This window comes from Neopelma chrysocephalum, unplaced genomic scaffold, assembly GCF_003984885.1.
Source record: "Neopelma chrysocephalum unplaced genomic scaffold, ASM398488v2 Primary Assembly neopelma1_76, whole genome shotgun sequence".
Classification (NCBI taxonomy): domain Eukaryota; kingdom Metazoa; phylum Chordata; class Aves; order Passeriformes; family Pipridae; genus Neopelma; species Neopelma chrysocephalum.
The window spans coordinates 5,125,885-5,189,506 of NW_020897737.1; the positions used below are offsets into that span (position 1 = coordinate 5,125,885).

General features: G+C 41.4%; 2 protein-coding genes across 5 annotated transcripts; one reads left to right on the plus strand and one right to left on the minus strand.

Annotated features, from left to right (window-relative positions):
• The first annotated feature begins 4,470 nt into the window (after positions 1 to 4,470).
• Positions 4,471 to 7,320, plus strand: SAT1 (spermidine/spermine N1-acetyltransferase 1). Of its 2 annotated transcripts, XR_003535101.1 has the most exons (7): positions 4,471 to 4,738; positions 4,880 to 4,931; positions 5,015 to 5,098; positions 5,406 to 5,513; positions 6,282 to 6,383; positions 6,473 to 6,513; positions 6,802 to 7,320. XR_003535101.1 is itself a non-coding variant. In XM_027689011.1 (6 exons), the coding sequence occupies exons 1-6, from the start codon at positions 4,673 to 4,675 to the stop codon at positions 6,970 to 6,972; spliced, it is 516 nt and encodes a 171-aa protein (XP_027544812.1). In that variant the 5' UTR covers positions 4,477 to 4,672; the 3' UTR covers positions 6,973 to 7,320. The 2 variants fall into 2 exon arrangements, 1 of the variants encoding a protein (XP_027544812.1); XM_027689011.1 differs by lacking the exon at positions 5,406 to 5,513 and having other exon boundaries at positions 4,477 to 4,738.
• Positions 7,321 to 25,346: 18,026 nt separating this feature from the next.
• Positions 25,347 to 55,070, minus strand: APOO (apolipoprotein O). 3 transcript variants are annotated; one of them, XM_027688968.1, is made up of 9 exons: positions 55,011 to 55,070; positions 50,571 to 50,678; positions 48,155 to 48,274; positions 45,468 to 45,522; positions 44,357 to 44,452; positions 41,854 to 41,945; positions 36,511 to 36,618; positions 28,685 to 28,780; positions 25,347 to 25,847 (listed from the first exon to the last, which is right to left on the minus strand). In XM_027688968.1, exons 1-8 carry the CDS (start codon positions 55,056 to 55,058, stop codon positions 28,712 to 28,714), a joined length of 696 nt encoding a protein of 231 aa, XP_027544769.1. In that variant the 5' UTR covers positions 55,059 to 55,070; the 3' UTR covers positions 25,347 to 25,847; positions 28,685 to 28,711. The 3 variants fall into 3 exon arrangements, with proteins under 3 accessions (XP_027544769.1, XP_027544771.1, XP_027544770.1); XM_027688970.1 differs by lacking the exon at positions 55,011 to 55,070 and adding an exon at positions 52,442 to 52,461; XM_027688969.1 differs by lacking the exon at positions 25,347 to 25,847 and adding an exon at positions 25,861 to 26,110.
• Between the last annotated feature and the right edge of the window lie 8,552 nt (positions 55,071 to 63,622).

The window sequence follows — 63,622 nt, forward strand, 5'->3', positions numbered from 1 at the left end:
ACAGCCCACACCCCAAACATCTTACAAGTCCAGTCCCCAGCTACAGCCCTTGTATTTCCCAGCCCAGCCAGCCACACACCTCTTGCAACATGACCATGCATAGACCAGCTCTGTGTGTCTGCAAAGTGTTCAATGCCAGGTTGGATGGGGCATGGAGAAACCTGGTCTAGTGAAAGGTGTCCCTGCCCATGGCAAGGGGTTGAAACTGGATGTTCTTTAAGGTCCCTTCCAACCCAAGCCATTCTGTGATTCTATGAAAAAGCTGATAGTGCTATTGCAAAACTTCTCATTCATCTGTCGTGGGAAAAAATGTGGAAACCTGTTATGCATGCATGCTGAAGGTCCAAAAATCAAGATGCCACTAAAAGAATCACCTCTGGGCAGTGCAGAAGACTGTGCCAAAGACAAAACCCTGGTTGTGACACATAAGAAAACCACCTGCTTATTGTGAGAACCCCCATTAGTATTAAGGAAAACTTTATATTCTGTAGGTTTCTTTTAGGAGCCTGAGAACCTTCCCCCTGATTTAAGTGTACTCAGGATCAGAGCCAAAGGGACTTCTACTGTCTACAAAACATAAAGTTATAAAACTGAGGCCTGCCTTGATTTTTTCCCAACATTTATTTCTATAACTTTTATACCCCAAATTATTTGCACATGAGATAGATGATTTGTGGATGAAGGCAGATAATTAGTTACGTCTAAATCCCAAAATCATTAAAGGGCATAATAACAAATGACAGATGAGATGTATTAGCTTATGGGAATAGGGTTCTAATGACCTAAAATATGTCTTCAAAGATAATAATGGAGAATTATGGTCCTTTGATTTCCAGCTTATGGAAATTCGTGTAGCATTATTATGTAAAACTGTTAATTTTGCATTTGCCCTGAATTCTGAGCAATGCTCCTGCAGTATTTATTTAGTATTCTCTACTATTCTGACAGAGATTAATATTTTTTCTATGTACAGCCTGGTGTTGACAAACTGTAATTTAAAGTTACTTTAAAAAATATCTGGAAGCAACTATGAACTCATAAATATCAATGCAAGGTCTAAGTATGAGGAAGAAAATATTCAGTTGAAAAGGCTAAGAGAATCCTGAATCTCATCCAAACACTAATCTGGAAAAACTACAGGTCAATACAGAGTATTAATTGCATTTTCTGTATTTTGCTCCAGAGATTTGACAGGAGATACAATTTGGATTGAAATACTTGAAAATATTTAATAGTGCAATCAAAAATTATTAACTCACTGCATTCTAATGTGGAATAAGGAGTTTTTCTCCTTCCCCTCTTATTTATTGCAAACAGAGAACCTTTGAGGCATGAGAGAGGCGTTCATACAGGAATTCAAGGAATCTTCCTAGCAAAGGAGGAAATCAGAAATTAAAATAGGAGAAGTAAAGGGAGTTTGATTAGTTGGACAGTAAAGAAAGAAAACTGGTGCCCACTTTGAGCCTTTCTGTCCAGCCTCTGAGAAAAGAGGACATTAGAAAATTAGATACAAATAAAAACATGCTTTTTGTATAAGTATGGATGAGGTCCCATAACTCTGCATAAATTGTTCATCTGTGGAAGGATCTGGAGGAACTGGCTTGGTTATTTCAGGTAGCTTCAGACTAGACATGACCTCCATCTCCGGAGAGGATGTGGGGAAAACATGTCTCAATCACCACATAACACTTCGTGTGCTTTTATTAGCAGCAGTTCCCGTTGCATGCTAAAAAATAAAGTGCTGCTTGATATTTTGCACAAAATGTTCTGTTTCTCCTCTTACAAGTAACGTTTAGAGAGAAGATGCAGTGAGAATAATGGGAATTATATGCATGCTCGTTTCATATAATTCTAACCATTCTACCTCTCAAAGACCAAAGTCCAACCCTCCTGGTGCAAATGCTGATGGATTCACAGTTGGCAGGTTCTGCATGGAAGAAGCTGCTGGCTGGTACAGAAAAGTGAGCTAATCCAGACTTCAGTGCATATTTCACTATAACAGGTTATTTCAACACTGGTTTACCTTAAACACATTTTCTAACCACCTGCCAGCATGCATACTTGCATAATATGACAAAACCTTGATCCTTTTCAGGAGACTTGCCACTACTCATTCCCTTGGAGAGAAGGGCAGATGAACAGGTTGTGACCACTCAAGGATAAAATCCGAGCCCTGTGCAGGTCATTAGAGATTTCATCACTGGCTGTAGCTATGTCAAGATGACACAGAACCTGCTCAAAGACAAACAGACCTGAGACAAAAGGAAGAAGCTGTAAAATACAAGCCCCATCAATCTGATTAATTCACAAAACTGAGTTCCTTTAGAACCTCTTTGTAAAATATTCTTACCATTCTTATTAATCTTACTTATTCTGGAAAAATACCTCTAGTAATATGTAACTAAATAATTGCACCATAGTCTCTGAGATCTAGATATCTTAATTAGATATCTTTCTTTCTTTTTCTTTCTTTCTTTTTCTTTCTTTGTTTCTTTCTTTTTCAATTCTCTGAATTTCCTATTGTTTAGGAAATTATTTTTTATATTTTAAGAATTTTTTTATTATTTTTCCGTTTGCCTTGTGACTTTGAAAGCTAAATCCAATGAACTGTATTAACTGGGGTAACACGGTATCAGCATATTTCTGAGCAAGTTAAAGCAGGACTTTGAAAAAGTCAAGGTAGAAAATGTTCGGGTTTTTTTTTTTGCTGAAACTTCAGCTTCGAAAATCAAGTGACTTTTCTGACTTCAGAAGAAAGAAGCCAGGCACTTTCTGTTCTTATACAACAGTAGGTTTCCTGATAGCGTGACTTCCTCATTGTGAAATGCAAAACAAAATGGGTTGAGACAACACAAACACTGCTGCCTTTCACAGAGACTGTATTGCCCATTTTTGATCCCAGTATATTCATTAAATGTATGTAGTTGGGTTCAGTCCATTCTTTGCTAGTTTATTCAGATTTAGTCCCCCTACCAAAAGCCCTGTCCTGAGGGATCCACAACCCATGAAATAAATCTTAGCTCTTCTACTACTAGCCATTTGCTGTTGCTTTGTGATTTGGAAATGCTTCTGTTCTTTGGGCATCTCCCTTTTTGCACCAATAGAGGATAAACAGAGCCAGTTAGGGTGTTTTCATAAATCATAAATTATTCTTCCAGGGCTCCAGGCACTTTCCACTGTGTGCCAAAGGGTTTTCTTGGCTAACACGAGCCACCAGAATACACACTTCTTTATGCAATTCTCTTGCAGTATCATGTTTCGTGCTGCCCCTCTGTCTAAATAAAGGAGAATCTTGTTGGATGTTGGATACATTGAAAAATAGGGTGAGTGTTGTGAGAGTCAGTAGCATGACAGTGCCTTCCCATATCCCAAACCACTCTGAAGTCAGATTAACCTAAATCTAAGATCAAGAGCTCATTTACAGTATCTAAGGATGGATGTGATAGTTGCACAGCAATAGAAGAGGGTGAAAAGAAAACCACATGTATGCCAAGGAATTGCACTTCTCCTCTGGGTGGCCCAGCTGGGTCCATAGACCACACAGTCACCTAAATCATGATCCAAGCTCATTCCTCGGCATAGGTCAACATCTGTAGGTCATGTCCAGAGGGAGAGCAGGGCTAGGAATAATTGCTCCATCCTTTCATACTCCAAAGTCATTTGGGGGAGTCTGTCCAGATGGAATTTTCTCATCTTACTCCCCGCTGTTCTCAGGGACATCCATACCTCCATCGGGATGGAGTCTCAGCCTCCCTTAGGGCAGACTATTGGCAGTTCCCCCTGTTTTGAAACCACTCCTGTCCTTTGTGCTTCTCCCAGCACTGCCCCTTCCCCTTCGGTCAGGGGAGTCACGGTGCCTGTGCCAGGCTGGAAAACGTCCCGATCCCAAGGGTAAACTTCGGTGCTTTGAACTATTTTCCATCAGGACGCTCCCGCCCGGGGGCGCACCTTGGCGCTAGACACCCTCCTCCGCGCAACAGGCTGGGATACGGATCATTACTCCTTATTCCAAGCAAATACCGAGGCCTTTTTCCCCCTCTCTCCCGTCAGCGGTGCACAAAGCGCGCCATCACCGCCCCGCGGCCAGGGCGGCGCCGCGGCCCTTTAACACGGTGCCCCTCCAGGGAGAGCCCCGAGACAGGGGCAGCGCCGGGCTCGCTTTTCGGGCTGTCCGTGGCAGCCGGGGCCGGGAGAGGCGGGGCCGAGGGTCCCGGCGGTCCCGGGGGTGCCCTAAGGGACGGTCCCGTCCCGGGGAGAACAGGGGGGTCTCGCCCCGCGGCTCCGCCAGGGGGCGCCCCCGCGCGGAAGGGGGGGGCAAGTCACGAGACTCCGCAGCTGCTGCCGGCGGGGCCGGGACAGCGTCCGGGCGGGACGCGCCCATTGGCTGTGGGCGAGAGCAACGGGCGCGCCCATTGGCCCGCGCACGGCGGGAGGCGGGACGCGGGCGTCTATAAATGCGGCGGCAGGGGGGTAGGGGCCTCACACTCCGAGCCGGGGAAGCAGGGAACGCGAAGAGGCCGCAGCAGCCGAACGCCGCCGGGACATGCTCGCAGCCTGACTGACCGCAGGTGGCCGCCGCGCCCGGGACACGAATGAAGAAACAGCTGCTCCTCCTGTTCACACACCGGGGACTCGTCAGCCGAGGGGGCCGCAGGGGGAAGCGCCGCCGAAAATGGCATCGTTCAGCATCCGCGCCGCGCGTCCCGAGGACTGCCCTGAGCTGCTGCGACTGATCAAGGTGCGGGCGGGGCGCGGACCGGGGGGGTCCCTCAGTCTCAGCGGTGCGGGGGGGTCAGCGCTGACGAGGCCCGAGCAAAACAAGGTGTTGCGCAAGGGCGGAGGGGCGGGGAGAGGCCGCTCACGGCTCCTTCTCTTCCAGGAACTAGCCAAGTACGAGGACATGGAGGACCAAGTGGTGCTAACTGAGAAAGGTACGAGGCGGCGTCAGCTCGCCGGGTGGGCGGCCGAGTGACGGTGTCTGTGGCTCAGGTGCCCGTGTGTTCTGATCTTCCAGAACTGCTTGAGGATGGTTTTGGCGAGCACCCTTTCTACCACTGTCTGGTTGCAGAAGTGCCGAAAGACCAGTGGTCGTCTGAAGGTGAGGCTTCCCAATGCTTATTTTTGGATACTAAAAATACAGAGGCATCATGTGCTTAATGTTATCGATTGTACATAAGGATTCACCAGCGAACTGGGATAGGAGGAGTAGGTTAACTGGTAAATGCAGTAATGTATAGTGATGCTCTGCTGAAGTGGTTGCTAATCCTGGAAGCATGGGAAGATCAGGTATAACATAATGTACTTGACTCCAGTTAATTAAATGGTTTTTCTTGTTTGACCCTGACTTACCTTTATGTAATTCTGTTGAATCACATTTTTTTCTTTAATTTGTCCCCAATCTTCAGGTTACAGTCTCTAGCTTCGCCATGTACATGGCCCTTCCGTGTACATGGATGGGCGGGGAGGTAACTAAAAGATCCGTTACACAATAAAGTAGATGATCATAATATGAGGTAAGGTCTACAGGGACAAGTGCTGTTCCCAAACCTTTACCAAAGACACAGTAGATCAGAAACCTGTTTGCACGCTTCTCTTATAGTATGTGCAGAAATAGTTAAAATACTCAAGGTTTATGTTTGAGTGGGCTGTTGTTGGAAGAGTTGTTTCTCTTCTTTGTTGAGCCACAGAATTAAAATTGAAGCTGCAGCTTTACTTACCTTGACTTTATGGTACTGAAGGTAAATAAAGCAGCGTGATGCTCTCATGGAAGCTTAAGTTGAGGTGCTTGAAATGCTTCTGTAAAGGTGGCCTGGGATTAGGCCTTCTCACACAGTGTAGTTACTGACAAATGTACACAGAAAGATCAGTGTTCTTCAGAGTTTGACAGACTGTTCTGGTTGCTAAGGAGGCAGAGCTGGGGCAGTCATCTAGATTGTGAGCTGCTGTGTAAAGTTCTTACTTGTATTCATGAGTGGAAATACTGATAAATCAGTAGGGTGTGCTTTACTTTGAAGAAAAAAGCCCTGTGTTAGCACTTACTGTGATAGTGCTTTTGAGGATTTCAAGGTATGGCTAGGGCAAACTTTGTTCTGTTAGGCTGATACAAGTTTGTCAGAAATCATATTTTCAGTTGTGTGCTTACTTGTAAACTTCATTTTTAATTCTAACCTGATATCAAATGTCTGCATGTCACAGAGAATACGTATATTTAAACATGCATGTAAGACTTAATATTTTTGCTTCTAAATTCAGACGAGCTGAAGTTACACCCTTTGTTTCAGAAACATGTGTTGTGGGCTTTGCCATGTATTACTTCACTTACGATCCATGGATTGGAAAACTGCTGTATCTTGAAGATTTTTATGTGATGGCTGAGTATAGAGGTATATATTACAGAATTAGATTAGTTGCTTCTTATAGGACTTTTTTTAAATTTAAAACTTAAGGTTCTTGTTTCTTTTTGTTTCTTTAGGACTTGGTATCGGGTCAGAAATTCTGAAGAACTTGAGTCAGGTACGTCTTAGTGATAAGTCTAAACAAGCAGAACTCAGCACAAAGCAGTGTTCTTGCTTTTCTGTTAACTGCGTGGAGCTTCTCCTTCAGCACTGTGCTGACTTAAAGGAGGTGACAGGACACTAGACAGCTTAAAGCATTGTCTGGAGTCTGGTAAACAGTGAGAAGTGACTGACAGAATGAACTCGATGACTGGTGATGCAGAGTTGCAGAGTAATCTCACCAGTTCTTGCTGTGCTCGTGACCCGGGGCTGCTGTGTGAGCTGTGTGGTGTGTCCTGCCTTGCAGGTGGCTGTGAAGTGCCGCTGCAGCAGCATGCACTTCCTCGTCGCCGAGTGGAACGAACCGTCCATCAGGTTCTACAAGAGGAGGGGCGCCTCCGATCTGTCCACTGAGGAGGGGTGGAGGCTCTTCAAGATTGACAAAGAGTATCTCTTGAAGATGGCAACAGAAGAGTGAGAGATTATTCCAGCAAATAAATTCTTTCTGCGAATATATATGCTCTCTGAATAAACTCCTTCTTGCTTTCTGTGTTATGTACATGTTGTAGTGGAATAAAGTAGTGTGGATCCTAATAATGAGAACGCTATGCAGATGTGGTCATAGAGTAATTGGTACTGTGATCTGGAGTTGGCATCTGTGAAGTTCAGCATGTGCTTGTGTGCATCCTTTACCAGTGTGGGCTTGTAATCCTTGTATATGGAAACTTCATTCTTGTAAGTGTCATTCAAATGTGTACAATGTACACACTGGTAGGGTTTGTTTTAATTATTGCCTTTTATAAAAATAAATAGTGTTTTCACTTCATGCAGTAGTTTTGACTTTAATTCTCACAAACAGTTTTCAGTTAAATAACATGCAAATTAATAAAAGACTTGCTGATTCATCCAAACATTTTCACGATGAGTGAAACAATTTACCGTGGTCTCAGTGGGGTAAAAGGTGCACTTGTGTGGCCGTGGGACCCAGTGGTGAGTTTTGAGCACCCGAGTATTTGGAGGGGTTTGAGATCAGCCTTTACTTCCTGTGTGGTGCAGAGCATCCTATCTTGTGAACTAAATTTTAAGGTACAGCTGGGGTCCCTAAATCAGGCTGCTTCTCTCCGGAAAGCAGCTCCAGAAAATCTGGAGCTTGAGCCTTCCAGTTACCTGCAGATCACAGCAGTTGGAATGGCATAACCTTTAAAGGGAAGATGCATCCACGTGTGGTTTCAAAGCCTAAGTAACAAAAAAAGGTTTTGACTGATCACATGTAGGAGAAAGTATTTTTACAAGTCACAAAAAAAGCTCCATTATGTGACTTTAAAACACCAAACTTGAATGTTTCTGGTGACCTGGGTTTTTGTACATGATTTCAGATAAGGTTCAGCCTTTCTGCCTGTGCCTCAGTGCTGTGTAGTCAGTGGTGCTGAGCTGCCTGAAATTAAATGCTGTGTTAAGCACTTAACAGAAAACAGATACTGTGTGTTTAAGCCTTTGTGCGGCAGTAGGTGAAAACAATGCTGCTCAGCAATTTTTTAGTTGCCTTTGAGACAAGTTAACTTTGCAGTAAGTACTGTGTAGGCCCTTCTCTTAAATTGATGGTGAAAGCAGGTGCATGCAAGATTTACACTGCTCCCCTCTTGCTCTGTGGTAACCCTGCAATAAAAAGTTTCTTTTGGCCAGCACTGCTTTTTCTTCAAAGGAAGGGAAGACACTTATCTGCCTTATAACATTAACTGGTTTAAATAAAACAAAGTTTTAAACCTTTTGGTCACTGCATAAATCACATATCACTTGGAAGATGTTTCCTCATCCTAGAGAGTAGAGGGCAGTGACTGCTTCAACTACGAGTAATGCTGAAATAATTTTAAGAATAAGGTATCGTTGCCTAGGGCCAACAGCAAGCTGTGCAGAGCATTTAGCATGAAACTCTCCTTATTTTCTGTTTTGTTTCTGTTTTTAGCTGAGGTGTAATCAGCAGTGTGCCAGTTCTGCCCAGGTGTGAGGTGTGGCTGTCAACTGTTGCCTCAAGAATGAGAAGGCTAATAAAAAATACATGAGGTCTTGAAAGAGAGCAGAAGGTAGCTCTTCCTTGGGGGTATCAGTGGATGAGAATATCAACATTGTCTTGGCAACATGTGCTCACCCCAGAAAACCAACCATATCCTGGGCTGCATCAAAAGCAGTGTGGCCAGCAGGTCGAGGGAGGGGATTCTGCCCTTCTACTCTGCTCTTGTGAGACCCCACCTGCAGTACCGTGTCCAGTTCTGGGGTCCCCACCATAAGAAGGGCACAGACCTGTTTGAGTGAGTCCAGTGGAGGCCACAAAGATGATCAGAGGGCTGGAACACTTTACCTATGAAGTCAAGCTGAGAGAGTTGGGACTGCTCAGCCTGAAGAAGGCCCTGGGAAACCTTCTAGCAGCCTTCCAGTACCTAAAGGGGCTACAGGAAAGCTGGAGAGGGACTTTTCACAAGAGCATCTACTGACAGGACAAGGAGAAATGGTTTTAAGCTGTAGGAGGGCACGTTTAGATTGGCTGTTAAAAAATACTTCACTGTGAGGTTGGTGAAGCACCGGAACAGGTTGCCCTGCGGATGTCTCATCCCTGTAAGTGTTCAAAGCCAGGCTGGATGGGGGTCTGAGCAACCTGGTCTAGTGGGTGGCATCCCTGACCAGGGCAGGGGGTTGGAACTAGATGGTCTGTAAGGTCCCTTCCAACCCAAACCCTTCTATGATTCTGTGATATATCCAAATGGTTGTCCGGACAAACTCCAGTTGTCAGCACAGAATCTGTCACAAAATTGCCCTGATTGAGCAGGTCAGTTTCTGCATAAGAAACAACCATTTCCAGACACTGCTCATGTCTGTGCAGCACCTCAGCTGCTGTGAGAGTACTCATACCACGCACGGGAGCCTGAGATTCAAATCCCTCTCCTACCCAAGGGGAACAGAAATCTGTTTTTTGCTTGTCCGAAGATTAAATGCCAGGCTACAAACCTCTCTACTTGCTCTTGCTCAGCCTGTACTCTTCTGCAATTCAGCAAGCCAAAGGAGGTGAGAGTAAGCCCACTCAGTGAACCAGCCCAGTAGCTGCTGATGGAGGTGGAATGGGAAGGATGAGATAGTCTCCAGCAGCTCTTGCTGAGCACCAGGGTGTTATCTCTTCTCCGTGGTGAAGCTGCAATAACTTTGCTGGTTACTCTGTCAGCTACATTAACCTACTTGTGCATCTCAGTCCTAGTGCAATCTGTTTTGGTTATTTTAAGCTGTGCTTCTGGCTCCGTGTATCAGACCAGAAGGTGATTGCTAGTAGAGCAGTTTAAGAATGTTTTTATTTTGAAATTAACAGTTCATTAGATATCTAGGCCAGACATGCTTCAATCTCAGGCCCCAGACTTCTAGAGCACAATAAAGCTATCAAAGCTGCATGACTGAAAGGAACGAGCCAACTAATTAGGCATTATAATTAGGAAAGTAAGCAGCTTAGTCAAATTTTCAATCAATTTAGAATTGTTTATCATATTTTGTTCATCTTCTATCATTGCATTTTCTAAACAGATTTTGATGAAATAGATTCTCTAGGAGTCACAGAAAACAAGTGAGGCAGTTCTAAATGAGAAGACCTTTTCTAGCCACTGGTGATAATTGTAAACATTCATATATGAAAGGAAAGACTGGGACTAACCTTTCAGATGTGATTTTTGTTGAGATTCTATTAAGCAGTAGGGTTTTTAAAACCAGCAGAAATATTCTCACAGTTTTGGTAACAGTCTCCAACAGTGATATGGTAATGCCATGGGTCAAGATCAATTTTAAATTCCCTCAATAACTTTCTCAAGCTACCGGGAGACCAAAGTGACTCTGGTACTACAACTGAGACACGCAGCAGAGTATTTTCTGTGGCTTTAGGCGTTGGAGAAACCTCACCTGGTGCGACTTTTTTCGGCTCCAGGACCACATTCACACCACCAAGCTGCAGTGCGAGCGTATGATGGGGTCTAAGCAACGGCTTTGAGCTATTCACTGGTATCACACCAGTGGGATCCCATCACAGTAGGGGCACAGGGCTTGCGGGTGGCCTGCAGGTGCGTCAGCTCACCCTGTTCCCTTGCCTGCCTCAGGGGAAGAGTTAGAGAGGCGGTGTTAATGACAGCGCCGATAACATCTCCAGGGTGGTGAGGTGCGAAGCTCCTCCTCGCTCTCGCTCTCAAACTCATGACCCGGTAAGTTCTCCTAGCGCTGAGCAAGCCAGCAGAAGATTTCGCAATTGCAGTGTTTCCACGTTCCCGTCGGGTGGGGTCAGAAAGGTGGCCTTGGACAAACTTGCGGCCGGAGGATGCGTCAGAGGACCATACCCGACTGCAAGCATAAGGAGCGCCGGGCTCGCCGCCCCCTCTCCACTTGGCCTTTTCCTGTTCACAGGCTTCTGCATAATGATCTGAGCCGTAGCCATAGCGACGGCATGGAAGGAGGCTTTTTTTTTGTCTACATAATTTAAGTTAAAACAGAATATATGCGAGAAAAACAACCCTTCCCCCTCCCCTCTTCTTGTAAAGAGCCTTTGCTGTCAACGTAATTCAAAAAGCCAACGCAAACTTTTCCTCCAAAGAGCATATGGGGGCTTTAATGCATTCCTGCACGCGGTGTTTTGTCTTGAGAGACTCGCCATCCTGGAGCCTGGCCCGCTGAATGCGAAAGTCTCAGCTGCAGGGAAAACACCAGCTATGTACGGAGAGGGATTGAGGAAAGCTCTGCATAATTCCCCGCCACACGGTGTTACCTCGGGCTGGAGGCCAGCCCAGAGGTGTGCGTCATGCCTCCCTCCCTTTGAGTTGACCAGAAGGTTTATTTCCTTCAGTTTGCACAAGTTTCCTCCTCACAGCGCTCGCTCCCTTGGGCTCTCCCCTTACATCCCTCGGGGGAGCAAAAGCTGAGCAGCTGGAATGCACACACACAGGCACTGGGAACAGGCTGGCTGATGGCAGCGCTGAGGAAACCTGCCTGGGTTTAAATAATTCACCTCACGTAACAGACTCGGCTTTGCCCAGTTGTTTTCCTTGCTTGGGCAGGATTGCTTAAACACCTTTTTCCTTTTTTTTTTTTTAGGAACTCATGTTTCAGAGAAGTGGCTGCTATTTAAATAAAGGCATCAGCTGCTGTCTGAAACAAAGCAGCGCAGCAGCAGGATGCCAGCTGCTAATGTTTAATCTCACTGCAAACTCAAAGCAGGCTCTAACTTCACCATCCAGGCACGCCTCCCTCTCAGGGCTCTTCCTTCCCCTGCCCCCCCCCCCAACCTGACTAACTGTTTTTGCTGTCCAGAAAGTTTTTGGTAAATGCAATCTTGATGGAGGGCTTCAGAACCCATCAGGAGCTCAGACTAGTCCCAATAGGGAGCACTTGGAGGAGAGGGTGTAAGGCTGAGGACGGTGATGTGGGCTCTGGGGCAGGAGCACAGCCCACCACCACTGCAGCCCTGCAGGATGTTCATCTCCCGACCCTCAGGCCTCTCCCTACCACGCTCTGACTTTTTCTGCAATCAGAAACACTCCCCATGGTTGATAACAGAATAAAGCAGAGGTACACACCTTAACTGAAAATAGGGAGGGATGGGGAGCAATTCCATCTTCAAACCTGTTTTGGTTTTATTTCAGAGATTTACTCCAGGCCAAAGCAGGAGATAAAAAGCCCCAGGAGATAATTAGCTCATGAGGGTTGAAAACAAACACCCTGTTCAGAAACTGCTCTCAGGTAAGTAGTTTTGTTTATTTGTGTTTTGAACTTTGCATATTTTGATTGTTCATATAGCATATGTCAGCTGGTCACATCCACTCAAAGGGAAAGGAACCTCCATTTTCTTGAACTCTGTTTCCCTTCTCCATCAAAACAGATTAAAAAGAAAGTGCTTTGGTAAGATGAAACCAGGTGCCCATACTCTCCTGAAAGTTTGCTTTACAGCATGATGAGGTGGCTTAACATCTTCACATCACCTCCCGGGAACCCACTGAGCAGGGATGGGACATGAACCCCTGAAATTCCTACTAGAAACCTTCCTCCATATGAGAAAAAAACATAAGAGAGATGGTAGCTTTCCACATGAAAGCCCATCAGTGTTTCCAAGTAACTGAATATTGCAGTGTTGTTTTCAAAATGCACTGATAAAAGTGCAGGGTGAGATTTTTCAAAGCTGGTTACTATAAATAGGCACCCAGATACCACAGCAAAGGAACCGTTGAACAGTCTTTCTTTATTGCTCTTATGAGGAGCAAACTCCAGTCTGGGCTCTCCATGATCCCCCTGAACTTTCTGAGTTGGCCTACTTGAGACACTGACACACAAACACCCCCCCACAGCTTGCACAGGAGCAAACAAAAGACTCATAGTCTCGTGCCTTTTGCAATCGGTTCACGTGACAGAATTTGGGTTTCTTCCCCAGCCAACTTCCTACCATGGAGTAGCAAAAATGTACAAGAGCATTTCCCACCACAGCCTGAATGTGTTTTAGCTACAGTGGCAGGCATAGGGGTCTTTTTTTTTTCAGAGTTAACATAGAGGGATGGATCAAAATCTGCATTCACTGCTCCTAGAGGTAATAACCCCTGTATAGAGCTGTAGCTTTGCCATTAGGGCAGAAAATGTAAATTAAAAAGGAGGCGGGAGGAGAGGTCTGCAGTGCTGAAGGCCAGGTGCAGGGGCTGACCACAGCCTGCCACAGGAAGCCACGCACCCGATGGAGGAGGAGGCATCAAGGGAAACAGTATAGGCTTTATTCATTCCAGATAACGTAGTCAAAAGAAACTAGAAGACTCTTATTTCACAAATTCAGAAGTCTCAGAGGTAAATTCCTGGGATACATTAATAATTTCTGCATTACTTTTACCGCCCATTGATCTCATTAGCCATAACTCAATGCATTAGCAAGCACTGGATTTCGTGGTGTAGGAGCAGGAATTATTGCTGAAGAGCAACTGGCAGAACTGGCAGAGAGAGGCAGCAGCAAGTGCTAGTATCAAAGAAATAACACCTTATGAATCCAGTTTTAAGCAAAACCAAAACCAGCTGAAAATTCAAGGGATAGTGGCCATCAGTGTATGTTGTTCCTTAGCCAGGCAAGGAAGCACACCCATTTTATGTAACCACATATCTCTGAAAGCTGTAAAGCTGTCAGACTGTAAAACAGGGTGATAAACCAAAGTCCACCGCATTACAAAGTACAGCTGGTACAAATGACGGTGAAGTGAGGACAAGGTTAAAGAATCCCAAAGGAAAACAAAAATAATTTACGTAAGCAAATACTTGGGATTTATAGGCATGAGTTGACTACCTTCTCTGCATAGACAAGTAATAAAATTATTTTGTATTTCCATGCTGGGTTTGCCATAGCGATGATTTGACTGAAATTTGATTACAGAAGTCCTGCAGGGACCCAGAACCCCAGACCTCCTTTTCTTGCCATTTGGGCTTGGTGTCAGCAAGCTGTTATTTTCTGCTGGTAAAAGCCAAAGCACTTTTCACTCCTACAGCTCAGCATAGTCAGACATCCCTGCTTCACTCCCAGGCAGGACCAGGTTTGCCTCTAGGTGCCCATAGCCATGTGCCTCTCCAGAACAGTTTGGGCAGCTGGGGCTTTGCTTGCACAGACATCTGGTTTCTCAGCTAGGGTATTTTCTGAAATAAACACAGCACTGCAAAAGTGAAAAGTCCTTTTAACACAGGTCTAAAATCAAGAAAAGGTGTAGAGGAGGATGTGACATTATCTCCCGTTTGTTCCTAGAGAAGCTGTTGAGCCTTTTGGATCCAAGAATTGATGGTCCTTTGACTTAAGATATAAAGCATCAGGTGCTCCTGTTTGCAGAAGTAAAGGATGTAAACCAGATGTAAATCCACCTAAAGCACGTGCAGCTTGCAATAAAAGGTTAGAAACACACGTATGCTGTGGGCTGTGCTGGGCCAGCCCTCACCGCTTGCCAGAGTGCAGCCCCAGTCTCACAGCTGGCCTGCTAAAGATGTTCCCCACAAACAACTCCAAGTGTCAAATTCTCATAGAGTCACCTCTAGTGACACTGCAGCCAGCAAAACCTGCCTGGCTGCAGCACGGGGAACATCTGCAGGATCAGCACCTGCCAACACACCACACGGATGCACACCATGCCAGTTGGAGCTGAAACAGCATCTTTTCCAGTGAGGCTGAGCCCCAGCAGTCTCATGACATGGCAAACAGTATTTGAGGAGAGCCTGGGTTTGTCTGAGACAACTTCTCTGCAGTGGGTGAGCTGTGGCAGTTGAGATTTAGTGCCTGCCAGGACACCAGAGCCAGAGTGATGTACATGGGCTCACTGTAGTCTCTGTAGGGGGAGCGTGATGGAGGAGAAACCCACTGAGGTAAACACGGGCAGATGTGGGGAGCAGGTGTGAGTTCATCCCTCCTCAGGCTTTTGGGCATGCTCAGGGCAGGGGAGGGCTGACAGTGTGTTTGCTCTGCTGCCAGGCCCCCTCAGCAGCTATTTTACATCACAGGGAGAGGAAGCTCACACTTCTTCAGATAGGGAAATGTCTTGTCTGAAGAGGCTTTCAGGCTTGAACGTGACAGGCAAAGGGCATGTTATGGCTCTGTGGGTGCACACTTGGCTGCCTGTCTCACAGGCTGCTTCCCGGCACACTGGGTGAAACATACACTGAGTTTTATAAGTGAAGAAATACAGTTCCCTGCAGTGAAACAAGTGTTCCCAAAAACAGCTTTCTGCAACACAGCTGGCACGAAACATCAATATTTTTTCCAGAGAGTCTCTTTTACCAAAACTCTGCAAACTCAGCCACCACCCCAGGCCGGGCAAATACAGCCAGGATGATGTCCAGGGCTGACCTCAAATCAGCCCTCAACCTGGGAACAACCTCCATGGACATCCGGCAGAGCTGCCACCATTAACTGAATCCCCCTTTTCTTCAGTGCAGTTTATTTAGTCCCATGGTCTCATGTGTGACTCGCGTCATGTGTGAGTGAGCACACACATATGAGTGCCTCTTCTTTTGCCCCATTAAAGCTATGGCTAAAAGACTTTTCCCACAGAGATATAGTGGAATTCTACTTCACTCACAGCAAATACACTCAGTACCTGAGTGATAATGTGCATAAATAGTACATAAGTTGCACCTGATTATGATACACTTTTTTGTGTAGTTTCCATTAAAGGAGTAACAGTGAACTGCTAATGCCCATATCAAGCTGTGGGATGAGTGGATTTACAGTGCACCGGGTGAAGAACTGGCTGAAGGGCAGGGCTCAAAGGGTTGCAGCAAATGGGGCTACATCTGTCTGGTGGCTGGTCAGCAGTGGTGCTCCTTGGGGCTCATTTCTAGAGCCAGTCCCGTTCAATGGACAGAACTGTTGGGGCTGTCTAGTTTGGAGAAAAGGAGGCTGACGGGCAACCCATTGCTCTCTACAGCTTCCTGAGGAGGGGAAGTGGAGAGGGAGGTGCTAATCTCTTCTCCTTGGGATTCAGTGATGGGATACCTGGGAACAGTTCAAACCTGCATCACCAGGGGAGATCTAGACTGGACATTAGGAAGCATTTCTTTACCAAGAGGGTGGTCAAACCCTGGAACAGGCTTTGGAGAGGTGGCTGATGTCTCAGGACTGTGAGCATTTAAGAGGCATTTGGACAATGCCCTTAACAATGTGCTTTGACTTTTGGTCCCCCTGAAGTGTTCAAGTGGACTAGATGTTCCTTGTAGGTCCTTCCCAACTGAGATACTTCTATTATGTTCTACCTCTATATTACAAGGAAGTCTACAGAAAGTGTTGAAGATATTAAACACTGAATTTATGTGTAAAGTAATTTGTCCTAAGTGCTTTATTCTTGAGACACACAACTGTATATTTAGAGAATTAAATAAGAGACTACTACAACCACCCAGCAGCCACAGCAAGTCCCCAGTGTGTGCCAGCAGGGTGAGGACCTGGTCCCCACAGCAAGGATCAGCAGCCCCAGAGTGCCTCAGCACTAGTTGACCCCTGCCAGCTGCCTCCCCAGAAGTGTTACGGGGTTTTCTGGCAGGGGAGGAAAGCCCACATCCCACTGAGCCCTGTGGCATGGCTGACTAATGGCCAAGCCACATCTCCAGTACAATCCTGTTTGCTTACAGTGAGCCAGTCTCCCTTCTTTTCCTGGAGGGCAGTGGCTGGGTGGCATTTGGGCTTCTTTTCATGCCTTTTGCTTTGTAAAAAAGGCAGGAAGTCCTGTGGTAAGCCTCTGGGCTGTGTTGCCTGATGTGTGGGGTCTCAGCATCATTTCAGGATCACCTTCCTTGGGCCATCACCTCAGAAGAGGCCTCGGTGCAGCCTGACACCATGAGCTCACACCAGCACTGCCAGCAATTCCAGCTTCCTGCAAGAGAACCCTAAAAATACCAGTCGGGCACCCAACACCTGCCAGTTTCTTTTTAGTCAGAGGCCCCGCGACACTCGGTTTCATCTGTTCTTTCCTGCCCTGTGACAATCCCTCATTCCACTGACTCATCTGAAGGTACATAATGCCCAGGTAACTTGGCACTCAGCAGGAAACCCTCCTCTCTGCTGTGGCTGATCAAAGGTAACCTTCAAGAATGCACCAGGAAAAACATCTGGTGCAGTTTTCCAACAAACTGTTGGTAACATTTATCAATCCAAAACCACCACTGGACTGGGATTATCATATTATATATTACTTCAGTGTGTCTAGTTATGTTTTCCATAAAATAACAGTGGTTTGTTAATCTATAAAGATTAACAGGCTTAATCTATATTAATCTATAAAGAGAATTAGGGCACTATAATGGCACAGGCATGCTTGGAGAGGCCCATTTAGTTTCTTTGTTATAAACACATTCTGCTTGTCTCTTCCCTTTCTTTTTTGTTAGGACAAATGAAATAGATCAGATTAATAAATCAGTGCCTAAATCTCCATCCCAGGAGAAGCAAAGAGCTCTTCTGATTACCTTGCTACAAGTAAATTGTTCTCTATGAAATTTTTTTAAAATCTCATAGTAATTTCCTTTTCCTAAAGTCTAAATGTTTAAACATCAAAATGTTTAAAGAGTATATCACCTACAGCAATCAAAAGAAAACTCATTATGAAATATAATAACAAGACTTTGGGGCTACTGTAGCACCTTGAGTGAAATCGGATTTGGAAAGGCTGTGTCCCTGGGTGTTTGCCCATCTCCAGCCTTGTGCATCCTGGAGAAACAAGTTTTCCTCTTACACAGCTGAAGTCACCCACAAAAATATCCCTTAAGCTTTAACCTGGAGAGGAGCATGTGGCCCCCTCCAACATTATTGCTGGTAGTTGAAAAGAGGAGAAAGGAGAAAGGGATTAGATAAGAAACCAATCCTTATTAGTGGTGGGAGAAAATCAACAGTGGAGAGCATGCATAAAAATATCTACTATAGTTTCTTTGCAGGATTTCACTGTGCCCTTTTCAAATCACAGTGCACATTTTTGCTCTCTCTTGCTTTGATGCTTTTTTTTTTCTTTTGTCCTCATCCCCACACTCACCACAGAGGGAAGGTCAGGTCTGAAGACCTTACCTGGCCAAGGGTACCAGCATGTACGTCCCACCAGTCAGAACAGCTGTCCCCTGAAACTGCCCTCACATGAGCAGGAAACCAAACCCTAGAAAAACAAACGCAACACCAACCTCTTCATAAATAAACACTCATAACCTTCCAATATGTCCCTGTTATGCAAGGCACGCTGTAACACCCTTTCAGGGCTGCTGGTTGCCAGAAGTGCTGCAAAGCTGCTGTTGCCAGGCTGTTAGGGACAGCCACCTGGATCTGCAGCCTCTCCCACGAGGCAGGAGAGGCCGCTGCTGGGGAGACAACCTATGCGTACCCATGTCGGCACTGCGCGATGTCCCACGGCCCCACACACCATGTCTGTAGGAATAAGCGCTCTGGGAGCACCAGGAGTCCTCCAGACATGCTGATGCAGAGCTGAGGTCCCCCGTACTGGGCCAGGTGAGGCCATGTGGCCAGCACAGCCACTACCGCTAAAAATTAACCCAGCTCAAAACCCTGATGTTTAAAATAAACTACATTTTAAAAAAGACTGAGCTTATTGTTCTCCAGCTTTGAAAAGTGGAAATACTGTCCCAAAATCAGTGATGAAAGCTGCTAGTGGTAACCATACGTGAGAAGGAGCTTGAGGAATCTCTATATGAGAAGCCTTGAAAGCAGGAATGATGAGGTGTCAGAATTCCTTAAGAAAATTACTGAAGTGAGAGAAAAATGTAGGGAAGACCTCAGCAGGATCCGCAGGCCAGGGAGGTGCTCTGGGCAAAGCCAGGAAAGTCCACCAGAGAGAGGGACCACAAATGCAGCGAAAGGAGAAAGCTGAGAGGAAGCAAGTTGGTGCAGAGAATTAAGTCAACGATCAAGTATGAAAACATCACAGGATCTTCTGCCTAGGGACCCCAGCGCTCAGTTCCTGCAGACACGAGCAGAAAGAGTCCCACTTTTCCAGTTGGGAGAGATGGTGCTGAGCTCTCCCATGCTCCATAAGCATCCCTCTGGGGCTGGCAGGTCAGCCAGATGGGTCACACAATGCTCCTCAGCCTTGCTGCAGGCAGAGCTGTTTTTCAGCTGCAGGCAAAAAGGAGAGAACTTGTGTGCAGATAAAACCGCTCCCCTTATACCTTTCACTCCACAAGGAAAACACAAACATACAGGAAGTCCTGCAGGACTACTAATTAAAATTACCACTTCACACCTCCTTAGGAGTTATGATTTTATTTGTGGCAGTTTACTTGCAACTGATGGCTATGAGTTTATTCATGGTAGTGCCCTTTCAGGGTAAAAATAGTGCTTCAAGCACAGCACAGCACGTTCTTAGCTCAGAGACTTGTGGCCTGAGGTATGTAATGAGTTCTGCACATCTGTGTTGCACTTCACCCTTACCTACTGGGAGCCTAAAATCATCTGGCTTTTTTGCACACATAGTTCAGTTACTTTTGGGCGAGTCACTCTGGGCTGACTAGCCCAGGCTGAGGGTGCTTTTACACCACTGCTCCTGTATCATTCCTCAAGAAGAGACTCCCTTTAGCAGGCTACCCTCATCTGCAAATAGGGCAATGGTGTACAAACAATAATGCTGAAAAGCAACTGGTAAATATCTGGCTTTTTAAAGAGATCGAGAAGGGTCACCGTAGTAAAAGAGGATGCACTCACATTTACATTACCTCTTTTTTCCACAAGCTAAGCCTTCTTCCCCTTTACTGTTTTCTTCTTGGTCAAAACACAGTTGCTGATTTTAGCAGCTGTGTATCTTGCTCTCCTGTACAAGGAGAGATCATCCTGATCTTACTCCATCGAGGCAAAAGTACAGCCAAAGGTTATTTGACCCCAGGGACGTGTGCTTGTACAGTTGGACGCTGTGCAAAAGCTGCTAAATGGCAGAGGACTCCAATATTATGTATGAATTGGCTTGCTCTCCCACTTGGCAGGGATGGGGGGAGGCGAGCAGTGCACATTTCCTTCTTTCTTCCTTCAGCCAGTAACAGCTCATCCCTTTTACTGTCAGATGAACCCGAGTACAGGAGGGATAAACACAGCAGACCGTGCCTCACTGATCTCCCACTGAACCACAGACAGAGAGTAAGCCCTTTGCTCCTGTTAGAAGCTGAGTTTTCTCCAGCATCTCCACTCAGTTCAGCGCACGACGGGCAGTGCTGAGCCCCGAGCCTGCCCCGGCGAGGCTGCTCCTCCGCTCCGCCGGGGGCCCAAGCTGACTCACTCCCAGATCCCGATGCCATTCCTCATCTCTGGCAGGATACGGAAAATGTGTCAAGCCTGGCACACGATAGCAAACATATTCCTTTGGGCTGGCTCTGGTGCTTTCACCAGCCCGTTTTAGTTTAGGCAGTTTGTAAATGATGCTGTTAAGACAGAAGATCAAAACCCCACTGGTGCGGCTCCTCAGAAAATGCAAAGATGACTTGCAGAGCGCTGCGCTGAATTACAAAACTGTTAAATTACAGAACTCTTTTTTTTTGTCCGACGCCGAAGTATCAGCGCAGTGCTTTGAACGGAGGTTACCTTTATGATTCACGGCATGAATGAGCACTTAGTGTGCGCATACAAGAGCCCTGTACGAATCAGGAAATGGCTCTTTCAGGTCTCCTGACAAAAGGAAGTGAGTCTGAAGCTTGCTAAATTTACAAAGAGGACGTTGGTGAACTTGATCTGGGGCAGGGGATGGGGGGAAGGGAAGAATCCCATTTTCTGTACACAATTTTTAAAACAAAAAAGAAATTAAAGGGGCTAAAACTGCGGTGGTGAGGGCTCTCTCCACAGCTGCCTGCCTACGATCTTTAGCTGGTACGTGCACACGGCCACGAAGACTCTTCTGGCTTCATGCCTCAGTGTTTCCCCCACCGCTGGGACAGTGAGAGCTTTCCTACATCCCTGAGGTAAAGCTGTGAGTTGGCACAGAGGGAGCATCATCGCACACCTCTGCTCGAGGCATCCCTCCCCCTTCTCCCCCTGGAGAGCCAGGTGCCCGCGGAACGGGGGCACGGCAGGGCTCCTCGGCACTCCCTGCCAAGTGCTGGATGCGGCTCACTTTCAGTTCAAAGGAAATGATGACTCCTCGAAGGCACGAGTGCTGCGCCCTGCAGTTGAGCGAAGGTACTTCAGGTGAAGACATGGAAGATTCAGGTGGAGTGGGACACGGAACAGCTGATTTTGGAAGGTTTTGGTACGGGACGTGGTATGGTCCTGTGGCCTTCACACCGTAACGGCCAAGGCAGGCAGAAATTCGGTTCTACTCGTGAGGTTATTCTTTATCCAGGCATGCAGTGGCTGAACTCACTTCTACCTTAAAATGCACACTAAGCAAGCCCCTGAAGCAAAATGAGGGGCTGTCACACAGCCCTCCAGTGCTCGTCTGCACAGCCCTGTGGGCCACCTTCCTCGAGTAGGACCGATGGACCCAGGTTGAGAAAGAACTGCAGCAAGAGCCTTCCTGACACAGCATCTGTCCCCTCAGCCAGAAAGCCTGTAGCATGTGACCCATCTTGTTACTTCACGGGCTGCCGCAGGAACTTCAGGTTAGCATTGCTGAGCAAGATCCAGACACTCAGGCTCCATATAAAGTAATCCTTTAGCTTTAGTCTCCATCCAATTAAATTCTAGAGTCTTGTGAGGGTTTCTATTCACACTACAAAAAAAAGAGAAGTTCCCTGACCAGGCTGTCCCATTGCCCCAACTGCTCTGCTTTCATGGTGGGTACAAAGATTCTGGCATCATGACTGAGCACAGCTCAGGCTGCAGCAAGGCTATTCCCAGGCACACAGAAGCAAGTCAGCTGGGATCTGTCTTCCCCTCTCCAGAAGATCCAGCAAAGCTTACCCATAACAGGATCGTGCCTCCGTAACTGGGCGTGGTGATGGAGCATTGCATCCCGTTTACCTGCCACAGTTGGACACAGCCCAGACGGACACTGACTTGCTTTGTGTGTTAGTTGGCAGATTTAGACCCTTAAATGCAGAGCCTGACAGCTTAGTTTGGTGCAGGCATTGTAGCCCCATTTCCCATGCAGAAAGGCACTTTTAGAGAAAGAAGATTGGTAATCAGCTGTGAGACATCCTCAGCTCACCTTTGAATTCACCAGCTTTCAACACCAATGCAATGGCTACCAGTAACACCTGCTTGAAAACGTGGCAAAAGAAACTGGAGAAACCCATGAACTTCAAGACAAGATGGAAGTCCAGATCAGATTTTGGTCTTTAATCAGAGATAGCTAGGGATGAACTTCACTGACATGAAATAGGAGAAAACACCACAATTGCATCAATATACCAACATTTCTTCCAGAGGGACCCTGAGAAAGCTGCCAGCTCTGGTCAATTTAAGAACCATCCACAGTCAGAAAACACAAGAATCAGCTAATGGTACAGACTTAAGAAGACAGGTGGTTGTTGCACAATCAGAAACACATTTTTTTTCTGCCAAAACAACTTCTGCTTTGTAGTTATGATATTGCTATCACAGGTTTTCCCTGTAAACAAGAAGCTTTTGTACCTATCAAAACCACTCCGCAGTGGGGCTGACCCAGCCAGCTGCCAGGCCATCCAGGTGCAATAGCCAATGCTGCTTTGAGATGCCGCATCCAGGAAGGTCCAGCAGGAAGCCACACCGGCCTCCTCAGCAAGCCTGAAGAGCCAAAATGCTCTTTGTCAAAAGCAGTTTATTATGATGAAACTGGCTTTAGAAGTAACTCAGAATTTATAGGAAGGTACAGAAATAACAAAACAAAAAAAGGGAAAAAGAAACACATGCAGCAGGACTTTATATTCATTGTGAAGTAAATATGCTCACACTGAGGTTTTTCTGCCAGGGCTAATAAACAGAGCAATAGCAATTCCCTTTATCTCCCAGGCCACTGTTTTCTTTAGGGGTAAAACAGAATTCCCTCCTCATCAATCCTGCTCTTTATTGCAGTGCAGCAATAGGTCTCCTTGAAGGTGACAGATGCAATGACAAATGCTCCAGCACATTTTAGTTACAACCCCGATAATAAGTCTGTGTCTGGGGCCTCCTGCAGCTGGAGCACAGAGTCTAAAACAGGATCTTGCAATGAACACTTGTGGCAAAATCCTGTGTTTTTATTGAAGGCTGGAAGATTGTGCCTATTTACCTAATAGGTAATCCCGCTAAGGATTACTCCAGGTTGGTGATGTTCCTTCTAGCAAAAGGAGAGGCTACACTGTGCACTTTCACTCAGCTAACATGCTGCCTACATTAATTGTGATCTCAACATAGGGCAAAACCAGTGACCTTCAATTCTACAACTGCCACAAACTGCAGATTAAAGATAATGTTTTTTTGAGAGAGCACTGCAACCTGGCCTCAACATATCTGCCAGCAGCCACTGCAGCAGAGGATGCTGAGATGACAACACTATTTAAGCTGCACAGACTCTGGCTATCAAGCCAAAAAGCCTTCAACTGGAAGGGTGACCAAACTGTTGACATGAAGCTTGGCTGGGAAATACACCATTTTTAGCTTACATTGTAATACCCACAGGCAAAGTCTGGCAAGAGATAACACATGCATGCACAATTTAGTTCCACATAGCTGTGCATGTATGCATACATACAAATATATCTATATATATATATATTGATGGTTGACTGCTCTCCTGTTCCTCATTAGGAAAGCCTGTGCCAAGAGAGCTGAATGTTCACAATCTCTTGGGCTCTTACCAGCACGAAACTTTTTTTTATTTCCTGCAGTTGAAAAAAACAGAAGATGTAAGGAAAGGATTTCAGCTAAGGCTGTCTTGCTCACATTTTGGAACTATTTCCTTGTCCTGTGTGTATGCAGGTGCTTGAAGGCAGTCATTTCCTGCTAGATAAAAGCATTCTGGTTTGATGTCAATCACTTGGGACATTTTTAAGCAATAGTGTAAATATGCAGTATGAACAGGTGATCAAATGAAAAGCATTTAAGTGATGTTTATTTAACCCAGTATTTTTTAAACATGCATACACACACAGACATAAACAAATAAAGAATTAAAGCTGTTTCATTTGAATGAAACAAACTGGACTGTGAGGCAGTAAAAAGAAACAGAACAGCTAACAACTGCATCAAAAATAAGAATGAGAGAAGCACTTCTTGGTGGAGTCTAGGGGTGAAAATACCTGAATTACCAAGTAATCATGTTCTTAAATGCCAATGTGGCATATGCCAAATATTACTGAAAAAAATACAGCATCTCAAGCTGTATTCCTAATTTCCTGGTAATCATCCTCTATATGATATGAGAATGCATAAGTGAAGAACTACCTTTAATGGAAGAAACAAATCTATGCTTTTATGGCCAGAGTGGTGCAACAGAGCAGTTAGAGCTATGATTGATATTTCCCAAGTTTCCTTTCCACTACTGACAAAAACACTACTTTGATCCTCCCAAGCCTGCTTGAACCATGTTGGCAAGTTTAAAGTAAAAACAAAACCACACACACATACCTCCCAAACCCCTCGCAAGAACTCTGCTCCCTTTGCTATATCAACATACATCTTTACCAGCCTAAAACAATCATAAAAACATGCACTGAACATGTTGGGAGACACTGTTTTTCTGCCTGAGGCAACAACATGCCTTATGCCTCTATTAAAAAAGAGTTGGCCCATTTTATAATGCCCACACAGACTGGCACTCACATTGCCAAGGTCTGTTTGTTTTTCTCTAAAAGTTTATGGAATACGCTCAGCTGGAATATCTAACCATGCAATAACAAAAATGTTTAAAAGAATTTTGAATATGATTTACTTTGTATTTTCTTCCCTGCTCTTTTTAGAAAGTTAATGTATCATACAAGCACATATTTCATCCTTCCCCCATTCCTCATATTCACTGTTTAATTCAGTAGCATTTAAGACTCACCAACACAGCTTTAAATGCTCAGAGCTACTTGGATTACAGTAACTTGTGAAGCATCATGCCCCAAAAGAGAGACTCATGGAAATGGCAACAAATGATGAAAGGGTTTTATTGTGCAAAGATTTCAAAATGCTGGAAATCCTTTTGTATTTCTCTTCGCTTCGTTTTTTCCTCCCCTCCCCTGGCTGGGAATAAGGAAACAGCCAAGTTATTCTATAGCTGGTTCCCACCACCACAACGTTCTGGTTCCCATTGTGCTGTGCATTCAAACAAAAACAAGAGCAAACATTAACAGCTCCATTCCCATCCATCTACGAGACAGGAACTCACAGATGCATCATTATATACCTCCTGCTGGCACTGATGAGGCAGAAGACTCGTATAGAAAGGAGGGGGAGACTCCAACAAAACACAAGAGTCATTGTAATTGTTCCCATTCCTAATTCTATGAGTCCGTGTCAGCCAAAACATCATGCTACTTCCAGCTTCCCCTCACTGGTAAAAAAATACAGGCACTGTCAACAACGTCTCTAGAACCTTCCACAGATTGTGCAAACATCGCATCCATGACTTTAAAGAAGACAGGAGGAGGGAAAAAACTGGGCCATTTTGTGTATCTGGAATTTTATTTTATATATAAATAATAAGAGACTCAGGGATTTAGAGACTTGCTACTTGCAATGTTGATCCTGCAATGGGACAGCATGGGCAGACTTCAGTCCCACTGCAGAACGGAGGACGAGGTCTCCAGACTGACCCAAAACACGTAATGTCCTTTCACAGAATCCATACCAGAAGCCCGAGCAGCACACAGTCAGACTGTCCCAAGGCAGAAGGCAGATTAGTCACATTCAAAATGGATTCAGATGGGTTTTCATCTTTTTCTTGGGAAATTGTTGCTTATATCTATATTTTTCTTCACCTATAGCCAAAGAAAGGGGACAGAGGTCATGGGGGAGAGGAAAGGAGGGACAAAGCAGAATTAAATACCATAGGCCTTTTCTTTCCAATGTCAAAGTGATATTAAAACTTTTTTCCTTTGATGTGGCAACTTGATCAAAATCTTTTTGAGAAACATTCTCGGTACCAACTCAGTTGCAGTACAGATATTTAACTCTTCATATTACTGACATTAGAGCACTAATGATCATGTCTGTTCTAGAGAACTCAATTCCCATAGTTGACCTATGTGGAAATACAAAAGGGAAAGAACACTTCATACCAAATAAACACCAACTGGAATCTGGTGTAATTAACCAACTTTCTCAAAAAGAATTCTTTCAAATTCCCCTCAAATGCATGGTTTCCTAATCTTACTTACTCTGATGTAAGACCAGGGTAATTTAACTCAAAGAAATGGAATTACATAAATATGGAACTGGAACAGAGTGAAAATGGGATATGCTATCTTCAAGGAAAAATACAAACCCCCATCACTTCCATGCGACTCCTCTATACAACAGCTGGATAAAATTAAAGCTTGCTTCTTCCACGATGGGATGTTGTTTGAGCTGAAGTTTATGTATAATTATTGATGACAAACTATAACAAAGGAGGTGCAATGGTGCTGGTTTTTGGAATGGAGAAATACATTGCTGTCTCCAGCCCAAAGTGATTTTGTCCTTGGCTGACCATTCACGCTTCAGAGACCCATGCTGTGGCAAAACATTGAGGAAATGAGATTGTCTTTATTCTAGTAACCACATTCAACTAGGAATATTACCAACAGTTGAAAATACAGTGAGACTTTCAGGACTGATCTCATTCAGAACAACAAAAAAAAAAAGTGTCTTTTCAAAGACCAGAGCCATGTTCTCCAGCCTTTGGAAACACACAAATCCAACAAAACATCTGGACTTGGGTATGGAGTTGAATAACTGGATATAAGTAACAAATCACCACCCCCGCAGAACAGCTGAAATTGATACTGAATTGAACTTTCACCAATTTATTGCCTGAGGTCAAATATTTATCAGTTTCCTTTATATATCTCCCCCAGAAGCCACATGTGGTGAAGCACGTAGGTCTCAAAACCAGCACCATCCAGGTACTTCAAGCACCTGAGCAATTTATCTTCACTGTCTTGAAACCTTCCCCAAACAAAGAAAACGTGCCTGAAGCAAAAAGCTGACATTTTAAAAAGTGAATAAAGGCCTAGCAGAAATTATATTCATAGTAAGGAATGCTAAAAGAAAATAACAGCTATTTATGGATTTCTGCTTGTGGTGAACCTTGATATTTGTACAGTGTGTCAAACAAAAGTTCAATTTTCCTGGCTTTTTATCATTTAGTTGTCCTGTCCTAGTTGACAACAAGCACAATAATATTTCAGTGAATTGTAGAGAGGCTTTTGTTCCTCTTGGTTCTCCTGGGTATCTTTAAGCAAAAAAAAAAAAAAATTCTTCCTATTATTTTTCAATTTTTTTTCACACAAATATTTTACAAAATACTTAGAAAACATGTATTCCTGAAGAATTTATATTCAAATGTCTGAAGGAAGAACTAATGTGTTCAGTACATCAGCCAGTCAACACACCTCTTTGCCCTTGTGAGAGTTAGCTATAGGCATTAAAAATACATTAAGGGAAAAAATATGAAAAAATAATTTTGCTTTTAAAGGTTGCTGTGTAACAGTGAAACGCTGTTGCTCAGCAGATGTGTGCATTCCACCACATCTGCAAACATATGTGACTGGTGGTAAAGCATGGAAGAAAAAAACTGGTGCAGTTTGCTAAATCTGGGCTCTATTTACACAGTTGGCAGTAAGGGAAAAAAATAGAATTTGTCTACTAAATGGGTCACTGCATAGAAAAATAATGAGGAGTCCCAACAATCCTAGGACCATTTTCTGATGAAAAATCAGTTTTTAACATGATGTAAAAATAATACAGGGCAAAGACAAGCAAGTAAAAAACATGTTCATAAAAGATACCCTTTATCAACTGATAACAGAGCAGACATTATCTGACATTCTGTACTAAATGATGTCAGATAATGTCCATTATAATTATTAATAATTAGCCTCAAATACAGAGCAATTTTTGTACTATGAAACTGAACCATCTTGAAAAAGTTGAGAGGATGTTTTTGTTTTGCTTTTCTAGAAACTGTAACCATAGGACTTGCTTGAGTTTAGAAAGCAGCCCCGAGGCCAAGTCAGAAACAGAATGGGTGTCTCAAGTTTCTGCCTTGGAGAACTGGGAAATGCTGTCTCCGTTTTCTCCATCATTTATTCCCAACTGATGAAACATCTCATTTGAGAAGTGCATTAACATGAAAGGTCAGGCACATCGTTGACTGTTACAGGCTGTAAGACAACACTGTACCCTGGCACTGACAAACCTTTAGAGAAAACTTATCAGCAGGGAAGAGGTTTCTTTTCCCTCCTTCATACTTGTACAAATGTGACATAGAAGGCAAAAAGGTTTTTGGTATGTGAGGAAGAAATGGGAAAGAAAAAAAATAAAAAGACCAAAACCAACTAACAATATAATCACAAGGCCTTGCTCAATTAACTCAGAACCCTTCCAGTAGACATATATTTATTTTGTATGCTCTGAAGATGAAGAATTGAAATTCCTTAACTTAAATAGTGTTAAGGAGCATGCATATTCTTGACAAATGTTAAAAGAAGTAAAGTTATCTGTCCCCTCCTTTCCTCATCAATATGAAGAACATAAGTCAAACTTGCAAATGTTCAGCTTTTCCAGGTTACTTTGCCACTGTAGCCACAAACTATTATCAGTCTTTATCCTTTACCTGTCTGATGCCGGCTGATGTAGCGTTTTACTTCTGGGCTCGCTCTTTATTTGAAGCAGCATGGACTTCCAGGGGCTTGTCACCAACTGCATCACCCTTGGGGAGTGAAAAATGTGCAGAAAATTTCAATTGAGGCAGTCCACAATTAATGTTTTTGTCAGAACAGAAACCCTCTTCAAAAGCTGAAACAAAAATGTCTTGCAAATCAAGTGGTGCTTGATGAGAGTAATTCAATATAATATACTCAAATATGATCTCCCAAACACTTTCTGGACTTTGGTCTTCCTGCAGTTAGCTGAGCAATTAGAGGATTTGAGAGAAGTAGTAGTTCAACTGAAGTGCTTTAATTGACTCATTTTGCCTGCACTAATAACAGAGGATGAATACCCACAGAGTAGTTGTTATTTTGCATTCTTTGAATTCTGTATGGATTTATACAATAGGTCTCTTTTACCACGTATCCTTTGAGAGAGTGTTCTCACACTTTCCCCCAAATAAATGATAGAAATCAAAGAACGAAGAGAAGCTTGTTACTGTGTCCGGTCCATCTATTTGCCAAGATGCTACAACAAACAGGCATTTGATTATAGTTTTAAATAGATATCAATAAAAAAAAATACTTAAAGGCCACACACATGGCTTGGGGACTGAAGCACACGACATACAAGGACAGGCTGAGATGTGGGTCTGTCCAGCCTGGTGAAGAGCAGACAAAGGAGGAACCTAATTCCTATCCACAGTTCCTTAATGGGCATTTACATATTTGGAAAAGCTAGGTTCTTCTCAGAGGTTCACACCAAAAGGACACGGAGAAAAGGACAGAGGAGCATGGCAAATTTTTCTTAGATCTCAAGGGCAAAAAATTATAAATGTATCACACCACTGATCACTGGACCAGCTTTTCCAGAGAGCTTTCTAAATCTCCACCCTTGGAAATATTCAACACAAGGCCTGAGCCACCAAATCTAACTTTGAAGCTATCTCTGCTTTGAATGGGGGGCGGTTGGGTGAAATGATCAGAGATGGCACCCAGCCTCAATTGCTCTTAAATTCTACACATGAAAATTAAATGGCGTTTCCTTTTTATTCTAGAAAGACATTTTTACCAATATGACTTAAATAAGGAGATAATTGGTGACAGCCAACATGGCTTCATTAATGGCAAAGTGTGCCTGACAAAGTTGGTGGCCTTCTATGACAAAGTTACAGCGGTGGTGGATGAGGGAAGAGTGACTGATGCCATCTACCTTGTGCAAAGCATTTGACACTGTCTCACACAATATCCTTGTCTCTAAACTGGAGAGACATGGATATGACAGATTATCCACTTGGTGGATAAGGAATTGGCTGGATGGTCACACTCAAAGAGTTGCCGTCAACAATTGGATGTCTGAGCGGAGACCAGTGACGAGTGGCATCCTCAGGGGTCAGTGTTGGGAGTGGCTCTGTCTTACATTTCTGTCAGCAACATGGGCAGTGGGATTGAATCCACCTCCAGGAAGTTTGCTGACACCACCACGCTGTGTGGTGCAGTCAACGCGCTGGAGGAAAGGGACCTGGACAGTGATAGAACCAGGAGAAATGGCTTTAAACTGAAAGAAGCCAGGTTTAGATTAGATATAAGGAATAAATTCTTTACTGTGAGGGTGGTGAGGCTCTGGAACAGGTTGCCCAGGAAAGTTGTGGATGTCCCATCCCTGAAAGTGTTCAAAGTCAGGCTGGATGGGGCTCTGAGCAACCTGGTCTAGTGGAAGGTGTCCCTGCCCATGGCAGTGGGGTTGGAACGAGATGATCTTTAAGGTCCCTTCCAACCCAAACCATTTGGTGATTCTATAATTCTAAATGTGATGGAAAATGTAACAAAAGAAGCCAGAATAGACTGGAAAACATTTCACAGGATGGGGCAAATTTCTACATTACAAACTAAACCCAATAAGGCACCAAGTCTATGAGACCCTGCATATTCTGTGCTGGAGATATGGACTCAATATATCAAGATTCAATTATGAAGATAATTCTTAACTTTCTTATTCAAAAAATGCCTAGCAAGACCTTTGAAAGGTGATTCTTTCAAAAACCCATTTTGTTTTGATTGCTACTCTGGATATTTCACAGTACAGGAAATCACAGCCACAAACCACACCCATTTCAAAATAATGGTCTATTCTGTAATTTTCCTGTACAGGAACTTATAAGTTATGACGTTTTATTACAATTTATAATGAATAATCTGACTAACGATGCCTCACCTTAGGGTTTACTCAATCCTGAACAAATGAACTAAAAATAAGTTGTTCACAGAGAGGTCTGTATTTTTCCAGTTGCCTGTTTTAACTTGTAAAAAGCAATTATCATCTAGGTAAGATTTTTTTTTTTTAGTGTTCTGAAAGAGGAAAAAAATCCAAAGCAACACACACACATACACAAGAAAACAGGGGGCTTGCTAGGTTCCTTTGTTTCTGTGAGCTCAACAGATCTCAATACAGGGCTTGTCTTCATTAGATCTATTAAGCCTGAGTTATTTAATTCAGCCAATCCACTGCTAAACTGTCATTCCTCACAAAAATTCATTTGCTGAATTAGCAACTAAGAAGTACTTTTAACTCCATCCACTGCATATGTCCCCTATGTAAAAATGAGCCTGAGTGAGACTGCTCAAGCAGTAATATGGGTTAGCCAGGACATCCTTTGAGCTGGCACAGGAAATACATACACATAATTTTACAAAAAAGTGTCAAAGTCCTCTAGTCACACTCAAAACCAAATCAGAAGCAAAAAATGTGTTTAGATCCATGACCTAGAAGACAGACTTCCTCTGTGCCATGATTCTCTCTCATAATTAGAAGCAGGCACATATTCAAGACAGTCTTTCTACTTTCTGGCTCAACACAACCACTCCATAACAAATCTGGGTGGCCAGAGGAGTTTACACATCAGAGCTCTATCCTACAGTAAAAGGAGAAATATTTTCCCTTCTTATGCTTCTGATGGTTTTAATTGAAAAGTGGCTGACAAGAAATCTCCATAGCACACTCATTATAAAGTGTTCAATACACTGGGATTCAAAAAAAATTATTATTTGAAACTAAAAATGGTACAACTATCATTTTCACATTACACAATGCTTTTTGTATGGTTTCAGTACATGAGTGATTAAAAGACACCCTGACTTAGCTCACAGTATCTAACAGAGACACATCAAGACCTTAATTTTAAACAACTTTAAAAAAACCCCACAATGATTTATCTGAAAATTTTCCTTCCATGCAAAGAAAAATGCCCCAAAGCAAACCAGCTTAATGCCAAAACCCCCAAACGTGTGATGCCCTTTTCCCTCACAGCCCAGCCAGGTGCAGAAGTTAGTTATTGTTGCTAACTCTGAAGAAGTTTTGCAGGTGGCCAGGCCCTTTTACACTGGCACCTATTCTTAGAAATTATAACTTCAAAGGTAGGTATACATCTCTCAGGCTTATGAGAACTCTTGAAAGGGAGAGTCTGGCCACCAGAAAAAAAAACAGCAGCTGCAAAAGAAAAACATAGGCTCACCTGGGCTCACAGATTAATAATTTATTTTTTCTTCTGTCCTCTTTTGTTTGCAATGTATTGCTTAGAATAAAGAGAACATCACTATTCATCCTCCCCCAGTCAATCAATAACTCATTCTTCTTTTCTTTAAGTTAAGCTTGAACTTAACTCTCACAGAAATATGAAGCACTTTCAAAAATGTTGCCCTTAAAGAAACCAAATTTTTGTAGAGTAGATTCTGTCTTTTTCACCTCTAACACATTTAAATTTCCCTCTGCCTATACTAAGGATCAATTCCAAAAGAAGTAATATTTTTTACAAGTTTTATACTCTTGTTGTTCTTACTACCAAACAATAAAAGGAGGACATCTAACAGGAAACAGCATTTTCTGCCCAAAGTAGATGTTTATCTTTTAGTTCAGGTGACCAAACTTTTGCTTGTCTATTCTGAAGACAAGCCCTTACAAGCATTTTCTGTAGAAAGAAGCTCTCTCAGCTGCTTATGCTGTGTTTGAAAAGATGATCAAAACAGAAGTAACTTAAAAACTCTCTTGAAACTCAATTTAAGGTTTGCTATGGTCACAATCCGTGATGCTGATGTTAAAGCTCCCCAGTCAAAACATTGACACCACAACTTTCCTCAGAGCTTTCAGATGAGGAAGGTTCAGGTCCACAACTTCCTTGATGTTTGTTCTGAGCAAGTGCAGGAAACCAGCACCCAAAGCTGAGCCCTCTTTGCACCTGGAAGCACTCTGTAACCAGCTAGCACTTAAAAAAATACCCAGAGATAGTAATAGAGATAAATTTTTAATATTTACATCTTTTATACATGTAATAAAAACATATATAGGTTAAAAATTATATATATTATATATTAGTGTTGCTAAATCACTGGTGGTGTCCATCGACAGACCAGACAGGAATGAAAACCAAATAATAAGCCCTAAGAGTTTCTCTCAATCTCCGAAGCTGAAAGGGAAATTAGTTTTCTGTGACATCTTACTACTAGCTGGGCCAAAGTGGAAAAGAGCACACACAAGAAGAAAGGAACAAGAGATGAAAAGAAGAGTGTTTTTAGAGCTCTAGTGCTGCTCTGGTTTTGAACAATTTGGCCATTTCAGTAAAAACAAGGGGTGCCCAATTCAGTGTTGTGGGAAGAAAGAGAATCCAGAATTGTTAAAAATACAGCAAAAGTCTTTGACGGTATACAGACAAGACAAAGTGAGAACTAACCAAAGAAAATTGGGTTTGTATGTGCTTCAGTACATATTTTCTCACTGGCTGGAACAAAACCTGGGTTTAAGTGACCTGATGCCACAACATGTGCCCTTGTCACTTAAGGCAAAGTCATTACAGTATGAGAGCTCAAAACCTTACAGCACAATACAACAGTACCAATTATGGAAGCTGCCCACTTTATATCAAGATAAAGAATACAGACGCTGAAAAACTACTCCCTCTGTCCCTTATTGGGAAAATGTTTCATCCTTCTGGAAATAAAAGTATAAACACTGATTTTTACTTATGGCACTTGTGTTGTTTTAGCAGAGGGCTTTCATCCTGACGTCCTGAAGAGCTCCATCCTTCCACAAAACAGTGTATTACAAAACTTATCAGACTGACTTGCTGTATGGAGAGGCTGCAGCCACAGTGTTTTGAAATGTAGCCACAGGAGGTCCTGGAATTCATCTTTCTTGGCAGAACTTAGAATTCAGTTGATATGACCTCAATTTGGCACAGGTTTTTGTTTCATAAAACATTCAGAAAATTAACATACCACATTTCTTTTAATGACATATTGCTGCACAAACATGAAGTTATGCACAGCTGTGGTACCTATGACTTATCAAACAAATTATGAGCAATGTAACAAAAGCCAAGAAGAGCCACCCATTGCTTGACTATTTGCAAGAATACTTTGTGGAGCAACAGGAAAATGCTAGAGTAAATGTCACAAAAACAAAAAATAACATCTTTTGTTATGGCATAGTTTCATGAAATGGGTTACATCTGCTGCAATAACAACTCAAGAACAACATTTAGGCTTGTCTTCTTTAGTTAAGGAATCTAGTATAACAATAAGAAATAGGTATACAAAAGCAACCAAATTCTTCCACAGGGCTGTCAAAGTATGACAGAAGTCCCAGAATTTATCCTAGAATGCTTTGCCAACTTAAGTACACAACAGTTAATAGTATTTTCTTCCATGACATTTCTGTACCAGTAAAAACTCCAATAAAAATGGAACTTAAACAGAAATTCTTTTGCTGGAAAAGTTGATATTGATTTGGTGGATCTTATCATCTATATGAACAAAAATTACTTATTTTGCACTGATATAACCACACAGCACTGGAGACAGACTGAAAAGGTTTTTCCAGGGTAGACTTCACATCTCACAGTTCACATTAGGGATACACCAGTGCTTACATGTATAAAAATGGTATAGATTTTTATTAACTGTGACTGATCATATACTTATAGAACATCACAATGCTATCTTAAAAAACAAACGACAAAACAACTTAAACAAAAAAAACCTACCCCTACCCACCCAAATTCTCAACTATGTATTTTATATGGCTTCACCAACACAGACCAAAGGAAGCTTCAGAGCAGACTTCTTCCATCAGAAACACATCTCAGCTCACATTCTAGTCAAAAACATGTGACTTTTTACAACTGCTGCTCAGCTTCTCTACACACCAGGGAGACAATACCCTCCCTTCAACAACCTCAGAGGACAAAGTGCAGTACGGCTCTATGGCTCAGTGGTAGGAGATCATCAGCGGTGAGTGAACATCTGAAACACTGGCAATTTCATCAAGTTGTTACTGTTTCTTCATTAGAGTCACAGGATTTCTGCATCTGGTCTAATCCATCAAGTGAAATGGCAACAGATAACACTAAAAATATCTGAACAATGAGATGAATTTTAGGAGGACACCAAGCAATGGCATTTTGCTCCTTTGTGCACATAACATGTTTTGGCAGCTAAGGGGTGTGATTTAAAGACTCTGCAAGGAGGAAGAGAAAGAAGTGTGTTTACTTGGTGGTCTCTGCAATTTTGCATGTCGTTTGTTTTTCTGCTGAGGTAGCAAGTGCTTGAATAAGCCTATAATAAGATGAAAGTGTCAAAAGTTTTTGCCTTCCAATAACAACCACGTGTTTCCTTTTGAAAGGCTGAGACACAATAAAATGAAAAGCTCAGCTATTTTTTACAAACGCTGTCAGTTTGCCATGCTGAAATATTTTACCACTGCCCTTTTTCTTGAGATTCTTTCTGACAGCCTAGGTTTTAGGAAAGGTGCAGTACGATTAACTGACCTTTCTTTATTCAAAGTGCATTTACTGAAGTGCCTTGGGCCAATACAAGATGAGCATCCACTGATGAAAGTCTCCACTTTCAGAAGACTCAGCAACTGTCAAGACACGCGAGGATTTCTCCAACCCAACTTGTTTGGAACTAATCCTACACCTAGACCTACCTAGAGAGCTGGTCCCACATCTGCAGTCTATTCGAGTGCAACTGTCTCTCCAAAACATCTCTCTCCCAGTGGACATTCCCCTTACATCTTGGGCCTCAAGGCTAAAAATATCATGTTCTGGTCAGATAGGACTTCTGATTTACAGCAGAAGCTGTACATCACTGTTACCCTGAACTGTTTCCAGCTGTGAGCTATGGTTCAAGCAGGGGGTCCAGAGCAGGAGACCAAGACTTTCTGCTGGTTCAAAGTTGTTTTCAAATCACCTGTTGGTTTTGCCAGGCTACATTAAACAACTACAATAAGAGATGGGAAGCAGCCTGCAGCTTGGGCAGCAGTTTGTACCTACAGAACAAGCATAGTTGCCTAGAAGTCAGGAATTAAAGTCACAGTGACTTTAGAAGTGAATTTAAAACCACAGAAGGTTTGTTTCACACTTCAACTTTCATTTCTTTAAGCAGCAGTTAAAAAAAAATCCCTAAAAACCTTATAGGCTTTCCCTGGCACACATTTAACCACCTTGCACATTCTCCAGTCTCTCACACACTGCTTCACTAAGCTATGTACATATATTTCCTAGAAGTCTGTTTGCTTACCTGTATCCGATTAGACTAAAGAAAACTTACAAACAGCATTTCTGAAAGTTTTACTTGAAATAAGCTTAATATTTTTCCACAGCTTAGAAAGATAGAATGAAATATTTGTATCAAGAAATAAAAGCCAAGTCACAGTGGAAAAAACCCCACTATTATTTGTAAATTTTTTGTCTGAAAAGGTAGTGGTAAATTCAGAAATCAAGTTCCTCACACTTCTTACCTTATCACTTTTTTCCCCAGATTTCTTCTTTTTAGGATTATCCTTCCAAAGAGATTCTACAGCAATATATCCTTGAAGACTCCAATCATACAGCTGTGTGCCAGCAACCTTTGAAACAGAAGTTTTTAGAGAGCGTGAACTTAACAATCTGAAAAACATTACTTTGCTTCTTGTTTAAGTGGAAGAAGTTGAAAAACACAAGATGTTTAACTCTTTCTGGTCAAGGTCAGGGTGTACAGCATTAATAAACATCTTGAAAAAAGATGACACATGAGGAATAAGAAAAACCAACTTGCTAAAAAACTGTTTGAAGACTACCTGAAAATATATCTGTACAAAGAGGAGTGGAATGATGCTGCATCGAAACAATTCTGGTTTTCATAGTATTTGACATTCAACAGAATTAATTTACGCAAATCATTTCTTAATTTGACCATGCTCATTTTAAAGACCAAAAAAACTCACCCCTACTTAGTTTGTCACTATTTTGCAATTTTATGTTTTTATTGCTTTGGCCAAACAGCAGGAGTACCCCTTTGTTTCTTTTTATTTGATGTTTAGAACTTGCTGATAAATGGCTGTAATAAATAACCAGCTGTCAACTCTCAAAACAGAACACAGCTAGGAAAGACTGTGTGTGCTATATTACACTGTCAGGTATTTGATAACAGGAAAAATCCCTAAGTCTAATAAAACAGTATCCCTCGTCCCTTGTGTGATATGGAACATTTTTATTGCAAGGCTCAGGTCTATACTCCCTTTCATATCACTATCAGTTTTCTTACAAATAAAGAACAGCAAAATGGACATTTTGCCCAACATAAACAGCTATTAAACTAAAAAGAACTTATGAACTCAATAAATAAGAAGGTATTGCCCTATCTCCTACAGCAGGCAAAGCTGGAAACCCCAAACTATGAGACAGGGCAAGCACAAATGTTTCTGAAACAGTTTTTTGATGCCTCTGAAAAAGTTTTTGAATTACATTTTTAAGTTTCTTCCAGTCTCCATCGTTTCACTGCTCAGAGATTTCCTGAGCCAGAGGTGATTTCTATGTGTGTAACAATGCCCAAGGAATTTCTCTCATGGGGTTCAAAGGGAAGTGCAACTTTTTAGCATCTACAACACCCTGTGCCAAGGGGTTCTACTGTGGGGCAGTTTGTCTGAACAAGATTGATTACACCAGTTATGTGCCACAGTGGTACAGGATGTGATTCTGGGCAGAGACCATGTTCTAAATTATTTAATAAATTTAAAAAATTATTTAATAATCATAAAAAAAAACACCAAATCCAAATCAGCAACTACATTTCCAAGCCACAACTAAAATAAAAATCTGGGCTGTTTTAAACACAAAGTAGCCTGTTTGTCACCATATTTGACAATTAAAGCTGTACTTGGTTTGAAACAAGGATGCACTGGGTTTTCTCTAAAGTTCAAGGTGACAAAGGTCATCAGAAAAAAGCACATCAACTGAACCACCTAAATCTCTAAAATTGCTCAATTCAAACATTACAGGTACAGATAGTTATTTTCTTTTTCAGTATCAGGATTCTTCATTCTCAAGCACTTCAACAAACCAGTTGGCTCATCTGAAAAGATGGTGTGATCCCTTGTGCAAACCTCCCAGGACTGAAAAATAACCACAATAAAAATAGGGTTTGTTTTTTTTTGTCTGCAGTGTTACTGAGGACACAGCTATCAACATCAAATGAGAAAAAAGAACTATGTATAAGCCATTTTTTGTTTCTGCTTAAAAGTAGTCCATTAAAATACTTAAAAACACACTAAATGCCTAACAGTACAAACTTAAAAATATTGTTATTACAGGAGTCGTATGACCAAATGATTTATGAATTGCATAAAATGAGAAACTGGCCATTCATGTTGCTGGAGTAGCTTGGATGTAGCTACATCACAAGGTACAGCAACCCAAACAGTTTACTCTGTCCCAAACAACCAATGTTTAAACACTGTGCACATCTGCCAAGAGTCAGGACCCACACACACCTTCACAGTTCACATGAGTAGAAAAATATAGTTCTAGACAGACTGTAAGTGCAAGTGTCAAGGTCAACAGGAACACTGACAAGACATTTTTATAACTACCAAATGTATCCTCTCATGAAGAAAACACGAGTCACCCATTGGGTTTGTGTTGTACACCTCCCATGGAGCGGTTGAAGAGGAAGCAGGTGAGTACTGCAGTTGCCACCACTATTCTTGGTAGTGGCACTTCCAACCAGGAAAAGTAACAGGAACAATAACAAAACAGTTCATTCAATTGTTCAAAGTCTTCATTCAAACATCTATACAAATAGTTCCTTTCAAAGAAGGACAAGTTGTTCCATTTAGTCTCCTGGAATCCTTAATTTCTGGAAGATGATTTCCAGCTTGTTTGTGTTAAATTACAACATGCTGAAATACCATCACTGTCCAGTGCAACACCGTAAGTTTGTATGCCAAATTTTGAACAAACAAGTTCAAAAGTCAGATGCAGGGGTTCTCAACAGAGACTCTGAAGGTTTGAAAGTCACCTCGGGCCACGAACACCCATACTGGGCACTACTGGGGTAGCACCAGTGGTCTCCGAGGCCCAATGTGCATGGAAACGAGCTTCCATGTTTTAATTCCACATAGGACCATAATCATGCAGTATTGACTATGCTGTATGTTATACGGAATTACATACATACAGAATTATAATTAGCATTCTCTATCTACATTGCCTGCTGAGAAACTAAACTCGGAATGCACTGGTTTCTGTACACTGACACTGTTAACTAAGCAGTCATAGTGCCATTTTGCAAGTGTTCAGCAGTAAACATAGATCAAACAACCTCAACTCCTTCTTTCCAACCCACAGTTCCTGGAATCATGTCATGCTCCCAGCTGTGCCAGTACAGCTGTTTACGCCTTGTGGACTGAACTGGGCAAGATATAGGTTCAAAGGACATAGAAATAATGTGCTTTGTTGTCAAAGAAACAAAACTTGCATATTAGGAAGCTTTTTTTTCCTTTCAAGAAGAAGGGAAGCATAACAAACAGTACTTTAGGAAATTTAAAAGATTCTAACAACAAGGAACAAAATTTAATTCTAATGATAGAGTGATTTAAGTAACTACATAATGGAAAATTTTTTCCAGATGAAAGATAAGCCACAGTAAATACAAAATATTTTGAATATATTATATACAGTTTCAAAGCACTAGTTAAAGTTTCAAAGAAAAAACAAACTGTAGTCTTAAATTCAGTTTCCTTACCACATATACAATCTGACCTTTTGTTCAAAGCTATAAAAATTTAAGTAATACTTGCAGTGAGGAAATAAATCCCTTAAGAAATTGTGTTTTATTAGGGGAAAAAAATAATAGTCTATGCATTTCTTCAGCCTCCAGTTATATGATTTGTGTCTGTAAATTACCTATTATCAATGATGAACTCATTGCTATAACTTCATTTAGCAAGTCATCACTTTAATTGAAGAAAAAGGTTTACTTCCAGATGAACCAAGTGTTGTACCTCAACTGCAAATACATTTTGCTGCGTTTATTTCCAACTCTCCAATGGAAAATCTTAAATAAAAGTGGAAAGGAAAAAAATCCACCACACAAAAAACAACACAAGACCAAATGAATTATATGACTGAAATAAAAAAGCAGTGATGAAGTACTTAAATGTGGAAGAAAAGTAAAAAAACCCCATAATATAAAAAAATAGATTAAAAAATAAAACTTATGTTCCAGAATGTTTCCCGCACTGTTTTATTAAATTGGTAAGTGAGCCCTGAAAGGCCTATGAAACATTTCAAAATAATAAGAGAGGAAGGTGTTTCCAATTTCAGATTAAAGCATAACAATTATGGATGGTAAGATCTGATATGCTTAAAATTTTGCTTTTTTAAGAAAAGCAAAGCACAAGAGAGATTAGAGGAACCAAAACAGTATCTAGGATATCACTCTCCCCACAGAAGTTTCCAAATTCATATGTCTAGTGTCCTGACCAAGCCAACAAAGCTAAACCCATTCCAATCTCCTATCAGATTTTTCATTACAGTCAAACTAAGAACTCTGAATTAATCAAAGAGCAACCATGCACTTCAAAGTTCTCATAACATAAACACGGTATTGTGAAGCTGTTAGTAGCAAATCCATAGTTAAGACTCAACTGAGCTTCTTTCAAAACAATAACATCAGCTTGAACAGCGTTCAATCGCTTCCCGCTTCATTGTTCAGAAGGCAACTAGAATTTTAATACACACTTCCCAAAAGAAATGTCTAAGCTTCTTAAATTTTGATTTTTTTTTTCCTGCCACTTGCATAATTTCCACTCTCTGAGAATAAGTCAGCAGAATTATATGTATTTAGAGCATCTGAATCCTGGGAGCACTAAAAAAAGATTCCATCAAAGATCAGAGTATCACCCTGCTGGCAGAGTACAAACACAGCAGTTTTGACTCCTCCTAGTCAATGACCTTTCAGTTTTCAAAGAACATCATATGTTCTTGACAATGTGATATTATCATTCTGACATCTCAGAGTTATTCACAAGTGGCCAATAACTGGATGGCAAATTTACCAAAGGCTGAAATATAAAGAATTTCTGATACATTAAAATAGGTGTATTGTGAGTGGTTAAAAGCTGGATTGGAAACAGAATGTGCTGAGAACTGAGGAATCTGCCAGTGTGGACAGCAAGGCACATAATCTGACATTAGTAGGGGCTACTGTTTGGTCTCTTCAGTTCTTTCTTTCACAGGAAACCCACTTAAGCAACTGTAAGTTAACATGCTTCTTATGTGCCTTAAACAACAAATCTGCAAAAAGAGAAAGCATCCCATAATTATGCAGCAGCACTCTTACCCCCTTCCAGAATGTGCATGCTATCTTTCTTAAAATCCTAATCAACAAACCCCAGAAAATATCAATAACATTTATCTCAAATTGTTGTTCCTATGATTTCTCCATAGAATTTTTTTTCTTTTTTTTCATCTGTTTTCAAGGTATTTCAGGCTTCCTTAGCATTTTAAGTAAACACACAAACTGTATTCACTAAGCATATTTATGCTAATAGTATTTGAGGTTAGAGATTTAGAAAGGAAATTATATTCCTCAAACAGAGGAGACTACTGCAGATGTCAGGAAAAAAAATGTCACTAAAAGGAACAGGATGTCTGACTGTCTTTCAGCCCAGACTGTACGTGCTTTGACAAAATAACTGTAATTTTGTTAAGTGCCAAGAACACTGAAATGACTTTCAAAAATGGACTACCAGTTAATCTGAAGCAAGGAGCCAATAATCAAAATAAAAGACGCTTCTCCAAAGAAAGGTATCATCACTGACCTTTGCAATAGCAACTGCTTGCTGAGGGTAATACATGGAGGTAGCGATACCCATGAGACTCACAGGGTACACCAACTTCTTGATTTTTGAGCCTGTTTCATAACACAAACAAAAAACAAACAAACAAACAAACATATTGTTAGAGTATACATTAACCAAGACAGCTGAATGGCCCCAAGATTTTATTTATAAACAATTTTCTTAAATACGGTTTGGCATATTTTCTGTTCAGTCCTACTGCTTTCTTAAAAAATATAATTACCCTAATTGGTAATTATTCTTTTAGCCTTTTTAAGACAATGTTTTTATTAACATCTTTCCATAGTGAAAACTACTCTATAACTACATGGATGCCTCTGGTCAGTGGCTGCATCCAGCTCAAAGTGGGTTCAGGGGAGATAGGCAGCAACACATCAGCCACGGGCTAATTTGAGCAAGCACAGTGCTGGCTGACATTCACCTCAAGCCAAATATGAAAGAAACTAAGTAAGACCTGCAGTCAGGATGCAAATATGACTATGATTCTGTGATCTTACCCTGTAATCAGTGAGCAGCCCAAGAGTCCTTTGAGCTCTCCTGCACAGTAGCTGGCTGCACGACAGGGTCTCCCCTTGAGGGACCACTCTCAAGGTTACACCTGCTGCAGAGATCCCTTAGTCCTCGATACTGAGAGATTCCTTGCTGCAACAAATCCTCAGTAAGTGACTAATAGTTTGCTAAACTTTGTAAGCTTCATTAAGATTGTATCTTAGACAGATTGTGCACATATAATCCTTCGGACATGAACTGTTGACCAAGTCGTGGACTAGGATTGGACCCAGCTGCACCTCAGCCCCTCTGAGTAGGAGTCTGGAAAGCAAGGAGGTCATCTCTGAATCTTGTGAGTCAAGAGGAGGATCCTCCCCAGATAGGTCTGTCTGACCCTGTCCTCTGTGCAGTACCTAACCAAGTGTACCTTGCCATCAAATCCTGTTAAATCATTGTTTTATATCAATAAAGACATCGCTGCTTCTCTCTTACTAGTGAAGCGCATCACTCCATATGCAAATGAAGGTTAAAATAATTATCTTCAATGGCATTTTAAATCAAGCTGGATGACTGCACAATATTCATAGGATTAAACTTTGAATACCATATTTTCTACTTAGTGGGCAGCTGTGTCTTCAAGTGTTATGGTTAGACCTGGAGGATTTTATCTGCACCTTTCCAGAGGGCAATTTTTCCAGTGAGATCATGGGGGAAGGGATGGAAAAAAAGAGGACATTTGGTTCCTGCTCTCTGTGGCATCAAAATTAAGGGGCACTTCTACAGTTTGAATACTTTCTGGAAATAGCAGTCAGTATTGTAAAGCATAACCAGAAAAAAAAGTTTTTAAATTATAGCTCCTCACAAATCACTTTTATTATGAGGTATCTTTATTTTTAGTAAACTTAGGATCCTCTAATATTTCAATTCCAGCCCCAAGACTGCACTTTATCCCTCTGTCCCCATTTTGCTACAGTCCTAATGGAAGCTGATCACATTCATGATCACATAACTTGAGAAGCAGGAATTTGAACAGAAAGAACTTCAAAGGGTAAAGTTGGAGACCTTGATTTCTTTTAAAAAAATATGCAAGGAAAAAAACAGTATTGTTTTCACCATCTTCACTGGAAAATTACATATTTTGAGAAGTGCATATATTCACAGAATACTTTCCATTTCTACAGAGCCAAGCACACACAGTTTGTTCAATATGTTCAGGCCCCACAAAGGTGTATTTTTATCTAAAGCAAATCCTCGCTAGTATTTAAATTCTACAATTTCACAGTTGTTACCTACAAGTTTTCTTCTTGTGTAACTTCACTTCACTGTATTAAGAATATCTCAACACAAACATAAAATACAATTAACATTTCTTAAACTAATGTTTCTGTCTATGAAAGCATAAACATTTCTGCAACAAGTGTGATGAAATTACCTGTATCACTTTTCTATAGTGCAAAAGGTGCAGGTATCTATAGTACACTCAGAGCTCACAAGTGTATCTGCTGAATATCACCACCTGCAGCAACTCTGTGCCTGGACACACAAGGAACTTGAATACACAACTGATTGGACATGTATCATAGTTCAGGAATGTCTGTATTTTACCATAGTTCATTCCTCTGTAGTTTTCTATAGTAACATTTGTGATCAAAAACTTAAATAATTAAAAATATTTTTAGGTGAAAAAACCCCAAACTAACCTTTTCCCATTTTTGTAATACTAAGCTAGAACTTGGAAATATCAAAGTAAGAAACTGCAGCAGCAAATACAGCATTCATAAAACAGTAATTGATGGTTATTACACACCTTTTACATGAAGTCTTTATAGCTGGAGGAACATTGTAGAAACATTTGTACAGCTTGTACGTTTAAGTCAGATCTCGTCATCACAATTAAAAATTAGGCCCTTAAAACCCAAAAATAAACTACTTCTCCCAAATCATAACATAACCAGTTCAAAAGGTTCCCACTTACCTCTAGCAAGAAACAATCCAATAATTCCAGCAAAACCTATCACACCAAGTCTTGGATAAAATCCAGCAGGCGGCTTTTGGAGAAATTCATAGCCCTCTGAAAAGAAGTCAGAACAAAGTGCTTTAATGTAATGTGAAAGTGTGTTTGTGATAAGGAATCATCAATACACACTGGTAATTGTTACAAAACACAAAGAGTTATCAAAACACATTTAACTATCATGCCCATTTTAGACTTGCTGGCATAAAATTCAAAGCCTTTGAGATGTTCTCCAGTGACACATGAATGAAACTGAACATAGTATTGTATTCACCAATTTTCATAGAAGCTTTTGCTCTTTTGCATCTTGATCATATCTTTTGCAAATTAGTGATAAAAACCTTTGCAAAGTGGAATTTTACAGTTACATGTTAACAGGAATTAGTTTCAGTAAAACACTGTACAAAAAACAAATCACAGAGCAATGGAAAGACACAGCATAAACAAAGTTCACTCCAAGATGTGAGTCTGATGGGGAATGGAAAACTATGAAAAATCTTCCATACAAACAAGTTCAAAAGACTGAGACTGCTAAATTTAAGGAAAAGAGGTGCAGTATCTGAACTGAGCTCTACATAGCATCCATGCTCAGTCCTGGTAAGCCTAAACGGATGCTTACAAAAATAAAAAACAAATATAAATTATTTTGGATTAATTAAAAATTCTTTGGAGATCCATGGAAGTAAACCAAAATGAAAAGGTTAAACATTACAAACAAAAGACCTAATGTTTGCAACAAGTTATAATCATTACAAGAAGTTTCAGCTACCAGCTGAGTCATGCAAATACTATTGGCTGGGAATAAATTGTGAGGCTTTTTTCCTTTATTTTCCTGCATAACTAATTTTTGGTGACATTGATAAACATAGATGTTTGTCTCAAATTTTAATTGTTTAGAAATGTAGTGTCCTAAGTGACCCACAAAGGAAATTTAAACAGATACACAGTGCAAATAAAGTAAATGCATTAGAACTCATACATATAATGATGCTAACTGGAATTTCTTTTTAACAGAAGATATAGTACAGTACTGCATTTTTAATTGCTAGTTAAGAAAACTCAGCTGATTTACCTCTACCATGCTCAACAGCTTTTTCTAAATTGGGCATAGCTTTGGCATAAAGATCCTAAAAAAAAAAAAAGAGAACAACGGTAAATAGATACCAAGTAAGTAAAATATTAACTATAGACTGTAACTGACCTGACAAAGAAAGGAAAAAAAAAATCCTGTAACAGGAAAGAAAAATGTGCTGCGTCACTAAAATAACTCCTTGTATTCCCACTTCCACCCTTCCCTTGTAGGGCTATGCTTGCTTAATGTTATATTTGGCATAACTTACAGATTTGTCTCTAAGTAGTCTTTGGACACAGATGAAATATAATACTTCAAAATGCAGAAGTCAATCTCAATGTTTTATTAAGATCAGGTAGCTGAAACTCAGAATTAGCTCAGGTGTCTCAGTGTACATAGGTATTGCAAAGATACTTGAGCTGATGCAAAGAAAAGAAGTCCAACACTGCAATAAATCCTTCCTTGCACTTCACAGGGATATGTGATTCACTCTGCAAGGTGATAAATCCCACTTTCCAGGAGACTATCTTAGGCTAACAAAACTGCATTTTTGAAGTGACTTGGAAAATGAGATGTCCATACAATGTCCGAAGTAAATCAAAGAACTCTGCACCAACCCCACAGACTAGTTCTAGATTTTTTTCAGACAGAAAATATGCAGGAAGTAAAAGAATCCACATTGTCTCGTACCAAAATAGAAAAAAATCTCAATAGAAAGAACCCTGCTAATTGTTATTTATGCTAATAATCCTTCAGAGGGACAGTATAAGGCTGTCTCTAAATTAGGGAACAAATTCATAAACATACATGCCCAAAGATAAAGCAGAGAATGTTCTCACAATTCCACCTATGATGCATTTGTACAGAAGTGAAAGCATTTGTTTAGGATACTGCATGGGGATAATATTTTTAGAACTTTCATTTCCTCACTGGCAAGAGTGACATAAAAAAACCCAATTTGTCATGAAAATAAAAAAGTGTTGGTCTTATTAAAAGCCAATTTAAAAAGAACTTGGTCTAAAGACCCCAGAGACTAATTAAGTCTAATCTTCTGTCACAGCTGAAACATAACTGGCTCATTTCTACACCTGAGTTTTGAACTGAATTTCTACTACAGTTAAGTAATTTTGAAAAAGTAAAATGGATGTACGAACATAACCAATTTTATTCTCATTATCCCAGGTTATGTTTTTAATTTTACAGACAACTTGAGACACACTTCAGTATTATTTTCTTAAACATACCAGGGGGTGGGGGTGATATAAAACAAAGTTACCTCTAACTACAGTTAAGCAAACAAAATTACCCCAAACACATAAAGCTGACATGCCCGCTTCATAAAATGAGTCAGTAAACCACTGCCAGGAAGTGGCTTGTTGTGTGTGAGCAGAAGAGCACATCTTATGTAAATAATCACCACACAGACAAAAAAAATAAAACAAATAGGATGACAACAGGCCAGTGAGACATAAAACAAGGTTCAGCGCTAACCTGCCCTCAGTCCTAGTGGGCAACTACCCTGCTCTCAAATTTCATTCCCTGGTTAAGGTTACCACAGGCAACCAAAGAGAACCCATGTGTTCAGGAGGTCAGAGCTCTAACTATCCTGTGGAAAAACCCCCTTCAACTTCCAAACTGCAGCCAGTGCTCCTGCCGGTGGTACTTTAAAACACATCACTAGAGTAACACTGAATACCTCTGAAAAAATGTTGCATTCCTGTTAAAGGAGGTGAGTACCACCACACAGAGCTTCCAGGCAGAAAGGACACCCTGATCTGAACAGCTTGGCTTTCTACAGAGAATTGGGCAGTTTGCAGCTTAAGAGGATTCACAACAGCCAGAGGGTAAAGTAGAGAATTGTCTAAAGTTTCCAAGAGGCAACCAGATGGCAAGGATGCCCTTGCTTCCAAAGTAAGCCTCAACATTTGCTGTGTCAGGAAAGAGCAAGAAAACCATGCTAGGACTTTGCAATCTAATACCAACAATTTAGGCCTTGATTACAAAGATCTTGGTTTCATTATCTGCTCCAGAGACTATTTTTGTATTTAATGACTGTTTACTACAAACATGCTGCCTAATAAAATATGTATGAGAAAGTTTTGGGGTAAGGTCTGGGGATTAGGTTTACCACTGCCAGTTCAGCAAGTACAGATATATTTTTTGCAAAGTTTTGTTTTGTCACAGTTGCAGTGAGGGTAACTCGGTATTTCCGCTCCAACACACATCTCTTGATAATTTAAGGCTTTCTCCTTGAGCATGGAAACTGCAAATTTGATTATCACTCTCCTGTCTTCCTCAGCCACAGGACAGCACCAAATCCAGACATGCCTAGATATATTTACGCAGAAAGGTCATTCCAGATAACAATTCTATGCTTTAGTTAATTTTAATTCTTTTGGAGGGAGACAAAATGAAAAAAAACCCCAAGGGTTTAGTTCTGAAAATTAGCAGAAAGAAACCACAGGTTTTGTGTGAGAAGGGGGTAAACATTTATGACCTGAACTGTGGAAAATTTTAAGTAATGCAGAAAACTTTAAATAATGCAGCATTTTTGAAAAATGCTTTTACAGCTATCAACTTTTACTTTGCTGCTACCTGTTAATTCCAACTCTGAAAAACAAAAAAAAAATCACACAGTTCAACCCTTATCACTGAGCCACTACCAGATGTGATATAAACCATTATACCTGACACCAGGCTGTATATGGCTCCATAGCATGCCGCAAACGTGAAACCCCCTCTTCCAATTCAGTTTGTGGATTCTCCACATATTTAGTCTCACGAGCTGGAGAGGAGTAGAGTGACAGCTGTGAATATTAGCAAACAAGAGGTTAATAACAAAGGTGTAATTGTGCAAGTAGGTCTTGAGGGCACGAACAGTCTAAGCAGAGAACATCTAACACTGTGCTTACTACATAAACAATGCATAATAAAAATTCACACAGTTGTGAGACAACCATTATGAGCAAAGTTTAATTATACAGTATATAATTATGATGAAGATGACTTCTAACTGCTATGCAATTCATTCATAGCTGCTATATGATCCAAGTCACAAGTTATAAATTCATATTAAACTAGTTTAATAAGAACACAAAACATAATTATGAAAAGTTTCTTGCCTTAATCAGCACTTATGGCTCCCACTTAACATAGTAAATGTACTAGAAATCATAATCTATCATTTTCTATATTCACATAAGACATCAATAAAGAGCCTGAGCAGCTTCCAACAAAGGTAACATCTGATACAAATGTTTATTACTGAGCAGGAAAATGGTACAACATCCCTACACTGTGGTCATTAACCACATCAGCAATTGACAGCATTAACTGCACTCTGGGGCTGAGCAAAGAGGAGCTGTAACCAGCAATGGGCATCTTCACATAATAAATATTAAACCACCCTATTTAGGGGTTAGCATGACATTTATTAAAATTACTTAAGCATATTTAAAATTGTATTCCATTAAAAAAAACCCACAAAGTCTATACTGTTGAAGATGAACAGCAAAGTTCACACCAAAACAAAATCTGTTAAAATTTCTACCAGTTTAAATACTATGCTGATGTTTAGTATAAAGAGCTTAAATTTTATACCACATTTATACTCCACCTAGCAGTTCATTATAAACTGATGTTTACAAATATTGCTGCATCAAAGTGTAGCTAGCCCTTTCTTCATGATGAGCTGGAAAAAAACTGTATCTCTATCATAACAAAAAAAGTTGTTATTCATAATGAAATATATAACAACATAGAATTTGGCCAATAATTTGGTAGCTCATGCAGCTGGATTTCCCATAATACTTTAAAAGACAAGCATTTCCAGTCTCATTTCCCTATGAAACCTGGTCATCCCTGCAATCCTAGTCACAAGTTGAACTTGGATCCTGTTGGACAATCTAACAGCCATGTCTGGCACAAGGACAGAAGCCTCAGAGATAGGGAAATTCCCATATATTTTATGCAACTAGACAGCTGACACAGTAGAGATCCAAACTGTGAATGGCAAGAAAGGCAGCCAAAACTCCATGGCTTGCACATGGTGCTTTGCTGGACGTGATGGGCAAGCCAATTACTCAGCACACATGGAAGTGCTCACTGCTGCCTCAGGACTGACTCATGACAGTGGAGGTATGAGGTGAACCCAAGCCTGGGCTGGGATAAAACCAGGAGACCACTTCAATTATTGATCCTCTCACACTGTACAAGTGAATTGCCCACGCAGACAACTCCAAAAGGCCTAAGTATACACAAAAGGAAGTTTAATTCAGTTCTACTGCTTATGTAACAACTTGGATTGAAGTACTTCAAAGAAATTTTTTAAACAACTACACACTATCATGGATATAAAGCTGTATTTAGTTATGAACTACTTATTTTAATTTTTTTTAATGTTGGAAACTTGTAAAAGCCTGTGCAACAATGCTGGTGAGCCTATAGTTTGACAGGGTGTTTTAAAGCTCTACTTGTGATATAACCAAGATTTTTGTAGCATCTTAGAGAAATAAAAAGGTGACAGGTATTTATTACCACTACTTATTGTATTTGTTGTTGCTTAGGTCTAAATGCTGTAAAGAAAGGAGAACTGGAAAACTGAAGCTACTATAGCAGATTCAAAACATTGCCAGACAAGAATTTTTGTCATAAAATAAAGAGGATATTTTTAGAAATAAAACACTTTTATTTGCTGTTTTAGTGGAGAATATAAACAAAATTTTATTAGAATTTCCCAACAGTACTTACAGTAAAAAAATAAACAGTGTTATCTGGACAAAAAGCAAAGAAAATATTCCTGTGTATTTGAAGTACAACCACAAGTAAATCTACAAACACGAAAACATCATTTCTGAATGAAGAACAGAAAGCTTTAATGTAGGAAAAAGATCTTACACACAAACAAGCCTGATGCTATCAAGCGAAGGAAATCAAAAGCAACCCTCAGGTAAAAGAAGCAGAACTATACAGACCTCTCTACTATGGAAAATTGAGAAGCAAATTTAAAGGCAAGAATACAAAAGGTGAAGAGATGCACCTAAATATATAATGTCTTTCAGAATTCTTTAGATAAAAGAGCACTAAGGCTCTAACCACACTTACCTCATCAATTCTCAGCAACTCCTTTTTGGAAGTCTTCTCTGAGGAAGCAGCATAAACCTGGACAGAGAGCAAGCTCAGGCTGACAGGGGTGGCCCCCAGCCGAATTACCTGGAAACATTGTAGGGAGACAAGGACATCACTAAGTGCAAACAAAATGGCAACGTTTGAACACATCCATGTAGACAATGTTTAAGTACCTCTATATGGTAGAAAGTGACATATTAATATGCTTAGAAATTACGAGAAAGGGGGTCAGCAGTACACAATCTCAGGCACACAAATGGCAACACCTAAATTATTCAGATGGTATTTGGAGAAGCCTAAGGCTAAAGGAGACAGTAAATATAAATGCTAATCTTACCAGTTTTCATCTCTAAAAAACATCTTGTTTTCTCTCTTTGAAACCAAAATTTTATCAACTTTCTCAGTATAAATACTAAGAATATATTCATATTATAAGCAACTTTGTGAATGCCTATAACACTTCAATTTTTTCATTCAGCATTTTACTTCTAGTTAGTATTTGCATCTAGATTCAAGAAAAGATTGAGACCTACAATTGAAAATATCAGAGCATAATCACTGCTTTTTAAGAATTTTAGGAATGTCTCCTACTTTTCTGTGAGAAACATGAATTACTTGACTGTTTTTGAATACTTCAGATTCAATCCAGTCACACAACACAACCACCACAAGTAAGGTGGATATAATTCTTCTGACATTCAGGACCTACAGTAAACTGTATTTCTTAATGGGAAAGTCTGCTTCCACGTAAAAAAAACAGAAGATGAAAATCTTAGCTGGGTAGCAAATCCAGAATGCCCAGTGAGCATTTTCCAACAACTGCACATCCTTATTAACAGCAAAGTATAACTCCAGAAATGGCAGTTCAAACGGGAAAGTTTTCAATGCCTCATGTTCCTGTTACTGCTCAGGGAAAAGTGTAGTTACAACAGCCAGTGTTTTGCTGTATCAGGTTACAGGTGAGAGGATCTAACACCAAACTAGAAACGTCTGGCCCTGCTCTGGCACAGGCTCCAGAAGTCCTGCTGCTCACCTTGCCCTAGCTCTGCTGGCCAGGTGCTTCCACCATGAGGCAATTTCACCTCGGCAATTTGGGAAAAGGTCAGTCCTGAAAGAGAAGCGGAGAGCTTTGTGCGGGCTTAGCACGTTGAATCCATCCCTAAAACAGCCTGACCAGCACCAGAGGAACGGTGTGGCCAGGGAGGAGGGGATGAAAAAGGAGAAGGCAGCAAACCCTCTACCTTTTCAGAAGTAGAAGGGTCCATTACACTGACCTAGCTGCTTGTGACACTGAAGCCTTGGTCAGACCAATACATCCTTCATGCTGTGATGATGACAACTGGCCTTGCCACAGGACAATTGCTCTGAAACTTCCTGTCCAATGCAGAACTGTTAGAAAATAGCTTTGAAATTATCCAGACCGCATCAGCTTACTGTACACAGATAAGCATTTGCAGCTTAACTTTCTTCCACTGCTTTGCAGATAGAATGTTTATTAAATGTAACCAAGAGCCTCCTCAAATTAAAAATCAGATTATACATTTGTCAAACTTCCTTCTCATTTATGTGTAGAGAACCAGCACACAAGAACTAGGTCACAGGATTGCTTTTCAGGAAGACATAAGGGATCTGTTGGGTCAAAAGGTATGGAAAAACTTGCTTAAAATGGAAGTTTTTCCTTATTTGAATTTATGGATGTATTACTACAGCACTATAAATGAAACACCACAATGACTGGATCAGCTGTTTCACAGCTAAGAAAAGACAAGAATAATCTTTCATGGTGTTTGTTTAAACACTTTTCACATACTTCCATTGGCCAAGACAAAAACATGAACACTACTAACCATTAGTAACTGTAGAGATTATTTCCTCAATCTTTCATTTTTTCACTGCACAATTGTTCTGTCACTGAAAAGGCAAAAATCTAAATGCATTTTCATTCTGAAATATGTTTTCAAACAGCATAAATGGTGCTAAGTGTCAACAGCAGAAAACATAAATCCAAATGTTTTACATATATGAGATTTTTATATAAAGACACAAACAGCAGAGCACAAGAATGGAAGCACCTTGGTTTCACAAACAGGTATCAGTGATCATAGAACTACTCAGACTGAAAATGTCAACCATTTATATTATCAAGATACTGAAATGCAGACATTTTCCACTGGTTTTATGTTTTAACAAAATGAAATTAATCACTAAAAGTGCAAGTTGAATTTCTCCTTAAATGTGCTGTTCAGGATATACTGCAATGGTCCTCTACATCAGCTACAGAGAGCTATGGGACAGACAGAACTGATGCTGAAGTACCACACACATAAAAATATTTATTTGGGAGTATGAAGGATCAACCGCTGCACTTTTTGTTTCCAAAGTTACCTTCAGGATCTCATTTCTTAATTCTATACTAACCACGTATTCCTAAACCAATTGGTTTAGTAAAGCATTTTGACTGACTGAGATGTGTCTTCCCTGCCTGTTTTACTTCATTGATATCAAGAGTAAACCCGACATTCTTTTCTCCTGACAATGCTCTGCAGTTACTGCAAGTAAAGAAGATACTATGTTTACTCCTCCCTCTAGCTGAAGAATTCAACTTTATCTTTAGACACAAGATAAGCAAATTATATCCTAAAGCAGGAGGGGGGAAAGACCACGATATTTCATTTTCTATTGTCTTGCTTTAGTGTCTTGCTCAAAGTTCTTAACTAAAAAATGTCTGTGGGAAGCATAAATCCCATATTAGTTCTCAAACAGGCATACAAAGAGCTAAAGATTAACTAGAACTTTTTTCTTTCCTTCCTCTTGTCTGTGAATTCTCAATTTATTTATTACTTTTGTCACCTTGTCAAAACAGGTGGGAAAGGAAAAACAGAAAGGAAAAAAAAAACCCTGAGCATACTTCTGAGAAGGCTGATATCTGTCCTAATGTACAAAACCACTTCATTTTTCTCTTCTTTTTCTGTTCTTCCTCCTATTTTCCAACCCCAACTATAAAAACACAAAACCAAAACCCAAACTCTTGAGCACTCCTGTCCCTGAAGCACAAATATCAAGGACAAAAAGCCACCTTCCCATTTTGCTCTTAGAGGTATAAAATCAGGTTGGCCTGAAGCACCTATATCTGCCCAACTTCGATGTATAAAAATAATAGCATTATGCATAGTGCCTAAACCCACAGGTTCACACGTAACCCCTTTAATGACAATTCAGTATCAATTATGGAATTGTCAATGATTCCAACATAAAATCCTCACAAAAGAATTCCAGCAACTGTCACAACAAGAAAAAAAAAGCTGCAACGGGAGCAGAGCAGTTGTAGTCTGCTCAGCAGATCAGTATCACAGAATCACAGAATTGTTAGGATTGGAAGGGGCCTCCGGAGATCATCCAGTCCAACCCCCCTGCCAAGGCAGAGTCACCTGAACAGGTGGTACAGGAACATGTCCAGGTGGGTTTTGAATGTCTCCAGACAGAGAGACTCCACCACCTCCCTGGGCAGCCTGTTCCAGTGCTCTGCCACCCTCAGTGGAAAAAAGTTCTTCCTCACGCTGAGATGGAACTACTTGTGTTTTAGTTACATTAGTATATTTAGTATTTACTAGTATATTTAGTATATTAATATATAGTATCAATATTTGACACAGAAAATAGTGCCTAGGAGAATGAATACAAAGAATCAAGCGTCACCTTTTTTAAAAAAAAACAAACAAAGAACAAAAAACGCCCTCCTGCTTCTCGAGCGGCCGTGGCAACAACCTGACTGAAACACACAGCTTGCTTCTGGCCTGAAAGGATCTGGGGCTCCTCTTATCGGAAGCAAAGACCTTTTAGACAAAAAGTCCCGGCTCATGTTTTTCGCAGGTTTCACTGACAACCTTCACGCACCAAAGGGACACTTTTCACGGCCGAGTTGTCACTTTCAAGTGACTTTCACGCCACAGCTGCGCGAACCCAAACTCTGCGGTAACACAGCTCCGGGGTGCTGGGTGCAACTTTAAAATAAGAATTGCAAATACGGAATGTGCTCTGCACGCACGAACCCAGACTCTGCGGTAAGGCAGCTCGGCGCCGCTGTGCCCCAGAAGCAACTTTGAACAAGCAATGCGGTTCCTTCCCTTGCAACACGGAGGGCATGCGGGTTGAAGCGTTAAAAGGACGATTAAGCGGCTGCAGCGAGAGCAAAATCAAGAACCTGTGAAGGGTTAAGAGGCAAAACCCCGCGGGCGGTTCGGGGGGGCCCCCCCCCGAGTCTCGCTCCGGCCGCGCTCCGGGGCCGCCCCCGCCCCGGGCCGAGCGCTCCCGGCGCGGCCCCTTCGCGGGATCCCGCGGGCGCTGCCGCTGGAGCGGGGCCGGGGGATGGATGGGTGGATAGATGGATGGACTGGGGGCGATCCCTGATTCCCTCACCTTGAACATGGCGGCGCCGGGCGGGCGGGGAGGGAGCGGCGACGTCATGGCGGCGTGACGTCACGGGGAGGGGCGGCCCCGCCCGGCGCGCGCGTGCTGCCGCCGCTCGGTGTGACATGGAACGTCCCGGTTTGGGGAATTTCGGTACCTGCCGTGCAGGAGTGTCGCTTTGGGACTGTGTGGGGCAAAGGTGAAGTGCCCGAGTGCCGAGAGGACATGCACACCAGTCTTTAGACCTGCTGGCACGGCTCAGGGTGTTACCTCGCAGCTTTTCTGAAGGAGATTCGGATACTCAGAGATCACAGAATCAGAAGCACAGAATCACGGGATCAATTAGGCTGGAAAAGACCTCATCGAGTCCAGGCTATGTCTGAACACCACCCTGTCAACCAGACCATGGCACTCAGTGCCCCATCCAGTCTTTCCTTAAACACCTCCAGGGACGGCAACTCCACCACCTCCCTGGGCAGCCCATTCCAATGTATAATTAACCTTTCTGTGAAAAATTTTATTGTAATGTCCAACCTAAACCTACCCTGGTGCAGTTTAAGATGCAGTTTAAGTCCTCTCCTCCTGTAATGAGTTGCCTGGGAGAAGGGACCAACCCTCACTTGGCTACACCCTCCTTTCAGGTAGTTGTAGAGAGCGCTGAGATCTCCCCTCAGCCTCTTTTTCTCCAGGCTAAACACCCCCAGCTCCCTCAGCTGCTCTTCACAGGACTTGTGCTCCTGACCCCTCACCAGCTTCACTGCCCTTCTGTTGCACTGCCAGTATAATTTGCATGGATGTGTTGGTTTTGGCTGGGGAAGAGTTAATTTTCTTTGCAATGGTTGGTATGGGTCCATGTTTCGGATTTGTGCTGAACACAGGGTTGATAATACAGACATGTTTTTGTTATTGTTGAGCAGTGCTTACACTAAACAAAGTCAAGGCCTTGTCTGCTTTTCGTATTGTCACGCTGGCGAGAAAATTGGAGGTGAATGAGAATTTGGGAGAAGACACAGCCAGGACAGGTGACCTAAACTGACCAAAGGGATATTCCAGACCATACCACATCATGCTGAGTATACAAACCACTCTAGTGTTTTAAGTTCAGCTGGCAACCAAGCACCACGCAGCCACTTGCTCACCTCCCCACCAGCAGGAACAGAGTAATCTGAAGGGTGAAAGTGAGAAAAGTCATGAGTTGAGATAAAGACAGTTAAATAGGAAAAGCAAAAGCTGCATGCACAAGCAAAGCAAAACAAGGAATTCATTTACTGCTTCCCATGGCCAGGCAGATGTTCAGCCACCTCCAGGAGAGCAGGACCCCATCAAGCTTGACAGTGACTTGGGAAGACAAACACCATCACTCCAAATGCCCCGCCCTTCTTCCTTCTTCCCCCCCTTTATATACTGAGCACAATGCCATATGCTCTGGAATATCTCTTTGGTCAGTTGGGGTCACCTGTCCCAGCCATGTCTCTTCCCAACCTCCCATGCACCCCCAGATTCCTGCCCAGTATAGCAGTAGGAAACCAGGAAAGGCCTTGGTTCTGTCTAAGCACTGCTCAGCAATAACAAAAACATCTCTGTATTATCAACACTGTTTCCAGCACAAATCCAAAACACAGCCCCATACCAGCCACTGCAAAGAAAATTAACTCTTCCCAGCCAAAATCAGCATAAGGGGGTTAGTGTATGGACAGGGTTCCATGCCTTTCTAATCTCATTAAATTGAAAAGAAAAATAAAAGCAAGTACCCCTTTTTTCTGTATTTTCCCACTCCTTGGTCTCTGCATCCCCTTGCTCACTTGAGCAACAGGTGTAAGTTTTTTTGGTCACATCTGCTTCGAGGAAGGGTCTTGGATACATCCCACACTGTCTGACTTCTTATTCAGTGGGAGATGAAGATCAGAAATAATGAGTGCTAAATTCCTATCAGATAATGGACTTGGAATGGACTGCCCAGGGAGGTGGTGGAGTCACCAACCCTGGAGGTGTTCAAGAAACAACTGGACGTGGCACTTAGTGCCATGGTCCAGTTGACAAGGTGGTGATCAGCCAAAGGTTGGACATGATGATCTTAGGGGTCTTTTCCAACCTAGATGATTCTGTGACAAGATAATAATGGCCAGTCTTCGCGAATGAAGATTTTTGGGACAGGTCTTTTTTTACCTTTCCAGCCTGCGCAATGGATTTTTTAGGTGAGACACAGCCTGTGCTGAACTGAGCCCACCCTTTAATCCTAAGGTTCATCTGCCGGGGCCAAGCAAGCTTGGACAATGGCAGTGAGGTCCTCAGGACGTAGGTTTGTTTAGAGTGACCTTCTCATAGATGGATGGCCTCACAGGGCTAACGAGCTCCATCTGCCCGGGGGGACTGGGATTCGAACCTGGGTCACAGCAGTGAGAGTCCCGCATGCTAACCACTAGGCCACCAGGGGTCCCCTGTGACAAGATAAACCAAGGCAATACTCTATTCTGGTTTAAATCATGAGAAATCTGTTCTCATATGGCCAGTTAGTAAACTGCTTCTTTGTTTCTTCTGATTTTCTGGTCAGGAATTTCCACCTTTTGTTGTGTTTAATGATTTTCCACAGCACTCAATGGCAAGGCAACAAACATTACCAAGAAAATAGTAAGTTTATCTAAAGAGGTGATTTATTTCATGTTCATGTATCATTGTTTTCTGACCAGTTACATGGATCTTCATGCAACATGCTTATTAACATTTTAAAAGGTATTTATCCTCATATTTATTTATCTTCATACTTATCTTGGTCACATAACCCCACATTCCAATGCAAACAAGTGCCTTCCTTTTACTGACTACTGTCAATTTTCAGGTAGCAGTGAAAAAACTATCTTGAAGCTTAAGACACAAAGATAATTACAAACATTAGTCTGTATTCCCTGTTTAGATTAACTGTTATGTATGGAAAACAGTTCTCTTTATAGAACTGATAAAAGCAGCTATAGCAGAAACAAGTATTTGCCATACTAACGGGGATGTTGGGGATTCCATACTAATGTTGTAGAACCGGGCAATGCTTCTCAACAGGCTGCTTGCAAGTTAATGGGACAAAAGAAATATCATGAACAAATGGTATGAGATGAGCTTCAGTACCCAAACTACAGGATAACAGAAAATAACAATACTTTATTATGGATTTGGTTATAAAGATTCCTTCTTTAGCAAGGAAGAGTTATATCTAAAATGTACGTAAGTGACCAGTGAGTGAAAAACACTAATGGGCCTCTTTCTCCATTGCACTGTGCTTTGCACAGTCAGTTATATTTGTGGAATATAAGCAGCCAGAGTGAGGCAACTGTTTGTGGAAAATCAATCTTGCAGCATTTTATGGCAGTTTTGTGAGCACGTGGGGAGCGACTGGGGAGTTTGCAAAGCAGTCGCGTTTCTTGATGCATCTTATTAATTCTTGAGGAGTCACAGAAAGAAAATGTTCAAAGCTCAAAATGACAGGAGAGCCCACAAGAGGTGTGATGGCATCAAGGTGAATAACAATGCCTGCTCTGGTGAGTTCTCAAGTCCCAGGCTGTGGGTAGGATTAACTGTTCTCCAGTTTCGCAGAGGACAAATGTAAGAATATTTCAAATGCATTCTCTTTTTAAGTTTGGTACATGAATAGTAAAGAAAAACCTAATTATTTCTGTACATACAATGGTGTATATGGTAAAAATACATATTTTTGTTATCAATTCATATTCAGTAGCTATACAGCAATTATTGATACAATTATGTAACACAGATATAAATATCTGAAGAACAAATGGTTGTTTCAGAAAATTTTTTAATCCAAATAATTTTATTAGCTCTGGTATCGTTAGTGCATTTTTTTCCTTTAATGTGGAAGTTAATCTTTAAAATTATTGATATGACTGATTAAAAAGAATGTGAAAACCCTTATAGAGAAGAACAATACAAATATCTTAGCTTTCACGTAGGTGTATTGTTCTCTTATGCCGGAGGAGGTTGTCTCTGCAAAATTTCCCTGGGACAAGGATAATATATGCCATAATGGATTATGCACAGTCCAAAACACTGTCAGACAGGCTTAAAGAGGTGCTGAAGGTTCTGCTGCTGAGGCCACAGAATAAAGAGCTTTGGCATGATTGACTCCTGGCTGTTTCTAATGTAAGAACATCTATCAAATTTCAGTTTTATTTTGCATGCCAGTATTTTTCTCCCTCTTTGGTAATTGGCTTTTCTAAACACCCGTGAAAGACACATTTTCTTTAGAAAGCTGCAGCTCAGAGAAGCTTGAAAGCATTGCCACAGTTCATAAACTATGTCAGCCCAGGCAAAAATACAATTTAAGAAACTTGATCTCTCATCCTTTGCTTTGCTTTAGCCATAAGCTTTCATAATGTTGTATTAGATTGCTTGTTTACGGTTTATTTTTTGGTCAGGAAAATAAGAACAGTCCTTTACTAGCAACGCAATTACAGTTATTTGCCATACATTTTTAAGGACAGAAAAAAACGGATTTGTTGCACATTACTGTTAAAATGCGAGTTTGTAACATCTGCCCATTAAATATCAGTGCAGTTACCTGCTCACACTGGTCATTGGAAAAATACTGTAATTCTGAAAGGCTGGCTTGTTTTGATGTTCTCCTTCATGGTAAAACTTCTTGCCTATTAAAATAAACAAACAAAAACCGCAATATCCCCCTTGTTTTTCCATGCATTTTTTTCACTAAAATACTTTTTAAAATACCGTGACTTGCCACTACAGTCTGTAGTGGCCAGTCTGTTTAGTATTTTTTATGTCTTTATAAAATAAACTGCTATTCTGCCTCCTACAGCTTTTTGTCTGCATTGTGTTTTAAGTTGAAAGAATGCTGTTTGGCAGATCTCTCAAGTTCTTTTGAAAATATGTAGTTAACAGAAAATACACAACCACAAGGGCTTCAGTAAACTCAACCATCAGTTAAGCAGCTTCACCTAACACTGTGAGCCTGGCACCCTAAAAGCTCCACACAAAGCTCAGTCAGAGGTGACATGGCAGGTACACAGCTTTTCCAGGTTGGCCTCCAAAGCACATGATCCATTTCTCATGTTCCTGTCACTTTTAGCACCTATTTGTTAAGCAGCTAATTGAACTGGTTTTATAGAAGAGTGTGATGATGGACCTTTCACAGTGCCTTTGGGAAGGGGGAGTAACTGGCATAGCCATACGAATACTCTTTCATCCTTTCTACTTTATTCACTTCCTACCTTGAAAAATAAAAGGAGGGATTGAACAGATTTTTATATTTAAGGATACTGTTTTATTTGAAGTGAAACTTATCCTGTGCTCTCTCCTTTCATACTTAAGGTGAGTCGTTTCTCAACGTTTGTCAGAGGTGCTCTATTGGCAGCTACGAGGTCTGAAGTCACACTTTCAGAAAGCAAATTGAATGTTAAGGACAGATGCCATTGCAGAGCTCTTTGTGCTTTCCCAATGACCTACCTTCAACTGCTGTATTCACATATGGGGTAAACCAGGACTTGAATTTCAGCATCTGTTGTCTTACCAGGTTTGTCACATTTTGACAGCATCCAGAATACACTAAGTGCTTTCCAAATAAAGATTCTATATTCTTAGACAGGGGACAGGTGGAAAACAGAAACATATCATGCAAAAAACCCAGTGTAATACAACTGCGTATTTATTCATTTTTTATATCACCACTGTTAAACGGCCAGACATTCCTTCCCTAATTCAAATCCCTGGCTTCTCACTGAAGCCATCAATAGCTCTGATTCCACATTTTTCAACTACTCCTTCCATCTCCAGTGAATAATTCTTCTGTTAACAAGTTGTCGATACCACCAACAGAGATACTTGGTGTAGCAATGCCTTCCAAAGCATAGACAGGTGCTACCAGTATTAGTGAGAACACAAACACCTTTCTGATGCCCTTAAGCACCCACCACAACAAAGCCCAACTCCTTTCAAAGTTGGGTTCAGATTTTGGTTGAGCAGGATACATCTTGGAAATCAACTGAGGCTAAAAGGTGAAAGGTCTTGCATCTGTTGCCAGTCTTTACATATTTAGCGCATAAATTTTTTTTACCTTAAAAATTATTTTCACAGCAATCCTTAATTTCCTAGCAAGATAATGTGAAAATCTTTACCTCGTTTGCCTATAAATCTGTGTTCATAAATATATATATTAAATGTAGTACGTTATTTACCTAAATGACAGTTTCTAGGTCTACCAAACAATTTCCAATTAAAGGTACACATTCCTTCTTTTACTGTGCTGCCTCCTTAATAAACAACAGTGACATGCTGAGCTTACTTTTGTTACTTATGACTTACTTCTAGGATGTAATTTTTTGAAGGGCTTTATTTTATGTTTCACTTTCTACGAGGGCACATGATGTAGCTCTCCCTTGACAGAGAAGCACAATGTATTATATGCTTACTGTATATACGTATTCCCAAATCTTCGTTCGCGAAGCCTAGCCATGATGATGGTGATATACATATACCATAACATGGTTATTACAGTCTATTACTGAAAATGTTTTAGTGTCTTCATTTTTGCTGTTAGGAAATTGCATTTTAATGTTTCTAATGGCATCCGCACACACTGTAAGAATGAGAGGGGTTACACTGAGGTCCACAGAACTTACACACACACACAGAGCAGCTGGAGAACATAGCAGGTACCACTACCTTCCGTGCAACATCTCACGTGGTACAAGGCATTGAGAATTTGTGTACTTGGGTAGTGAAGCCCATACTTACACTGTTGGTTGACTCTTGGATCTGCTTCTCTATTAAGCCATTAGGCTGGGGCTTGAAGCCTTACAGGATCCTGGGGACCAGAAGAACAGCAGAAAATTCTGCAGGGGTTTGCTGCAGATCCTGCCCAAGAGGGGAAATAGAGCTGAACTGCACATGAAGAGTCATCCAGATTTCTTCTTCACTGGTGCTGCCACCATCATTTGATGTAATAGAAGAGTGGAAGGGAAAACAGTTCTAGAAGGCTCTATTTCTAGAAGGCAGATTTTCATTTCAGGCTTTACTTGTTCAGTCTCGAGCAAAACCCTTTTTCAGGGGAAAAGTCTTAAATGTTTTTGTTTTTCGATTATCCTTTCCATACAATTCACCAGTCACCTCTTCATTTTACTCTTACTGACCCAGTACAGTGGGTCCATGCAGTGTCCATGCAGCCAACATGTTGCTCTTCTCAAGCTCAACAGAAGATCACAAAAATGAAGAGGGTATATTTGTTTCAGACAGAATGAGAGCTATGAGGCAAAACTGGAAGCAAAACACCCTTTTCGGGACATAATCCTGTGTTTCTGTGCAGAGCACTCATTAGCCAGGAAGTCCTCCTACAGTTCCTTGCTCTTTGGTACCATGGCATTTGTTCAGGCTGGTTTGGCAACTTTCCATTCCTTTGCCTCAAATTCATTAAAACCCACCTTGTCTGGTACCTTCAACTATTGCTTCCATTCTGGAAGCATTTTTCATAAAGGAGCAACACCCAACCTTACATGTGCTTAATCCTGAAGTGTGTTTAGGAAATTCTAGGACACATTTCAGGGGTCTCTCAACAATCACTAATGAAAACTGTCATGTAGATAGTTTTCCCCAGTGATCTCTTATATGTTTAATGCGTGTTATCACCTACTACTTCTTGTAAAGAGAAGACTTTTATGTTTGTGCCCCCCTTCCCTCTAGAGAAGGTCTATGGTTGGCACCATTGCCACTTAAGGGACACAGGGTAGTGGTGCACAGACCAATACCATCTTTACTTTTAACAGCTTCCATCTAGCACAGCATTTGAAACTACCTCTTCAGTCTCATCAATTAGTACAATGTGGTGCTGGCAGAGGTTAAAAACAATGCCTTAGCTTGCTTTGGCTGTTGTATAGATGAAAAAAATGTCACATTTCTCAAGTGTGATGGAACAGGTTCTTATTCCTGTCTGTGTGTAACAATGCAGGGTTTTATATGGGCCCAGAAACTGGATGTTACAAACAGGAGCAACTTCACTGAATATCAAGAGATGGCAACTTCATGAATTGAAAAGCTGGAGGGATCAGTCCATTGTTACAGAAGAATGGGAATATGAAGCAGGTAAATTGCATGCCTGGTTCCAGACATTATCTCTGGAGGATATTGGATGATTTCCATCCACAGCAGATGCATAAATCATCAGAAGTTAAGGCACTGGAAAATTGCTAATCTTTCCAGTCATTTTAATGTGTTCTGCCCTGCTTTGAACAAGGCTGCAGATCCGAGAGCACAGCTTCCCTCACCAGTTTAACAAGTTTAGCAAAACATACATTCTAGTAATTAATTTTTACCATGGGAAAAATAAAAATCTCTGCACCACAAAGCTAGGACAAAACTAAAACTGAGAAACTGTGATCACTTGTAAGGTTCCTAACTTCTGCAGAGTACAGCTGGTTGATTATCTGGGTGTTAACAATTTTGTACCGAGATTTCCTTGGCTGAGGTATTTAGTTTAACTTATGTAGAGGTCAGTCTCAGTCCCCTTGTTTTCAGAGAACAGCACTGAGCCAAAATCCAGTTCTTTCAGAAATAAGCTAAAACACTTCCAAGAAGATTGTTAACTGGATCAGTTCCCAACTTTAAGACTG

What these genes read in the sequence shown, in the direction of transcription:
- SAT1 (XM_027689011.1), top strand. Translation starts at nt 4,673, where the DNA reads ATGGCATCGTTCAGCATCCGCGCCGCGCGTCCCGAGGACTGCCCTGAG. An exon ending in AGACCAGTGGTCGTCTGAAG is followed by an intron (nt 5,099 to 6,281) that starts GTGAGGCTTCCC and finishes CCTTTGTTTCAG; the next exon opens with AAACATGTGTTGTGGGCTTT. An exon ending in TTCTGAAGAACTTGAGTCAG is followed by an intron (nt 6,514 to 6,801) that starts GTACGTCTTAGT and finishes CCTGCCTTGCAG; the next exon opens with GTGGCTGTGAAGTGCCGCTG.
- APOO (XM_027688968.1), bottom strand. Translation starts at nt 55,058, where the DNA reads ATGACGTCGCCGCTCCCTCCCCGCCCGCCCGGCGCCGCCATGTTCAAG. An exon ending in CCGGCGCCGCCATGTTCAAG is followed by an intron (nt 50,679 to 55,010) that starts GTGAGGGAATCA and finishes CAATGTTTCCAG; the next exon opens with GTAATTCGGCTGGGGGCCAC. An exon ending in TGGATTGTTTCTTGCTAGAG is followed by an intron (nt 41,946 to 44,356) that starts GTAAGTGGGAAC and finishes GTTATGAAACAG; the next exon opens with GCTCAAAAATCAAGAAGTTG.